The 72,089-nt window shown below is 35.9% G+C and overlaps 10 non-coding genes across 10 annotated transcripts; 5 read left to right on the top strand and 5 right to left on the bottom strand.

Annotated features, from left to right (window-relative positions):
- Positions 1-4,011: 4,011 nt before the first annotated feature.
- Trnat-agu (transfer RNA threonine (anticodon AGU)) lies at positions 4,012-4,085 on the bottom strand. Its single transcript has one exon. It is a non-coding gene; the product is annotated as a tRNA-Thr (tRNA).
- Positions 4,086-13,537: 9,452 nt separating this feature from the next.
- Trnat-ugu (transfer RNA threonine (anticodon UGU)) lies at positions 13,538-13,611 on the bottom strand. Its single transcript has one exon. It is a non-coding gene; the product is annotated as a tRNA-Thr (tRNA).
- Positions 13,612-15,378: 1,767 nt separating this feature from the next.
- Positions 15,379-15,452, bottom strand: Trnat-ugu (transfer RNA threonine (anticodon UGU)). The gene has a single exon. It is a non-coding gene; the product is annotated as a tRNA-Thr (tRNA).
- Positions 15,453-20,499: 5,047 nt separating this feature from the next.
- On the top strand, positions 20,500-20,573 carry Trnat-agu (transfer RNA threonine (anticodon AGU)). Its single transcript has one exon. It is a non-coding gene; the product is annotated as a tRNA-Thr (tRNA).
- Positions 20,574-33,413: 12,840 nt separating this feature from the next.
- On the top strand, positions 33,414-33,487 carry Trnat-agu (transfer RNA threonine (anticodon AGU)). The gene has a single exon. It is a non-coding gene; the product is annotated as a tRNA-Thr (tRNA).
- Positions 33,488-37,217: 3,730 nt separating this feature from the next.
- On the bottom strand, positions 37,218-37,291 carry Trnat-agu (transfer RNA threonine (anticodon AGU)). The gene has a single exon. It is a non-coding gene; the product is annotated as a tRNA-Thr (tRNA).
- Positions 37,292-42,408: 5,117 nt separating this feature from the next.
- On the top strand, positions 42,409-42,481 carry Trnat-agu (transfer RNA threonine (anticodon AGU)). Its single transcript has one exon. It is a non-coding gene; the product is annotated as a tRNA-Thr (tRNA).
- A 5,314-nt stretch (positions 42,482-47,795) lies between these two features.
- Trnat-cgu (transfer RNA threonine (anticodon CGU)) lies at positions 47,796-47,869 on the bottom strand. The gene has a single exon. It is a non-coding gene; the product is annotated as a tRNA-Thr (tRNA).
- A 13,124-nt stretch (positions 47,870-60,993) lies between these two features.
- Trnat-cgu (transfer RNA threonine (anticodon CGU)) lies at positions 60,994-61,067 on the top strand. The gene has a single exon. It is a non-coding gene; the product is annotated as a tRNA-Thr (tRNA).
- A 651-nt stretch (positions 61,068-61,718) lies between these two features.
- Trnat-agu (transfer RNA threonine (anticodon AGU)) lies at positions 61,719-61,792 on the top strand. The gene has a single exon. It is a non-coding gene; the product is annotated as a tRNA-Thr (tRNA).
- The last annotated feature ends 10,297 nt before the right edge of the window (positions 61,793-72,089 follow it).

Genomic DNA, 72,089 nt, shown 5'->3' with positions numbered 1-72,089 from the left:
GATGGTAGTTGAAGACGTTGTTGAATGATCAAACGATGATAAGATATGTCAAGAGAACGGTGCTAATATAGACAATATAAAAGTAGTACAGAGGAGGAGGAGAAGGTTTAACCCTGTACCTAACCTGAAAAAGCATAGCATGCGAGGAACACCTATTAAGAAATGATAAAACATTCAACAATAATTCTTTCAATACACAATGGCTTTAAATATTGTATCTCTAAATGATAATGGCTTGCGTGATTTGAATAAACTAAAGTCTGTTTTAGAAATATGTGAAGAGAAAAGAAGCCCTATTTCATTATTACAAGAATCTTTTTGGAAGATGAGTTTGCTGAAAGTATTAGAGAAAATGAGATTTGGAATTGTGATATTTTATAGCAATATTTACAATAGGATGGCGGGTGTTGCTGTTTTAGTAACGAGAGAATCGAAAACTCAGGTGACACAAGAAATGATTGAAAAGGGTAGAATTTTGCATCTTAAAATCACTATTGACGATAGAGTGATTGATTTAATCAATAGTTGTGCTCCAAATGCTGTGATTGAAAGTTATAACTTTTTCATGAAGCTAGAAACATATTTACATAATAATATTAGTGATAGCACTATCTTGGCTCGTGATTTTAATACAGTTTTTGCAGGAATTGATCGACATAACAAAACCCTACATATTGATGGTGTAGCTGTTCGTGAGCCTTACAAAATTGTTTATGATTGGAATATTACCGATTTATGAAGATCACGAAAACCTGGTACTCTTATTTTCTCAAGACAACAAGTTGTACTAGAAGAAATGAAGCAGAGTAGGATAGATTATATTTTGATTTCCTCGAAATTGCATTCCAGTGTGCAAAACATTTACTATGCAGGTACATCCTGTAGTAATCAATCTTTCGTGTACCTTAAACTAAATATATGCAAAGTGGAAACAAGGCCTGGATTATGGATACTTAATAACAATGTCCTTTGTGAGGAAGAATATGTATAGACAGTGAAATCAATTCTTACCGAGGGAAAACTGAAGAAATATATTCAGTGAACCACTCATTTGGTGAGATAATGTAAAATAAACAATTGAACAATTTTCCCAAATATAATGTGCAAAAAGAAATAAGGAAAGAATAAAAGTATATTTTAGATTGCAAAATGAATTAAAATCATTTTCAGAAACAGTTGCCAATAAAGAATCATATAACATTAACAGAAATAAAGAAATAAAACATCAGTTAAGTGGCTAAGAAACTGAGTTTTGTCGGGGTGCTATATTGTAATCTAAGGCGAAATGGGCGATGGAAAGCGATAAAAATACTAAATACTTTCTAATCTTGAGAATCATCGACAAATCGGAAACGTAATCTATCAATTGATCGATGACGACGATGTAATTATTACAAATACAACTGTAATCTTAGATGAAATACATCAGTTTTATAGTCGTTTGTATTCTTCGGTACCTATTGATGAAAATTGTACAGATTCACTTTTAAATTTTGCAAAGTGTTCTGTACCTGATAAGGATAAAGATATATGTGATGCCATAATAACAATTGATGAAATACATACAGCTATAAAAAGGATGGCTAAAAAACAAATTACCCGGCCCACACGGATTGACACTAGAGTGGTATTGTAAATTGTATGATTGTATATATAATATTCTATTGCACATCTTTCAGAGTGTTAATAATGACAATATTACGTTTACATCAATACGATTTGGGGTTATATCGCTTATTTATAAAAACAAGGGGATAATAGAAGGTTGCCCTATATGTTTTGTTAATGTAAATTATAACATTCTGGCAAGGATTTTGTCTACACGTTTAAAACTGGTATTACCCAGCATTATATTTCAAACTCAGACATGGTGTATAGTTGGAAGAGATATTGCTGATACTACAGTGACTATAAGAGATATTATAAATATGGTTGACAGAGACAATCTTGTGTGATATATCTTAAAAATTAATCAAGAAAAAGCGTTTGACAGAAACTCAGATCTGAAGTCTGTTTTACAAAAGTGCGGGTTTGGTGACAGTTTTATTCAGTGGATAAAGATATTTTATAGTGAAATTAAAAGCAGTGTTAAATGCAATCGGCATCTAACGAAACTCTTTTTAATTACAACTTCAGTCAGACAAGGGTCTCCTATATCAGCAATGTTATATGTATTAGCAGCAGAACCCTTAGGGCTCGCCATCAAAGCAAATCCTTATATCAAAGGTATTCCAATCCCACTCTCTAGCAATACAAGTAAAGTCTTTTAACATGCAGATGATAAAACCTTGACATTAGCGGACACAGAATCCATTAATCAATCTTTTAATGTACTTGACTTGTATTGTAAAGGATCTGGCGCAAACGTGAACAAGGAAAACACAGAACTTCTGTGTGTTGGATGTTGCAAACTCTGATGAATATTGCAAACAATTCCAAATTCAAATTTTTGGTCAAGTCATCTTATTTTTAGGAGCTTCTGTTGGACATTCTCCAAAGTTATGTGAGCACCTGGACTGGAATGATAGATATTCTAAAATTAAACACTTATTTCAACTGTGGACCCAGATATATCTGACAATACAAGGAACATGTACAGTAGTTAATACCTTATTAGTTTATAGAGTTTGGTACATAGTGTCAGTTCAGCCTCTTCCCGATATGACTGTTGATGAATTGAATCAATTATTTCTCAAATTTATCTTTTCAGAATTCCTTTTTGGTCAACTATTATACCCTAATTGGTAAAAAGATACTTTGATGTGAATTACCATGTTATGTCGGAAACTACCTTTCATTACCTTTTATCTACTGTTCTGTACATGAAGTTGACAAACGATTTGTTTTTCGTGTCCTTAAATAAGCAAAACTCGATCACCTCCCTATATTTTACAGAGAAATGTTTCATGCATGAGAAAAACTTTGAAATAACATCGACACGAATATTTATGTGAGAAATGTATTTGAACAACATCTCTTTTTAAATCCTAATATTACTTGTGTTGGTAATACGTTGTTTTTTGCAGAATTTAAAGAAGCAGGACTTGTTCGTGCTCAGGACATTACAAATGAATTTTTATCTGGATTATTACTTTATAGAAATCTTCAAGAAATGATATACGAATCAAATCCTGAGATAAAAACCGAACAAACAAAAAGGACTACCAATGCACAATAGAAAATGGCAGTATATCATTAGGCTGGAGAATCTTCTTTTGCAGATTCATTGTTTTCCCATCCTCCTGCATCTAGCTCTGGCATTATCCCTTCTGGATTATTCGAAAACCAGGCGTGAGCGTTATAGCCTCTTACGTGTGCTTTCACTGTCAGCTGTACACGTGAAATTCACGTTGTTACGATATCGGTTAGAGACCTTATCTAATCAGTCCAAGTCTAGTAAAAAGTCACCTTTGGTCAACATTCAGGACTAACAGTTCTCCTGGTTAGCTGATTTAGCTTGCAGGCTCTAAAAAAGAGCACTTGCTCAAAACACTATTTCACCTAATTTGATTTCCCATACTGGTGGTAACACCATTCTTGACAATTGTGTCTTTTCCATTGGTTGGGTTGAATCTGATTGGTGTATTTCTTGTAGAAAACCCCTTAAAAGAAAGGAATGTCAGTTGTGACCTCCTCAGTGTGCCTTACAAATATCATTAAAAGACTTGTTTAATGATCTATATTAAATTTGCCAAAAGATAATAAAAAAAACATTGACATAGATTACATTCTTACCAACAAATATGATTGCAAAGTAAAAGCCATACCCTCCAAATATGAAATAGACATGTTGTTCCATGAGCGGATAACAATGGGAAACAAAAATGGAGGATTTATCTTGTAGAGTTTTCCACAGAGAACTATGTTTGGCTATACAAACTGATTCAAGGTGTTTTACTATATGATATTAAAAATTTTGCAAAACAACTTTCTTTGTGAAAAATGTGAATGGAGAAAGATAACGTCGTATAAGGTCTTAAACCTTGAAAATCATAAAAAAATAGTCTTAAAAGGCTCCAGTGGGATTCGAACCCTCGACCTCCAGTTTACTAGACTGGCGCTCTAACCAACTGAGCTATGGAGCCTCACACAACTGCATTCTATGATGGTCTGTTTATGTTGTAGTCACTTGCCATCTCTTAAACCTCGGCAATCATTCATTTTCATGCTCATTCTGATTCCAATCAGATCGCCACTGTCCTACGTGAAGATCTGACGAGGACTGCTTAAGGGTCATGTTCTGGTGACCTTTGAAGTAGCCAATGGAAATGCAGCTTTCAAAAAATCTGACAGTGAATCACATCGTTCGATACACAATCATACACACTGCTCAGTCTCTAAACGCGAAGATATAAGACTTCATCTGATTGGCTGATACAATTAGCGAGTATGGTAATAACATCGGTTACCAGAACATGACCCCTAAACGGTCGCTCTCAGATCGACAGGTATAATAATTGAGATCTGATTTTAATCAGATTATTTTCAAGCTCTGAATGCATCAGTTTTTCTTCATCGATGAAGCTAAGATTGTTCATACTCCACCAGATAGTAACACATGTGTAATTTAGCAAATTGAGTCAAGTACTTCTCAAAAGTAATCATTTCTATGAATAAATACTGATATGTAAATAAATCAATACATTCAGAGATTTTGAAAACTATTCTTATCATTTTTATTAAATACTGAAAGATGCATCGATAACTATTGAAAACATCAATATATTTGTGTCACATAACACGATCAAGCATATGGTGAATACATTTTTTTGTCATCCCAGTATCGCGATGTAGCTATGAATTAATTGATAAAGACATTGCCAGGTTAACTCAAACAACAAAACCTTATGTAATCGACATATTAAGTACACATGTACAAGAAAGTAAGAAAAGAATTGACATATTAAATTAAATTTTATTTACCTACCACATTTGCTTTTGAAAAAAACATTGTTTCTTCGATGCCTAAGAAGCCTACATTTTAACTACATCACGCCTGAGGATTTTAGAATGAGGACTAATATTATTTGCCTAATTGACATTGCTAACATGAGGTCCCAAATAAACTTATCTTATTCTGACTATATAAACAAAATAGGTTTCTTTTCAGTTTAAACTTGATATGAATATCTTAGGAAAATGATTTTGCCAGTGGAACGTGCTGCTATGAAGTCTATGGTACGAGCTTCATTCGATCCCTTCCTCGACAAATCGTGTCCAGCTACTAAATTGGTAAAATATATTTACCAAGTAAATCTGATGCTACTTAGACCAGAAAATTGTTGTTGTAGGGTTTAACTCCATTTTTCAGCAATATATATGCCAGAAAGGTTTAGGCGTCATTAACCAATTGCTACTAATTAACTCAAAATGATTTTTTTGTTCTCAAAAGTACAACTCAATACAATTTCCTCCGTCAATCTTAAGACCATCGTCTTGCTGTACCATAGGTACTTTTCACATGGGCAATTGTTAGAAATTCTTTTATGGCTCTAAATTAAAATTATGGGCAACTGGTGTTAAGGGGGTAAGTGAATTAAATTAATATTTAACAGATTATAGCTTGCTATTAATTCCCTTTGCATGTGGTTTGAACTTTCACGACAATAATACTGTACAAACATCACTTGGTATCCTGTTTCTATATGCTTTAGCCTAATGTGAGGGCGCGATAACATAACTATGTCATAGAGGGGACACGTTCGAAAATAACTGGAACCTTTGGATGGCTTGGTATATATATATATATATATATATATATATATATATATATATATATATATATATATATATATCCACATACATATATCAACACACGTATATATATATATATATATATATATATATATATATATATATATATATATATATATATATATATATATATCCACATTTGTCTTTCTTTCTTTTTTTGTGTCCCCCGTTTCCAAACTATGGTTCGCGAGTACGAAACTTCGGGTGCCATCTCTTTTTATATATGTTTTTGTCTTTTTATATTCCAACTTTCTTTTAAATAGATATTTTCATTCAAACTGTATATATTCCTTGGACTGCTTTAACTTATTATTAACACACATCATTTCCCTTCACGTTTTACAACTCAGCTTATTTTTATAAAGCCGACGGTTTTGTGCAGTATTCGACAGCACATGGCCCTTAGTGATAACGCCATCTGTATACATAAGCCGATGTTGACTGGTTGTTTTGAAATAGCATGGGAATATTTTGGATTGATCCGTTTGTAGTTAAGTAATGAAAACAATGGAGTGCAGGCATTTTATGTCTATTATAAATAATACAGTGTATGGTTTCCGTTGTGCTCATTTCAATTTATATGGCCAAATAGATGATTGAATAATACAAATCGTACACATAAGGTAAATGTTCTAGAATTTTAAAGGACTCGTTGTTGATATATCCTTATTTAGCACAAGTGTTCTAAAACTATAAACCAAAGATCACGGGCATATTGACTCAATCGCTGTATGACTTTACTGAAGTGTTTTCAAATATTTTATTCTGACAGAATGATAACATATAGTCACACGGAGCATATACTTTGTGGAGGTTATGCAATGTGCGTAGAAGCGCTGGTAGAGTCATTTCGACCCTATTCATAAGAATGCGTGATGTTGAAAGCGACTCATTCTAAAATAATTGCTAGTTATGGACAATCTCCACCCAATCCGTCACAACCCTAAGCATCTCGTCCCCATTATTCGATCATATCAAGTACAGCTAATCTCACGTAGAGTTTTTGCTGCATTATCTTGATTTAGTTACACGCTTGAGTTCACACAGACAAGAGAAGACAAATATTCCCCTCATCATGGATACGTGAAACGTGCCGTTCATTGTATTGTATCCACACGAGTGCATTGGTACAAAAATAGTATATTTTGCAGCTGACAGTGTGTGCTAAAGAAGTTGGTGTATTGACATATGGAATTTGAAATTATCATTGATTAGCATATTGACAGATGGAATTTGAAATGATCAATAGATTAACCTATCGACAGATGGAATTTGAAATTATCATTGGATTAGCATATTGACAAGGAATTTGAAATTATCACTGGATTAGCATATAAACAGATGGAACTTAAAATTATCATTGGATTAGCATATTGACAGATGTCATTTGAAATTATCGTTGTATTCGCACTGACAGATGGAGTTTGAAACTATCAGCTGATTTGCATATCGACAGATGGAATTTGGAATTATCATTGGATTATCATATTGACAGATGGAATTTAAACTTATCATTGGATTTGCTCTGACAGATGGAATTTGAAATTATCATTGATTAGCATACTAACAGTTGGAATTTAAAATTATCAGTGGATTAGCATGTTGACAGATGGAATTTCGAAATTATCATTTGGTTGGCATATCGACACATGCAATTTGAACTTACCAGTTGATTAATTTGGCTGTTATTTATTTTGAGAAGCCCACACATGAACGGCGAATAGTTGGAGTCATTTGAATTGGCAATTGTTTCAGGACTTCGTAATCCTGATATATTTCGATAACAAATGTAATTTATATTCAATGTTTACTGTGTTCTTGACATTTGTCCTTAATTGAGAGTAGGAGTTTGGGAGAACCTGGCTAATGTAGTTTTCTTTAAAAAACACGTTTACTTGTAATTGAATTTAGAACCTTGGTTTTGTACTTGAAAAGTGCATTGTCTATATGATTGTGAACATATTTATAAGTTTTAAATAAGTTCTTTACTGATCTCTGAATTCTAGGTTTAGACTTAGAATGTTCCAGAAACAAACGTCTGACCCTCATCCTGGTTATTTTCTTGTGTCTTAGCATTTTATATTAGATTCTGATGAACAGAATTATTTGATTTCTCCTACAACTTCAGTCTCTGGATTTATTTACTGTTGTAATTTTGAAGTTATTATTATTTGTGTAATTTTAATTGATACATTAGACATATTAGTAAAGAAACAACGAGTTGAATCAAATTTTGTGTTAAAATCGATTCACCTTTGCAGAACTTGCAAAAATACATATCATTACCATAATTGAAAACATAATTGTGAACAACTCACAATTGCTGAATATTAGAAAAGATTTATAGTTACAACTCAATGACTACAGAACGACTGAGTAACACAAAATCTCCCCCTTTTCAACTGCAAAACAAAATGAAAACAAGAAAACACAAAAGTTAAAAATATATTGCCAGCTAGTGCTGTTGCTACTACTAATACTACTATTGTGTCTGTATGTGTCTATGTGTGTGTGTGAGAGAGAGATAGAGAGAGAGAGAGATTAACAAATAATGATCTTTTGGATGCAAGTCTTCAAATTAACGACATATAGTTAATATGAAATATTAATAATATGCTTTGGCAAGGTGCACGTTTTGCTTCCAAAATATGGTGATGTGAAGGAAAGTATTCAATTATCAATTACCATAGTATATTACTATTAACATTAATGAGATGCGATTGTTTTAAACAAAAGGGTACATTATACAGGCTTCTTGATGGCAACACTCTCATTTGCGAACACATGGACTTCATTCGTAAATTTATCTCGACCAGTTAAATCCAGCTGATTATATCGTTACCTGTGTGTAACGTCGCCCTCTTCTAAAGAGGGGTGGTTAATTGGGTTTTGCTGCGTCATCCATAGGATGACCTCCCTCGATACTATAGCCCGGCGGGAGTGAAAGAAGAATGGAATTTCAACAGAGAACTGAGCGAGAATACTGGGAAGAAATAAAACAATACGAGCCCACTTTAACAAGAAAATAACAAATTTAATCCAAACAAATGAAAACGGTAATTCAAATTCAAGTTAGATTATATAAGTAGAATTTAAAAGGTATGTCCAATTTGGATTTATCACATCATCATAATGAGAGGTGAAAGAGCGCAATATCCACGATTGATTGCATCAGGTTCATTCACTTTGACCGTATATCAACGTCTCCTAGTTCACCCTTCCAAACTCTAGGTTCTGCCCCTTCATGGACTTCCTGGTCCTTTTACTCTGACCTCGTCCTTCTTTCTTTCTTTTCCCGTACTCTAATCTTCGGACTGTCTCGTCCTTCTCTCCGAAAGCTGTTCCTTAAAGGACAAATTCACCCCATAATACTGTATACATATTATTTAAATGTACGTACGATTCCCTTAAAGTTATTCAGCGCCTGTGGCTATCCACACACCGAGTAAATTCTGACTTAGTACGGTAGGACATTGACCTCGCTTTTTAGTGGCAAATCTTCAAGTACCACATGACTAATAATTATTACCGTATTAATTTACATATGCTACCAGATGTTCGATCACTATTGCATGAAATTCGAAAGAAATGTAACTGACGAAATTCCTTAACTACAAGATTATCCATGCATTACAAAATCAGATATAATTAGGTAATTATCGTTAACTCACGATGATCTGTAACGTCCTATAAAACATAAGAAGTTATTTCATATAACCATATGAAATCTTACACATATGAACATTTGGATCGCATGCAATCAATTCTACCAATAAACTAATAACTGTATCATTAAAAAGGTAAATTGCGTAACAATTCTATCATCGACACTTTCAATGAAATTGAATAACATATATTGCATAATAACTCTAGCATTAACACTCTCCATGAAATTGAATAAAGTAAGCTGTATAACAACTCTAACATCACCACATTTCCATGAATTGAATAAACGATACATAGTATAGAGACCTATTCATAGCAAAGACATTTGCATAAACAAGCAAACGAATAATATAATATTTTGTGAAACTAAAATTGCGTACCTCGTCGCTGCTTTCTTTTCAGGACTTCCGCGTCCTAAACATGCCTTTCCTTTTATACAACAACCCACTCGTCCGTTTTCTTGTTTCAGGAGGAAAGTACTAATCTTTAGACTTCCACGGAATCGAGACAAAGTTTCCTCTCGTAGGAAATTTCCAGACTAAAGAATTTACACTAGGGTCGTCACTTTAAAGTCAGATTGCTCTAAAGTGTACGCTCTAGTCTATTCTACCCAATCGTAGGCAAGGGTCCCTAATCTTCCCAAAGAAATAATTTCGTTCATCAGATTCAGAAATCTCCGAATCTGTGAAAGACAGTGCGCGACAATTTTCCCTTTGAAAATATGATAAGTGGACATAGGTTCCTACAAAGCACTTAGGGTAGGTAACTCAAATGTTTGCTTCTAAAGACTGTTTAAGATACCCCGGTCAATTTCACTGGTTCGGAAATAATGTTCCTTTGAAGTTTACACTGACATGAGGGAGCTGATCGACGAAGGTTCAGAGTGATTATTCACAAAGACTTTTCTGGCTTAACTGCGATAACCCTAATTGCTAAATCCATGTTCTTCAACGCAACTGCCTCCGGGTATCGGGTAGCATAATCGACAATCGTTAACACATAACGATTACCACTTTCCGACGCAGGCTTAATTGCAACTATCAAGTCGATCGCCACCCTTGAGAAAGGTTCATCAATCAGAGGGGTGGTTCCTAGTGGCAATGGGCGATGCGATTCCTTAGGTGCCACCCACCTGTAACACGACAGACAAATCCAAATCCTCCTTACATCCCCATACAACTGGCCAGTAGAATTCTCTCACTAACCTTTCTCTCGTCTTTGCCACGCTCATGTGACTACCAAGCAAACTCTCATGTGCTAGCCTAGGCACTTCTTCTCTCTTGGATCGAGGTACAATCATTTGCTTTAACCTCTCGGATCCCTTGCGGCCGTATCGATACAAGATACCCCGATTCAGTACGAACTCTACCACACCGTCTGGCAAGTTCCGTACGGACTCCTCCTTTGCATACTCGCAGTTCCGGTTAAGGGTAGAATCTTCCTCTTGAAATCTCCTTAATTCACCAGGTAGCAAATTATCTATGAGCAAAGTCGGGGGTTTCAGGGGCATCCAACTTCAACTTTCTTAGTAGGGATACCCTTATCTACCCCGTGGGTCTTTCCTGTGCCACGGAATTGATCACGACTGGGATTATCAGCCCTTGGCTTCCCACCATTTTGACCATTCATCTTATGAGATGTCAAACCATTAGCTCTTCTAAGGTCAGTTGCGCTGGGTCGATCCCTGCCACCCCACGTGGTTGGACGAGAGTTGGCACTCTCATATCGCTCCACCATCACACATATCTTCTAAGGTAGTGAAATCACGCTCCGCTAAGAATACGATCAGGTCTTTCCGATACGTACTGAGGACATGTTCTTTCAAGATCTCTTCCCATATACCTTCATAAGTGAGCGCGGTGCCTGTCATTTTAATCCATTTATCGAAAAAGCACGCGTAAGCGAGTATGAAATTACGCGTGTGTCTCTCTTATCCGCTTAGACGACTCTCTGAAAAGTTTACGAAAACAGCGCTTTGATGAGAGCGTCGTAATCATCTACTTCAGTCGGTGCCATATTATGATATACATCCTTGGCAGCTTCTTGCAAAAATGCAGAGATATTAATGGCCCACTGGTCTTTGATGGATTAAAGCTAACTTCTCATACTGAGTTAAAATTTTATCCATGATTTCGTCTCTGTCGTTAAACATCGGCATTTTTATCTGCACAATGCGTCTATCCTCTGATACTTTGCGTATGGGTCTTGAATGTTCATTCAGTGCTTCACCCCTCCTAGATTCGGCTTCGATCCTTAGTCTTTCCATGGCTAAAGTGTGTTCTCTATCAATTGCTCTTTCTTCGGCATGCAATCTGGCTAACTCGATTTCTCTTTCTCTGTCTCTAACCTCGGCTTGTCTGTTCTTTTCTCTCTCCGCGGCTTGTCTGATTCTTTCCGTTTCTGCCACATGTGTTGTTCTCTGTACTCCATGAGACTCAGCTCTACAAATTCCGCTAATTGCGTCCCTTCATAACCTAATTCTTCTCTACTGTTGTTCCTCTTTTGCAGGTCGACGACACGAGTACCCATGCCAATTTAGGCTACCGGCCTTGACACGAAATGTTTATGGATGAAATCAAACAATCAACCTCATCAGAACCCGGAATCATTTATATCGATCTGAAAATTACCAGATATGGATTCTATTGTTAACTTTCAAAATTACCAATGATCACACAAACCTTGACAATTAGTCAGGAAAGATCTACAGCATAAAATTTGAAGTCTAGAAAATTTTCGCGGCAGATAAGTTTGCTGTACTCATGGTAAAACTTATCTAACTATCAGAATGAGCTTCTCATTCACCGCCTAACATAACTGTAAGGACGTCAGTTGACCTTACGACCGCTCCGGTGGCCTAGTGGCTAGAGCGTCCGCCCCGGATGCGGGAGGTCGTGGATCCGAACCCCGGCCGAGTCATACCAAAGTCTTCTAAAAGTGATACTAACAGCTGCATCGCTAGGCGTTCAGCTTTACGAGATTAGTGTTAGGACTGGTCGATCTCGTGTCATGATAATGTGACTGGTTGGGACATCATGCTACATTGTATGCGGCATAATGCCCCAGTGCTAGACATCACTTTAAACTGCTACGTTAAAAATCTAAATCACACACACACACACACAAACACACACACACACACACACACACACACACACACACACACACACTCAACTGACCTTACTTGTATTTTGTAATTCCGTCATCTCAAGTCCGATTTCAACATTTTTGCCTCACGAATTTGTCGAAATATTAGCCAATACTCTTGATAAAACCTCTGTCTGCGTGGGTTCGATTCTCAGGCTCGGCCGCCGATTATATTGGCCGCGATGTATAGCCTATCTTGTGCTGAAAAATGACGTTCAACCCTGCAACAAACAAAATCTCGATAAAACCAACGAACCCTCGATAATCGAAAGAAAGATTGAAGGAAAAAATACAGAATTCTCGTGCTGCTGTTTACTAGATTGGTGAATAAGTCAGTTCAACACCAAAGTCGCAACTGTACCTTAAAAACCACATTGTGAACTCAAACTTTACATTATACTGACCACAAACAGCACAATATATCGATCAATAAGCACAGCCAATAGCATTATTGTAACCTGTGTTGGTCTATATTTTCGTTATTTCCGCATCAAAATTCTTTGCCAGTCGTGCCTCGGGTACAAAATATGTCATCAAATAAGTACCTGCAAGTTTGGCCCAATAGGAAACATTCTGTTGATTGATATAGATAAAATGAAAATAAAAAAGGATTTGAGATGTATTTTGCAACAAGGGAGACACTATTCCGACAAAACGGTGCGCATATAGATCATCATGGCGAACAGCCAGCTGTTCAGGGGGACCATGCGACCTGTGGTCAACTATTGTCTTGATATAAGCTCCTTCATATAGGTTGTTTAGAAAATAAATCTTGCTATACTCCGAGTTACTTTACTCTTAACCTGCAGACAATTTATGTGTATGTATGTGTTTTTGTGTTCAAAATGGAATGAAATTGACTATCGTGAATTGGAAACTTGACATCCCTATTATGAGGGATTCGACTATTCTACTTTCTGAATAAAGATGTTAGCACAAATAAAAACGCTAGAATCTTCAAAAAATGGAGAGGCTCCAGTGGGAGTCGAACCCACGACCTCCAGTTTACAAGACTAGCGCTCTAACCAACTGAGCTATGGAGCCGGGCTGTCATATACCTGAAACATATGTTGAATGAAAAATAATTTTGAAAGTGATTTTCAGATCTGGCGAATAGCAAAAATGAAAACTGTGTCTGCTTTGGCTCTGATTTGTATATTCATCTCATATTATATTCAGTCTCGCATCGACCAAACGTGTGTTGTTTAATCAACACTTGCATCAGTCTTAATAGAAATACCGTCATTTAACATATCTACACAAGAAATAACATTAAAGTATAATACAAAACAAACACAACAAGAATCATCAAACAGCTACAAACGATATAAAGATGCAACTGCACATCCGTTGTGAATTCAAGAGCAACATGAGTTCGAGGTGCCAGGAGATTAAAACTGACAGAAAGAAAGTAGCATCCATGGTAGTTTGCGATTTGATGACATGCATTTGTATGTACAGTGCTAATAAATAAAATTACAGATCTAATCTGCAAGCTCCCTATAAGTCAGAAAATCAGATTATACATGATTTCAAACACAAACAGAACAATATTATTGTTTTATATCTGATTCGAGATAACAGACATATTTTGCACAGTGAATTGTTGGTACTAGGTGCATATTATGTAGTGTCTCGATATTACCAAGTCTACAAACACCTTTCTTGTTTGCTCTGTGTGTGTGTGTGTGTGTGTGTGTGTGTGTGTGTGATATTGTTACTTGCTACTCAGTGCGAAGAGTAAAATCAGTCTTAGAAATAAACGGATGTACATTCGAAATCTTAACGGTTACTTGAGAAAAAAAAAACTATGTAACATTAAACAGAGAAATGTAATTGTTAACAAGATTATGTGGACATCCAGCGCAGAATTAAGCCAGAACAGTTCTAGTGTATGTGCAATGATGGACAGGTGATATTCTTATTCTACACACCGAGGGTGTAAAATGAGCTAGAAGACCGGAGTACAGGTGCTTACGACGTATTATTAAGTATGCATTTTAAATGAGTGATAGGGGTACAGAACACATTGGATTTCATGATGGTGGAGTGTTAAACGTTTCTTTTTTTTCCACACGTAAGAAATAGTTGTAATACACAGGATATGAACATTCATAATATGGTCATTGCTAATAATAGCTAGTAAGTCTCGGAACGTCATTTATAAATCAAATGCAATATCGCTAATCAAAAGAATGATTCAACGGGAACAGAATTCTCGTCCTACTGTATAAACCGTTGATAAACAAAGTCGCAAATGTAGCTTAAAAACCAGACTGTGACCCCAAACTGTACATGACATTGATTATTAAACACATCCAATAGCATTATTGCAATCTGTGTTGGTTTTTCCGTTAGTTCCTCATCGTAAATCTTTGACAGTCATGCATCGGGTGTAAACTGCATTATCTGATAAATAGGTGCAAATGTGGCTTATTAGAAAAATTATGTCGATTGATCAAACTAAGATGAAAATATAAAATGTAGTTGAGGTGTATTTTGCAACAAGGGGGGTACTTTTCCGACAAAACAGTGAGCTTATAGATTATTATGGCGAATAGCTGTTTGGTGGATCATGCGACATGTCGACAACTATTGTCTTGATATCATCTCCTTCATATAGGTTGTTTAGAATATATCTTGTTACTTTACTCCTACCATGCATACTATTTTTGTGACTGTGTGTGACTTTGTATTCAAAATGGAATTAAAATGATAATGGGGACTTCGGACCTGGACCTCCCTATCATGAGGGATTCGACCACTCTACCTTCTGAACAAATAAAACGCTCGAATCTTCAATAAAATGAAAGGCTCCAGTGGGAGTCTAACCCACGACCTCCAGTTTACAAGACTGGCGCTCTAACCAACTGAGCTATGGAGCCGCAGTTGTCACATTCCTGGAACATATGTTGAATGAAAAATAATTTAGAAAGTTTATTTCCAGATCCCGCGAATAGCAAAACTGCAAACAGTTTCTGCTTGGGCTGTGGTTTGTCTATTGAGCTCTTATTATATTCAGACTCGCATCGACCAAACGCGTGTCGTTTAATCAACACTTGCATCGACCTTTATAGAAAATACCGTCAAAATACTGGAGCAAATGTCAGTCCATTTTTTCTGCCTATACCGCCCTCCTCCTAGTAGAAAAAACAAGCTGGCTGACTCTCTCTTTTTAGAGCAGTTTCCGTATCTCCTGGACTATGGAAATTCGATAGGTGGCAACCTGATTATTCTTGGAGATTTCAACTTTCACTTTGACTGTCCCGGAAACTCAAATACATCAAAACTCGTAGATTACATTAATGTTTTCAACCTCAAACAGTCAGTTAACCAACTCATCCATAAACATGGTCACTTTTTAGACTGGATTCTTCGTAGACCTAATGATAACATTCTACGGTCCTCCCTGGTATCTCATGACCTTGCATCAGATCACCTCTGCATTATATGCCATCTTGACGTATCAGTCCCTAACCGTCCACCTTTATCTGCTACTAAGAGAAACCCCCATATAATAAATATAACCAAATTAATGTACGACATGCAAGCAAACCTAACAACTTGCTTACGTCCTACCGCAGAACAACTTGATAACAAGCTAATGTCAAGGAACAAATCAACACCACTTACAACTACCTTCTCTCCAGTCGACCTTCCGGACATGTTTGCAAATTTCTTCCGTGACAAAGTACAAACCATTAGAGATAAGCTTGACACCACAATTTCAACTGACTCGTCGTCACCATACAGTTGGGATACAGAATTTGAGCGGCAACCATTAGCAGCATTTGAACCTGTCTCTATGGATTTCGTACGTACAATCCTGATGAAGAGTGCACCAAAGTCATGTGAACTTGATCCAGTTCAAACATCACTGCTGCTTGAGTGCTTAGATCCAGTATTGCCTTAACTAACTGATTTTATTAATACCTCTCTCTCATCTGGGGAATTCCCATCATTTTTCAAAACTGCTGTTGTAAAGCCTCTGCTGAAGAAACCAACACTAGACCATAATGATTTAAAGAACTACCGCCCAGTTTCTAATCTCCCATTCATTTCAAAAATCTTAGAAAAGGTTGTTCTATCCCAGCTTGTTTCTCATCTACATTCAAACAGTCTTTTTAGCAATGTACAATCTGCATATCGCCCTTGCCACAGTACTGAAACTACGATTCTGAAAATAGTTAATGACATTCTCTCTGCGTTGGATAGCGGAAAGATTACAGTCCTCACCCTCCTTGATTTGTCTGCATCATTTGACACAATAGACCATGATATATTACTTCACCGTCTCCAGCATGTATTTGGCATTCATGATACAGTCTTACTGTGGTTCAAGTCCTACTTAGTGAACAGGACACAAATTGTATCTGCAAATGGAATACACTTCAGCCCAGTTGATCTATGTTGTGGTGTTCCACAGGGGTCTGTTCTTGAACCTGTTCTCTTCATTCTGTACACTCAGTCGGTCTCAAGTGTCATAGATCATCATCCAGTGTCTCACCAATTGTATGCTGATGACACCCAAATATACAAATCTAGCCACCCAACTGAAGTTGATGCTACCATCCAAGGTGTAGAGAGGTGCATTTCTGATGTGAAATCATGGATGACTTGTAACGAGCTGCAGATGAATGATGATAAAACTGAGGCCATTCTGATCACAACATTAAATTCACACAATCAGTACGAAACCTATGTGTTACTCTGGACAGTACTCTTACATTGCACCAACATGTCATGAACATATGCAAGGCTGCATATCTTGAGCTGAGACGCATCAGCTCAATTCGCAAATATCTTTCAGTTGATGCCACTTAAACACTTGTGGGTTCATTAGTACTTTCAAGACTGGACAATTGTAACTCAATTCTGTCTGGTTCATCTCAATATCTACTCCAGAACCTTCAAAAAGTTCAAAACACAGCAGCTCGGATTATACTTAGAGTACCACGATCAGAGCACACATCCCCGCTGCTCTGTACCCTACACTGGTTATCCATTCGATCCAGAATCAAACACAAAATTTGTTCTCTGTGCTACATTTCACTGTCGGACTCTAGTCCAACATACTTATCTGACCTCACCCATGTGTACACACCAGCAAGATACTTACGCTCCTCTTCTGACAATCGTATACTCATTATGAAAACAAAATCATATGGACAACGTTCTTTTGCATACCAGGGCTCAGCAACGTGGAATGAATTGCCCACTGAACTTAGACACAAAGACACAGTGATCACATTCAAGAGGGCTCTCAAAACTCACTTGTTTCGACAGCAAGAGCAAACTTAAAGACCTAATAATGTTTACTACCTGAAATATTTTCAGCATGTTTTTTATTTTTTTTAATGTTTTTCTAATTTCATGTTGTTTGTTTTTGTAATAATATTATTATGTTTCTTATCTTATAGGTGTTTTCTAATGTTGTAAAGCGCTTAGAGCTTCTAAAGATTAGGCGCTCTACAAAGTCCTCATTATTATTACTATTATTATTATTATTATTATTATTATTATTTAACATAATCTACACAAGAAACAACAATAAAGTATAATGGAAAAGAAACACAACAAGAACCAGGAAACAAACAGATACAAACGGTATAAAGATGCATCTGTGCATGCGTAGTGAATTTAACAGTGACGAGACTTCGAGGTGCCAGGAGATAAACCCTGATCCTTTGTTCCTAACACACGACTTTGAGCATCCATTCTATCAATTGAAAACCTATTCAAACTGCAGGGGCAGGGATTTTTTCCATTCATGCAGCTGGTTCATTCTTGATACAATATTTTCTGCATAGTGTCAATTATCCTCAAAGCGATTTAACAATGATTTTGTTGGAAACGTGTAATGGCTGGGAGAAAAGAATACACACGGAGAGTAAGAAGAGTCTTCCTTCAACACTATCATTATTAATGACAATGAAAACGAGCCTGCAGTTTGAACAAAAATTCATTGTTACCATGAGGTACCTAGGAACATTTTACGTGTTCAATAAAAATTAAAAATGTTATCAAAAGATATCGTAGATAAAACTTAAATGTGATGAATAAGAATGTTCATCTATTTTAAAGTTAATAATTAGAGCATTACCGCCCGAAGGGACCCACATACTTTCTAAAGATGTCTCCTCTATGATTTAGGTACGCAATGATCGTAACTCAGAAATTCAGGAGGCCTCTCAAAAGTCTGTCTCTCCTTCCCTCGATCCATCCCTCTCTCTGTCTCTATATGTATGTCTGTCTCTGTGCGCAATACTTGGAGTCGACTATTTACTCCGTCGATTTTTTTAGAGTTGTGTTCACATTATTATTGTTAAAACCCTTTATTCAATTATATCTAATAGATGTGTTTCCACTGAATGAAGACCACATAAGTTCTTTCCCATGACTCGGACTGATAGACCACAGATGTCCTTTCCCAAGACTCAGACTGATCTGATAAGTCCATAACTGGAATCATCTCATACTTCATTTCGAATGAACAGTTGACAGTGAAATATGATTTCATATTTTGGAAAGAATTTAACATTTCTTCACTTAGTATCTTTAATTTTCTTTTACAGTGTGAAAATTTGATGACTGTCAACGCAGTTCTGATACTTCATAAAATAAAACCAACCTGAGCATGCACTTTTGAAATTGTAGAGTATTACAGGAACAATGTTATGCACTTGACTTTAAGCAGATCCTTCTTAAAACTTACTCTGGGCTTTCCTTTCTTCGTTTGTCTTATAGAATGCAGTATTAGACATTGATAGCAATCATGGAACCCAACCAACCTGCTCTACCTACATAGTCATGATTGCCGATGTACGCAGTGCAGATGGCACCTAACTATCATGTTATTGTTGCCAGAGAAAATTGTTCAGACTTGTACGTTTTCAGAACTGCTAAACCGTTTTCAACTAATTAGAAGCGATGTTTTCCAGAGCGACTTCATCATTTTGGATTACTTAGTAGCAAATTGACATGGCACATGTATACAAGAACTGCATACCAACAGTGTCTACTGCTAAATCATACAAATAATTTCACGCTAAATCGAGATTGGACCCGCCTTAAACAGGAAGTAAAGCCTTCATAGAAGCAGTGTCCACTGGCATAATCATGCAAATATCTTCCGGTCAGATGTCCATGAAGGATTTACAAGCAAGTGAAAATATTGCTTATGTAATCAGAGTTAAGTAACTATTATCGACCTGATATTAACTAGGCCAGGTAGCTACGACATGTTAGTATTCATTCTAAACTCCACTGGCGTGATGCAGCTAGAATGCAGAAACGAAGGATTTTTGATTTATGAAGAGTACACAATTTTCCTCAAAGAAAACAGTTGTAGAAAAATAAAATTTATAAATTTATTGTAATATTTCAAATAAGTATTTTTCATTTGTTTTCTTTTTTTTTTACAGTGTCCCTTGAACAGTGAGAACATCGTGTGTAATATACGTTCTAATTAATACACGTTCATTTATAAATTAAATTAGATTTGACGTTTGTAATGTCTTTATCCATTAATTCGTTGTTGTATCACACGCAATACGTGGATTACCTTACGTTGTGCTCACCACATGTTGTATCGTGTCACCTTAATGCAAGTACATTGATGTGCCCCATCCTTACAGATGTCTTCTTACAGTCTGATGTAAAAGACATTCGTTTTCAAAGTATATGAACATATTCATTTATTTTTTATATGTCAGTATAGCTATTCATATAAATATGTACCATAGCGAAGTATTTGAAATTATTGCTTATATTACAGATTTTGCTATCTGCTTGGGCGTGAATAATTAGTTTTACGTCGATATACGACATTTGAAAAGAACACACCCTGAATATCAGTGATTGGCCCATTTTTCTAGATAAAATAATAGCTCATTGTTGCAAAATAATTAGATACTCAATGATCGTCGTAGTGGCTCCATAGCTCAGTTGGTTAGAGCGCCAGTCTAGTAAACTGGAGGTCGAGGGTTCGAATCCCACTGGAGCCTTTTAATATTTGTTTTTCACAAGCTCGGAGTTCTTTTGTAATGGGTCATTTTGGATCGCTGAATTCGTTGAATTCGGATTTCGAGTGTTCCGATCTGTCTGGTTCTTATGTTCTTTTAAGTAACTCCTACTAAGTAAACAAGTTAGTTTTCATTATAAAGGGTGCAATGTTTGTTTAGTTTCCAAAAGCTAATGTAGTCTAAAACAGCAAAAGATTTTTTTGAATTGTTGAATTGACCAGTTAGATATGTAACTGTAAAGTTGCGGAAATCATAACATCAATGCCCACAATAGTTTCAATTAGCTTAATTGCCCGTCTAAGGACGGCGATAAAAAAAAAGTAAAACGTAAAAAGAGAAATAAAACGCAGGATTCAGGTTGTGACATCAGAAGGAAAACAAGTTTGATGATGGTTCCGTGAATTTTCAAGTTTGTTTGTTTTAATAGACTGTTTTCTGTTTTAATTTGTTTGAGGTACGTTTATGCGATTGGTGTGATCACATTCATATATAAGTGAGAGATATTTTATGTGTGTGGATGACTTTACCCACCACAGAAAAAAAACTATTTTTTTGTGACTGTGATAACCAAGTGCAGGTATGTTCTAGATGTCTAGATTCGGGCCATGTTTTTAAAGATTGCCTTGATTGTTTATGTTACAAGTGTGGGGACAGGGCCCTGTAGCTAAGAATTGCACAAGACAAAGATTTGACAGTTGTGGAAGTTGTCCTCTAATGTGCACATGCAGGATATGCGACAAATGCATCAAAGAGGCGCAAACATGTACCTGTTACAGAAAGGACATTGCAGACATGCATTCGCAGGTTGATGATGCTACAGGTAAAAATATTAGAGTTACCGAGTGACGAAGATGCTAAAGAAAAAATTGAGAATGGAAAACAAGATAATGGGAGTGGAGAAAGTGGGGAAGAAAATGAAAGAAGCACAGCTAATATGACCAATGAATAAATATAATCTGAGGAGGAAGTAAACAACAATCTTTCAATTGGTGATGGATCGGTGACAGATTCAGGTGATGACAGGTTGGTAGTTGAAGATGTTGTTGAAAGATCAAACGATGCTAAAAGATGTCAATAAAACGGTACTAATATAGACAATATCAAAATAGTACAACGGAGGAGGAGAAGGTTTAATCCAGGACCTAACCTGAAAATGAAGAACATGCGACGAACATCTATTAAGAACTAATACAACATTCAACAATATTTAATATTTTCAATGCCCTCATCATTATCATGGCTTTAGATATTGTATCTCTAAATGTAAATGGTGGCTTGCGTGATTTGAATAAACTAAAGTCTGTTTTAGAAATATTTGAAGAGAAAGAAGACATATTTTATTATTGCAAGAAACCTTTTGGGATGATGAGTTTGCTGAAAGTATTAGACAAAATGAAATTTGGAATTGTGACATTTTATAGTAATGCTGACAATAGGAGGGCGGGTGTTGCTGTTTTAGTAGTGAGAGAAAGGAAAAATCAGGTGACACAAGAAATGATTGAAAAAGGTAGAAATATATATCATAAAATCGTTATTGTTGATAGAGCGATTGATTTAATCAATATTTATGCTCCAAATGTTGTGATTGAAAGGTATTCCTTTTTCATGAAGCTAAAACATATTTACATAATAATACTAGTGATTGCACTATCTTGGCTGATGATTTTAATACAGCTTTAGCAGGAATTGATTGTAACAAAACCCTACATATTGATGATGTAGCTGTTTGTGAGCTTTACAAAAAAATTATGATAGGAATATTACCGATTTATGGAGATAACGAAAACCTGGTACTCATATTTTCTCCAGAAAACAAGTTGTACTACACGAAATGAAGCAGAATAGAATAGGTTAATTTCCTCAAAATTGCATTCCATTGTGCAAAACATTTACTATGCAAATATATCCTTTAGTGATCATTCTTTCGTGTACCTTAAACTAAATACCTGCAAAGTGCAAACAGGGCCTGGATTATGGATACTAAATAGCAATGTCCTTGTGAGGAAAAATATATACAGAGAGTGAAATCAGTTCTTACCGAGGGAAAACTGAATAAATGTATTTCAGCGAACCACTAATTTGGTGAGATAATGTAATAGAAAATTAAACAATTTTGGCAAGTATAATGTGCAAGAAGAAGTAAGGAAAGATTACAAGAATATTTTAGATTGGAAAATGAATTGAAAGCATTTTCAGAAACAGTTGCCAATAAAGAATCATAAAACACTGACACATATAAAGAAATAAAACATCAGTTAAGTGACTATGAAATTTAATTTTGTCGGGGTGATATATTATGATCTATGGCGAAGTGGGTGATGGAAAGCGATATAAATAGTAAATACTTTCTAATCTTGAGACAATATCAACACAAGAAAATTGTAATCAATGAATTCATTGATTATGACGATATAATTATTACAAATACAACTGAAATCTTAGGTGAAATATATCAGTTTTATAGTGATTTGTATTCTTCGGTACCTACTGATGATCATCCTAGAGATTCACTTTCAAATTTTGTAAACTGTTCTGTGCCTGATGAGGGTAAAGATATGTGTGATGCCATAATAACAGTTGATGAAATACATGCAGCTATAAAAAGGATGCCTAAAAATGAAAGCCCCGGCACAGACGGATTGACAGTAGAGTGGTATTGTGAATTTTATGATTGTATATACGATATGCTATTGCACATCTTTCAGAGTGTTAATAATGACAATATTACGTTGACATCAATACGATTTGGGGTTATATCGCTTATTTATAAAAACAAGGGGGATAATAGAAGGTTGCAAAATTGGCGCCCTATATATTTTTTATGTATGTTATTACATTTTATCAACGATTTGCTATACGCGTTTAAAACTGGTATTACCTAACATTATATTTCACACTCAGACATGTTGTACAGTTGGGAGAGAGTTTTCTGATACCACACTCACTGTAAGAGATATTATAAATATGTTTGAGACAGCCAGTCTTGAAGGATACGTCTTAAACATTAATCAAGAAAAAGCGTTTAACCGAGTTAGCCACTCATAGCTGTTTTACAAGAGTCCGGGTTTGGTGACAATTTTATTCAGTGGATAAAGATATTTTATAGTGAAATTAAAAGCAGTGTTAAATGCAATGGGCACCTAATGAAGCTCTTTTTAATTGACAAGTCAGTTAGACAAGTTTCTTCTATATCAGCAATGTTATATGCATTAGCAGCAGAACCCTTAGGGCCTCGCTATCGAAGCAAATCCTTATATCAAAGGTGTTCCACTCCCACTCTCTAACAATGCAAGTAGTCTTTCAACATGCAGTCGATAAAACATCTTGAAAATTGCGGACACACAATCCATTAATCAATTTTTTAATGTACTTGACTTGTATTGTAAAGGATTCGGTGCAAACTTGAACAAGGAAAAAACAGAACTTCTGTGTGTTGGATCTTATAAACTCTGATGAATATTGCAAACAACTAAAAATTCAAATTTGTGATCAAGTCATCTTATTTTTAGTAGCTTATGTTGGAAATTGTGCAAAGTTATGTGAGCAGATGAACTGAAATGATATATATTCTAACATTAAACACTTATTGCAACTGTGGACACAGATACATCTGACAATACAAGGAACATGTACAGTAGTTAATACCTTATTAGTTTATAGAGTTTGGTACATAGTGTCAGTTCAGCCTCTTCCCGATATGACTGTTGATGAATCAATTATTGCTCAAGTTTATCTGGTCAGAATTCCTATTTGGTCAACTATTATACCCTAATTGGTGATAAGCAAAACGGCCGACTACAGTTAACTGATATCAAGATGAAAATATATTCATTCAGATTAATTTTTTTTAAAAGATACCTTGATGTGAATTGCCATGTTATGTGGAAAACTACCTTTGATTACCTTTTATCTACTGTTCTGTACATGAAGTTGACAAACGATTTGTTTCTCGTGTCCTTAAATAAGCAACAATCGAATACTTTCCTATATTTTACAGAGAAATATTTCATGCATGAGAAATGATATACGAATCAAATCCTGAGATCAAAACCGAAAAAATAAAAAAGACTACAAATGCACAATAGAAAGTACTTGTATACAATTGGGCTGAATAATCCTTGTTACAACAGAATCAAGGCCTATTATAACCATTGGGAGAAATATGTATCTCAAAGTTGATACCAGAATGTATTACCTCTGTTCATGTACAACTCAAATATTTTACACGTTTTAATGTACTTTTATTTTCAGGAAGTAGCCTCTGTTTCCTTTTGGAGTAAGATATTTAGTTTGGAAACGCGTAACCTCTGGAAATTGTTACATTTGCCTTTCAAGACCACAGATTATATAGATTTTAATTACAGAATAATGCACATATGAATATTTACAAAAGAGAGACTGAAATACTATGGCAAAATTGATAATGACTTATGTCCAGTATGCCAGTTGGAAACAGGATTTTTTTCTCACATGTCTTTGAAATGTCCTGAATTAAGCTCTGTTAGGAACTATGCTGTATATATAGTTGCGATTCTTTCTAAACATTGTAGAGTTAGTGTTCTTAATAGCACTTACTATGAACAAATACTCATGATAGGATATAGCAAAGACGCAACATCAGTCAATATTTAATTTTTGAATTACATTCTGAGCATTGCTCGATTTTCTTTTAACAAAAGACGAAACAGCATGTCGGTATTGCGAAAAGAAAACATCGAAAGATTGTTTCAATATTTGACTAGGAAATACATATTATATGCGCATCAATACATAAGACAAAAATCAGGCCTTGAATTCAAAATATTTTGTCGACGATAATCCGTTAATGAGAGTAGAAGGAGAATTTTTTTATTACTTTGTACAATTAATGTTTTGTAATAAAGCACCACAAACTACTATGTACATATGACTGTATACTTTTAACTTACATATTGTATAGAACGTTTTCCTAAATAAAGAAACAAGAGCACCTGTCTAGTAAACGGGAGGTCGAGAATTCGAATACCACTGGAGCCTCGAATGATTATTTTATGTTTTGTTAGGGTTCCGATCCCGTTTGGCATCATCACTGTTAGTCAACAATCGTCGATCCACTTCGTGGAATACCAGTCCTTGGTATATCAAGCCAGCTGAATTAGTGTTTTGAACAATTGCCCGTTTGGAGGCCCTGAGGCGATGTTAATGTTAGCCTTGAATGTAGAGCAAAGATGACTTATTCCAAGATACCGACTAATCTGATAAGGCCTCTAACAGTAATCATAACAAGTTGAATTTTGAATGAACAACTGACAGTACAAGTGGTAATGTTAGTTTTTGAAAGTAGTACACTTTACACAATTAGTAACAACAAATGCTGGTTTCTCATCATTTTACAAGTTGTTAATGTTGTCAACTCAGGCTTCCTGTTGCAATAAAGAAAATCAGTCTTCGCAAATACATGTCAAATTTATTTCATGCTTAAACTAGCTAATTCTAAAGAAATGATTATTCTTACAGAAAAGGTTTTGAAGGTTAGAGAAAAAATTAAAGAAAAAAGAAGCAACATAATGAAGGACAACATTAGTTCAAGACTGCAATTCTAAGAGTATGATGGGTTTTTTCAACGTTTATCGTGTATAAAATGTTAGTTTCGGACATGCACAGTTGAAGAAGTAAAAGGGTATACCGCCATAGACGATAAAAATGAACATTACACTGTTAATCAAACTCGAAACTAAAAATCGACATACAAATTCCAATACTAAATTTATTTGAAAACCTTGGACATCTTGAGAGAAATGCAGGCTTCAGTGGAATTAGAAACTCTTGAATTTCAGTGTACGACTTTAACATTCTAACTTATATTTATATGTTATGCATTTGGTAAAATAACAACTGAAAATACTGCAAAGTGTCCTTAAATATACCTTTCAGTATAAATATATAAGTGTTTTCAGTGACTACCTCTTCTTCACGAATACCTAACAAGGCATTTAACTGTTTCCATTTCTACTTTTTGTTTCGAAACTATTCATTTTTTAAATTCTACAAGTGGTATTTATTTAAAAACAACGATAACATCCTTTTGCGGATTTATTTATTTCTGAACCAATAAAACTACTAGATGTGTTGTGCAGGTATTTGTGTATTTTTCATACGAAATAACGTTTCGGTAAATACTAATTTCATTCTACGTGTTGCTTTTTTGTCAATATATTATAAGGAAAAAGGTATATATGTGTTTTTTTGTTGTTGTTGTAATAAGTACCACGAAGAATGCTATTATACTTGCTGCACAGCCATCGATCTAAAGAGCGTCCACCATTGTAAACGGTGCGTTGCATACCGATATTTGCAGTAATTCCAACCTCTTCAAATTAGGGACATTTGTTTGTCTTTACTTTGATTTATTTTCTCAGAGTATAATTTCGTGTTTATTGCTGTTTATCTAACAATCGTTGAGCTGAAGGTTAGTAAACATGCCAACAAAGGAATGCACCTTTGAAAGATGCTACAATATGCTATACCAAACTAATAAAAATTGCACAAATTGACATCTAAGGCAAGATATTACAGATTAAATGGTACAATATGACTTCAGTTAGGCATATCGATCTTCCTACTGAATACACATGGAAACCCATATATTAACAAACATTGAATGAAGCCTTTTCCTTTTAAATGTACATATTATAATAACGCGTTCGCAAAATTTAAATTTACAATTATTAGTTCAACGCTTACAACTCCTTTGGCTGGCCATTTAGAGATCAATAAGAATTATTACAAGATCTTGATTCATTGTTATCGGCCAAAAAGTCAAAATGTTGTTTGAAAGTAGTGTAGATTCTGTCACGTTTGTCAAATTGTAGGAAAACGCAATCAGAAGATACCTAGGGTTCATGTGCAACGTATTCCTGCATTTGAAGAAACATTTAGCATAATCATGGTAGGCTGTGTCGGTGCCTTACCTAAGACCAAGCCATGCAACCAATACCTGTTGACCAGAATATTTGTGTCAACAACATTCCCAGAGGCAATTCCTTTAAGGAATATTAAAACCGAAAGAAAGTAAAAACTTTGATAAAGTTTGTTTTACTCAGTTTGGTCTGATCAAGGGTCACATTATACGTCTGGATTTTTTCAGCAACGTATGTATGAATTGGGCATCCAGCAATTCCAGTTTAAAATCTAATTAAGGTACGACCAAACAACAATGGAGAGAACCTTTCCATCTGGGAATATAATATTGTTTCTCTTGCTCGTTTTCAAGGTCTTCTTCTGATAACTATTATGGTCTTTATAAAGTTAAAAGGGAATGAGAAAGTTAACCTAAATATTAGTACCCCAGGAATGTAAAAGTATTAAAAGAGTACCAATAATCATGAAGTCTATTTAGTAGTACTGTCCCACTCAGTGAAGATTTAAGCGATGGAATGCAATTGGACTGTAGTGGTTTGGAGCAACCAATCTTCGGAATTCAGAATGAATAATATGGACAGACACTTTGATATATGTAACAAATTTCAAATCTGCAACTACAACAAAAGAATGAACTAAAAATGCTATTACTTCAACGCGAGTACTTGGTTCTACTCGAACAAATAAGATCTACAGTGACAATGGAATTGTACATTAAACACCTATGAAACAGCGTCAGTTCCAGATGAACGCTCTCAAACAGGAATGTATGGAAAAAGAAGTTAAGTATTTGCTGGAGAATGATTTCATAGACGGATTAAAAAACGACCTGTGTTCAACATGCATACATGTACCGAAACCAAGCATTACCTTCCGCATGTACGCACACTATAGAAAGGTGGACAGTGTGACTAAAACAGATTCATATCCATTGCCAAGAATCGATAACTGCATTGGAAATACAAAACATGTCATGCAATATGACCTTCTGAAAGGATTCTGACAAATTCCACCTCCATAAATGTCAAAGGTAATTTTGGTATTCGTGACTACAGATGGAGAATAACAATATAAAGTGATGCCGTTTAATGAATATGATTATACCTAGTCTTGATAGTTGTGATGCTTACATAGATGATGTCGTCATCTACAAGGACACCTGGAAAGATCACTTAGAGACGAAATTCGGAAATTCTCTGATAGATTCACTGATTCAAATTTGACAATTAATGTAATCAACGTGACTTTTGTCATGCTTATGATACATTGCTACGACATTTCGTGGGACACGGACAAGTTAAACCTTTCAATTCTAAGGTCAAGGCTATCTCTGAATGCCCTGTCCCTATCCGAAAAAAATCAACTGATGTAGTATTTGGGTATTGCTGGATACTATTGGAAATTGTCATGCGTTCTTTCAATAATTGTCGAACCCCTGACACAAATTTACGTTATAATTATTATTTGCAACTGAAGCAAGTAACTGGCATATATTATTGTAATTTGAAATAGTTAATAAGCATACAATCGACTTCCACTTTAACACTCAATTCAATACGTTTAGTCCCAATCTTTTCTTGCAAACAATTGAAAACATCCAAAATGATCAGCTTTTAATAAACCATTTAGCATGTATTTGCGAAGCAGGGAGTCAGTGCCAGATTGACTCCTGTTGAGGCTCTGGGGCCCTTAGGCAGTAGAAATTGTGCCCCCCCCCCCCCGCACATTATTGCCAAAAAGGCGTAATTTGAAGTTATCAGAAAAGCATACACGAGAAAGAAGCACGTATTCAAGACTGTTGTCATACCAGCGCATTCGAGGATCATAAAGCTATTCGGCACATTCGATTCATTTGGACGTCATGGTTACTATTATGGCCGTAATCCCTAGAATTCACAAGAATTCAGCATCGTCCAGCTGTTTGGGCTAGGTTATATAAAATTGCTTGGTACCTACAAATAATATGCAAGCTATAAAGGCATAAATTGTCTCCTTTAGCTTGTAATAAGAATGGCAAAAAAATATACTTACAGTTTTACATCCAGAATTTCCTCAAAATATACTTTCTTAGTTCTGCAAGTCCGAATTACATGAACCATGTCATGAGTTCTCAAACTTGACTACACATTTTGAAATTGTACTCTAATTTCGACTATATTCCAAGTGCAATTACGTCGTTCTTACTGCACTCAAAATGAAATAAACATTAAATTCAATAGCGTCTTTTTGATAATTGCATTTGAAACACTTCATATATTTCCCACATTATGATTTCAAATAGTCAATGACATAAGAAATGCACTTGCAGATGTAAACCGTAAACACGCTTCTTCAATCCGATGTATTTCATGTACAATTTGCACAGATGAATCCAGTCCAAAATCACGAACTTTAGTAGAATTTAGAACAAGTACCAAATTATTTTCATTCCAGAACAAATGGAAAATTTGTTGCAATGCGCATTCTTTCAAAATATGACTGCGAATTTCAATTTTAACTAGTCACGAAAAAAAATTCGATAGTTATCCTGAGTGCGCAACTAAGTTCAAATTTATCTGGGCGGAGTTATGTGCGCATTAATAATGTTGTTGTTGTGTACTGATCAATCTGCGTTTGTTTATTTAGTTTGGATTACGGTATAAATGTATTTACGTTCTTTCTTGTAATGTATTATGTTTATATAATTAAACTTTAGGTCGAATAAGAAAATGAGCATATCATAACAAGGTTGCTGCATTTTTATGGGAAAATATGAACTGGTTTTGTCGGATGGATATACTGTACACCCAAGGTCGTGCAGTATTTCCACTCCAACAACTCGTTCGTATTATCCCATACAAATGCAGCAGTTTATAAACACTATTCCAACACTGCATAATGTCATCGAAATCCAGCTTTTCGATAGTCCTGTGAATCTTACTTTACACCCCAACATAAATGTCCAAATATAAAAAATGCGGTAGGTAGGATCAGAGGAAATTCGGATTACGAGTACCCACGACATTTTTGGTTCTCGCCACCAAACCAAATTATTAAAAACGAACTTGAACATTCAAATTAGAGTTATCGATCTGATGATTATATGATGAGTATATGCCCTTAAAATAATTAACAGATAAGAGTTAAAAGCAAAAGGTTTTGTAAAATTCAACAAATACTTTATTATCTTAAAATACAAAGTGAAAATGCAAAAAGGAACTTAGGGTAATGTGAATGAAATCCCAAATATTGATAGAATTACAGACCCAAGTCCTAAGAATAAAAGTTCTGAATAGACGTTAGTGAATTCCAAATAAGTCCAACACTGAAGGTGATGGTGTGGCAGTGGCAGTCCCTATCGTGTTGTACAAACACTTTTGTTGAGCACATTATTATAATTCCAGGGTTGAATTCACTATAAATCGAAGTGAATGTCTGTGTCAAATTATTATTTTATATCAGTACTCTGTATTTTCCAGAGCAAATCACTGAATTAAATAATTTAAACAAATAAATTCCTGTCCAAATGAACTTTTGGACATGGCAATAATACAAATTTGATTTTGCTAGATCATAAAGCACAAATGAATAATCTTTCAAGTGACAAGATTATATAGTCCTCCACTTGACGTGAGGTCACAATTCACATTTGCTAAGAAAACAAGCAATTACCTATTAGAAACGAACGTTCTAGAAGGTTCTTAAGGTTTATAAAATACAATGTCCGCTATAATAAGAAGTTATGTTTTAAAAATTATAATATATGACTTGGAATATGTCAGGTACGCCAGGTAAGTATTGAGGAATTCCAATAACATAGGCCCAGACCCAAATAAACATCTTTACTTATATCAATAATGATCCTGATATTAAATCCATACACACGGATCATAGTTTACTATGTAGTAGTTGTTTATAGAATAAAATAAGCAAAATCAATAATTCAAGTTAAGTAGAAAATAAACTTGATTTTGGGCAAGGTTATTTCCAATATACAAAGTTACATTTGAATGACATATAATGAAAGAAAACTACATAAAACAAAGAAGCAATGCAAATTAAATGTACATAAACAATTAAAAATATACTATTAGTCACAAAAGATCGTAAGCAAACACATTTGAAATGTGGAGAAAAATGTAAAGATAACTTTAATATAATTTTGTATCAATTACATAGCTTTTAGAATGATCTTGTAAATGCTTGCCCAGTAAAATTACAACATTTCATAGGTGTTAATTGAATGCATGCATATCTTTATTTGCGTCATCTTGAGTGCGAGTACTTAGAGAGCTCCCCTTATAAGTAGTCCAACGTCTTCATAAGACTGAATACCCAGAACGATTCTGATACTTGACCATGGAAAAAAAAGATTTTTAAAAAAGAAAACCTTGATCTCCTATTTACTCAATTCTCGCACAGACCAATTGATCCATAATGCGAGAGCCGAACCTTCTTATATAACAGGGCCCAAAGTTGTATATGACATTCATCATTAAACAAAAGCAATAACATTGTTGCATTCTGTGTTGGTCTAGCATTCTATTACCTATTCATCACAAATCTTTTCCAGTTCCGCAGTCGGTAAAAATATCCAGTCCAATCAATGTTTGTAACTGAGTCGATAAGAAAATTTCTGCCGATTAACTTAGATAAAATACAAATAAAAATGAGCAGTATCAGAAACGCATTTTGCATCGATGGAGGCACTTTTACGACAAATTGTTGCGCTCACGGACCATAATGTTAGTTTTTATAGCGGCGATTTCAAATGCAATGTTTTAAAATACATCCCACGAGTCCATGAGTCACTTTGTTACCTTGCAGAAACGATGTGTGTTTGCATAGAAAATTTAAAAATGGGACTAAAATTATCACGGAGACTCGGGACCTTGATCGCCCTTGTTTATGACCTTGAATAACTTTGCTACCCAGATGACAATGGACGCAGACGCAAACAATTTTGATTTGTAAACAAATTATGTACAGTCACGTAGTAGGCGCTTTACGTTGTGGTTGTTTAAATTCTTTTCCGAATGAAGTAAAGCAGATGTTTCCTGAACTGCCACACTATCTGCATTTGCACATTACGAGTTAAGGTTTTTGATACAATGTTTCAGATTTAGGCTAGTTATACAAGAAAGGATCCTTACAAATAACATGGAAGTGACAAGGCATATATTGTCTTCCTTATCTGGTGATAAGAATGGCAAAAATATGCTTGCAGTTTTACATCTTGAATTTCATCACAATGTACTTAGTTCTGCGAATGCGAATTACGTGAGAAATGTCATAGGTTCTTAATCTTGATAACGCATTACTAAATTGTTATGTAATTTCCAAAATAATTTCATTCTCCTTACTGCACTCAAACAAAAAAAAAATAAGCAGTACATTCCATTGCGTCTCTCTGATAAATGCAATTGAAACACTTCATATTTTCCCACATTATGATTTCAAACATTCAATGACAGAAACAGAAACACATTTGCAGATGTCAACATCTTCTCCTTCGCTTATTCAGTCCGATGTATTTCATGTGGAATCGTCAAATATAAATCCAGTCCACAATCAAGAAATTTCGTAGAATTGAAACAAATACCAAATCCTATACATTCCAGATCAAATTGAAAACTTTTTGCAATGTGCATTCATTAACAATATGACTCCAAATTTCAATTTTAACTAGACACGCCGTTTTCTTTCGAAAGGTATGTCGAGTTCGACTAAGTTAAAATTTATCTGGGTGGAGATGTATGCTCATTATTAATGTTAGTGTTGTGTAATGATGAATATGTGCTTGTGTCCTCGTCAGATCTTCGCGTAGGACAGCGGCGATCTGATAGGAATCAGAATAAGCATGCAAAATCAATGACTGCCGAGGTTTAAGAGATGGCAAGTGATTACAACATAAACAGACCATCATTGAATGCAATTGTGTGAGGCTCCATAGTTCAGTTGGTTAGAGCGCCAGTCTAGTAAACTGGAGCGGGAGGGTTCGAATCCCACTGGAGCCTGTTAAGACTATCTTTATGATTTTCAAGGTTAAGACCTTATGCGACATCATCTTTCTCCATTCACAGTTATCACAAAGACAGTTGTTTTGCAAAATATTTAATATCATATAGACACATTGAATCAGTTTGTATGGTCAAACATATAATCCTCTAATGAAAATTCTACAAGATAAATCGTCCATTTTTGTTTCCCAGTATTATCCGCTCATGGAACAACGTGTCTACTTCATATTTGGATGGTATGCCTTTTACTTTACAGTCATATTTGTTGGTAAGAATGCAATCTATTTCAATGTTTTTTTCATATCTTTCAGCACATCATCGAACAAATCTTTTAATGATATTTGTAAGGCATACTGAGGAGGTTACAACTGACATTCGTTTTCAACCCAACCAATGGCAAAGACACAATTGTCATCGATGGTGTTACCACCAGTATGGGAAATCAGAATGTTATAATCTACATTGTGAAAACATATAGGGCGCCAATTTGGAACTTTATATTATCCCCCTTGTTTTTATAAATAAGCGATATAACCCCAAATCTTATTGATGTCAACGTAATATTGTCATAATTCACACTCTGAAAGATGTACAATATAATATCGTATACACAATCATACAATTTACAATACCACTCAACTGTCAATCCGTCTGGACTGGGCTTTTTGTTTTATTATCCATCATTTTTATAGCTGTATGTATTTCATCAACTGTTATCATGGCATCACACATATCTTTATCCTTATCAGGTACAGAACAGTTTACAAACTTCAAAAGTGAATCTGTACAATTTTCATCAATAGGTACCGAAGAATACAAATGACTATAAAACTGGTGTATTTCATCTAAGATTTCAGTTGTATTTGTAATACTTACATCGTTTGTATCGCATTCCATCGCCCATTTCACCTTAGATCACAATTTTGCACCCCGACAAAATTCAGTTTCTTAGCCACTAAGCTGATGCTTTATTTCTTTATTCTTGTTAATGTTATATGATTTTTTATTGGCAACTGCTTCTGAAAATGATTTTAATTCATTTTGCAATCTAAACTATTCTTTTATTCCTTCCTTATTACTTTTTGTACATTATATTTGGGAAAATTGTTTAATTTTTTATTTTACTTTATCTCACCAAACGTGTGGTTCACTGAATACATTTCTTCAGTTTTCCCTCGGTAAGAATTGATTTCACTGTCTATACATATTCTTCCTCACAAAGGACATTGTTATTAAGTATCTTTAATCCAGGCTTTGTTTCCGCTTTGCATATATTTAGCTTAAGGTACACGAAAGATTGATCACTGCAAGATGTATCTGCATGGTAAATGTTTTGCACGCTAGAATGCAATATCAAAATATAATATATCCTACTCTTCTTCGTATCGAATAGTACAGACTGTTTTCTGAAGAAAATATGAGTACCAGGTTTTCATGATCTCCATAAATCGGTAATATTCCGATCATAATATAATTTTTGTAAAGCTCACAAACAGCTACACCATCAATATGTAGGGTTTTGTTATGTCGATCAATTCCAGCGAAAGCTGTATTAAAATCACCAGCCAAGATAGTGCAATCACTAGCATTATTATGTAAATATGATTTTAGCTTCATGAAAATGTTATCACTTTCAATCACAACATTTGGAGCACAACTATTGATTAAATCAGTCGCTATCATCAATACTGATTATAAGATGAAAACTTCTACCCTTTTCAATCATTTCTTGTTTCACCTGATTTTTCAATTCTCTCACTACTAAAACAGCAACACCTGCCTTCCTATTGTCAACGTTACTATAAAATGTCACAATTCCAAATTTCATTTTGTCTAATACTTTCAGCAAATTCATCATCCTAAAAGGTTTCTTGCAAAAATGAAATATGGCTTCTCTTCTCTTTACATATTTTAAAACCAGACTTTAGTTTATTCAAATCACGAAATCCATTATCATTTAGAGATACAGTATCTAAAGCCGTGATTATGATGAGTGTATTGAAAGTATCAAATATTGTTGAATGTTTTATCATTTTTGTTAGGTGTTCGTCGCATGCTATGCATTTTCAGGTTAGGTACTGGATGAAACCTTCTCCTCATCATCTGTACTATATTGATATTGTCTATATTAGTACCGTTTTCTTGAGATCTCTTAGCATCGTTTAATCTTTCAACAACTTATTCAACCACCGTCGTGTCATCACCTGAATATGTCACCTATCCATCACCAATTGTATGATTGTTGTTTACTTACTCCTCAGAATCTATTTCTTTATTGGTCATATCATCTCTGCTTATTTAATCTTTTCCACACTTTCTCCACTCATATTATCTTTTTTGCATTCTCAATTTCTTCTTTATCCTCTTCGTCACACGGTAACTCCAGTATTTCTTCCCTCGTAGCATCATCAACCGCCGAATGCATGTATGTAATGTCCTCCCTATAACACGTACATGTTTACCCTCTTTGTTGTATTTGTCGCCTATCTTGCATGAGCACATTAGAGGAAAACTTCCACAACTGTCATTTCTTTGCTTTGTGCAATTCTTAGCTACACGGCCCTACTCCCCACATTTGTAGAATAAAAAAAATCAAGGAATCTTTAAAAACATGGCCCGGATCTAGACACCTAGAACACACCTTTACTTGGTTATTGTGTAATACTCTTAAGTATTGCTGACCATTGACAGTCTGAAATTTCAGACTGTAAGGCAAGGATTTTACCTGCTGTGGAAATTTACTTTTCTATTCCGTATTCTCCTAGCTTCATACTTATATCATCATCAGTGGTGTATGCTGGTAAATGAAGTATTGATACAATACTTGTGTCTGAATATAAGAGAGTACAAAGTGCTCACTTCCAATATCAATTCCACACAAGATATTATATGCTACGTCCTTGTTTAGTAGAGTGACCTCATACAAATTCGCACCTTTCGGTACAACTGCATAGACCGACATATCTCCGGTTGATTATTCTCTACTTCTAATAATATCACTTGCTTTTACCTTCTTCATATCTTTGACAACAATCACCACGGTACATGTTTTCTAAAACTACAAGAAGCTCCTGTCCGTCTATCTATGTGATTCGACATGCTCTGCTTATTATTAGCTAATCCACTGATGTCATTGGAATTTGAATTAGCTCCCAGTGATGCACGTGCAGCACGACGAGGCCCCGAATTCATTGTCACAAGTAATCGTTCTTTGTGTGGCAGATAAACTCTTCCACACACAAACACAATATACCTCTCTTATATGTGAATACCATAACACGAATCTCATAAATGTACCTGTGACAAATTAAAACAGAAACACAGTGTATCAAAAGAAGAAGAAAATTGAAAATTCACGGAGCGATCATCAAACGTGTTTTCATTCTGCTGTCACAACCGGAAACCTGCTTTTTATTTATCTTTTTACATTTTTGTATCCCAGTCCTTAGACGGGCAATTAACCCAATTCAAAATATGGTGGTCATTTGACGTTATGAGTCCAGAACTTTACAGTTACATATCTAACTGGTCAATTCAACAATTCTAAAACCATATTGATGTTTTAGACTTCAATAGCTTTTGTAAACTAAACAAACATTGCACCGTTTATAATGAAAACTAACTTGTTTGCTTAGTAGGAGTTACTTAAAAGAACATAAGAACCAGACAAATCGGAACACTCGAAATCCGAAATCAAACTCTGAGATTGTGAAAAACAAATGTTAAAAGGCTCCAGTGGGATTCGAATCCTCGACCTCCAGTTTACTAGACTGGCGCTCTAACCAACTGAGCTATGGAGCCACTACAACGACTAAATAGGATCTAAGTATTTTGTCATAATTAGCTATTATTGCATCTATAAAACCCGGCCAATCACTGATATTCAGGGTGTACTTTTTCCAATATTCGATATCGACGTAAAACTCATTATTCACGCCCAAGCAGATAGCAAAATCTGTAATATAAGCAATAATTTCAAATACTTCGCAATGGTACATATTTATTTGAATAACTATATTGATTTATAAAACATGAATGAATATGTTCACATATTTTGAAAACGAATGCCATTTGAGACGATACAACATGTGATGAACACAACGTAAGGTAATCCACGTATTGCGATACAACAACGAATTAATGGATAAAGATATTACAAGGTTAACTCAAACCAAAAGGCCTAATTTAATATATAAATGAAGTCCACATGTCTTAATTAGAACGTTTATTACACAAGATGTTCCCACTGTTCAAGGGACACTGTAAAACTAAAAGAAAACAGAAGGAAAAATATATTTGAAACAAATACAATAAATTTAATTTTCTACAACTGTTTTATTTGAGAAAAGTATAATCTCTTCATTCATCAAGAATCCATCGTTTCAACATTCTAGCTGCATCACGCCCTTTGAGTTTAGAATGAAAACTAACATGTCGTAGCTACGTGGCGTAACTGATATCAACTCGATAATAGTTACCTTACTCTGATTACATAAGCAATATTTTCAGTAGTTAGTAAATCTTTCATGGACATCTAACCACAAGATATTTTTATGATTTTGTCAATTGACACTGCTGCTATGAAGCCTTTATTTCCAGTTTAAGTCGAGTCCAATCTCGATTTAGCGTGAAAATCTTTGTATGATTTTGCCGGTAGACATAATTGATAACTGGTATTAAGCCTTAGTTCCAGTTTAACTTTAGTCTTGTCTCGATTTAGCGCGAGCAGGTCTTGTATACATGTACCATGTAAAATTGCAAATAAGGAATCCAAAATGATGAAGTCTCTCTGGGAAACATCGCTACTAATTTGCTGAAAACGATTTTGCAGTTCTGAAAAAGTACAAGTCTAAACAATTTTTTCTGTCAACATTAACATGATAGTTAGGTGCCATTGGCACTGCGTACATCGGCAATCATGACTATGTAGGTAGGTCATGTTGGCTGGGTTCCGTGATTGCTATCTATGTCTAATACTGCATGCATTAAGACAAGCGATAAAAGGAAAGCCCTGAGTATGTCGTAAATAATTTTTATTCTTTGCAATTTCAGTCTTAAGAGGGATCTGCTTGAAGTCGAGGGCATAACATTGTTCCTGTTATAGTTTAAAATTTCAAAAGTGCATGCACATGTTGGTTTTATTTAATGAAGTATCAGAACTGCGTTGACAGTCATGAATTTCTCAAATTGTAAAAGAAAATTAAAGATACTAAGTTAAGAAATGTTTAATTATTTCCAAAAATATGAAGCAAGATTTTACTCTCAACTGTTCGTGCGAAATGAAGCGTGAGATGATTCAGTCCGAGTCATGGGAAAGAACATACGTGGTCTATCAGTCCGAGGCATGGGAAAAGGCTTATGTGGTCTTCATTCAATGGAAACACATCTTTTCGATATAATTCAATAAGGGTTTTATCAATCATAATGTGAACGAAACTCTAAAATAAATGATTGAGTAACTAGTCTGCTCCGAGTATTGTGCACAGACAGACAGACAGAGACAGAGAAAGTGATAGATCTAGAGAGGGAAAGAGAGACTTTTCAGATGCATCCTGAATTTCTGAGTCACGATCACTGCGTACCTAAATCATATAAGGGACATTTTTAAAAGTATCTGGGACCCTCCGGGCGATACGTCTCTGATTGTTAACTTTAAAATAGATGAAACTTCTTATTCATCACATTTAAATTGTATCTACGACAACTTTTGATAATATTTTTAATCTTTATTGAAGGCATAAAATATTCCTTGGTACCTCATGATAACAATGACTTTTTGTACCAAAGAAATCATAAAGCAAAGAACCTCAGTATTTTGTTTGTTTATTCTTTTCGAAACTGCAGACTCGTTTTCATTGTCATTAATAATGATAGTGTTGAAGGAAGACCCTTCTTACTCTCCGTGTGCATTCTTTTTCCCCAGCAATGAAACGATTCCAACAAAATCATTGGCTTATGTCTGTAATGAATGTAAAGTGTCCACATAATCTTGTTAACAATTACATTCTCTGTTTAACATTTCATAGTTTCTTTTCTCAAGTATCCGTTAAGATTTCGAATGTACATGTTTTTATTTATATGACTGATTTTACTCTTCGCATTGCGTAGGAAGTAACAATATCAGACACACACACACACACACACACACAATCACAATATGATTTCAAACATTCAATGACAGAAACAGAAACACATTTGCAGATGTCAACACGCTTCTCCCTAGCTGATTCAATCCGATGTATTTCATGTGGAATTGTCCCATATAAATCCAGTCCATAATCACGAACTTTCGTAGAATCGAAACAAATACCAAAACCTATTCATTCCAGATCAAATTGAAAACTTGCTGCAATGCGCATTCATTCACAATATGACTCCAAATTTCAATTTCAACTAGACACGCCGTTTTCTTTCGAAAGGTATGTCGAGCACTCGACTAAATTCAAATTTATCTGGGCGGAGATGTGTGCGCAATATTAATGTTTGTGTTGTGTAATGATGAATGTGTGCTTGTGTATTCAGTTTGGAATACGGCATACATTCCGTTACTTTGTTTCTTGTAGTGCATTTTGTTAATATAATTAAGCATTAGGTAGAATAAAAAAATGAGTATCTAACAAAATGGTTACAGCATTCGTATGGGAAAATATGAACACGTTTTGTCGGATGGATACACTGCACTCCCAAGGTCGTGCAGTATTTCCATTCGAAAAACTTGTTCATATTATCCCATACAAACGCAGTAACCTATAATTATTTTGTTAAATTTGACTCTGGAGACTTTATGTGTTTTGCACAGTGAAGTGCACTAGGTGTATAATATAAAGTCTTTGAACGTGAACACGTCTACAGATATAATGTTCGTGTTTGCTATGCAGATGTATGTATGCGTATACGCGCGGGCGCGTGTGTGTATTGTGTGTTTGTGTGTGTGTGAGAGAGAGAGAGAGAGAGAGAGAGAAGGAGAGAGGGAGACCTGAGTTTGGTGGGGAAATCTCAACGGTAGAAATCCAATATTTCGACTTTCCTGCCTTTTGTTTCTGATTGAACATTAACTATCACTTTTGACCATTTTGCAATTAATAATAAAAATAATACTACCCGGAGGTTCCCATATACCATTAAAGACGTACGACTTGACCATAACTTAGAACTCTCTCTCTCTCTCTCTCTCTCTCTCTCTCTGCGCAATACACGGAGCCGAAAAGTTACTTGGACAGTTTTATTTGTACTTCTATTCATCTGTTCATTGTTTGAAACCTTTTGACACATGTATCTAGGAGAAATTGTTATCCTTGAATGTAGACGAACTTTAATCATCCAACGCTGATTTTCGAATGAACACCTAAAAATATCATTTGGCATTGGCGTTTTTTCAGAGAATTAAACATTTATTCGTTTTGTATAAAAACATCTTTCTTTCTTTTTCAGACAAGTTGATAATTTGAAGATTGTGATTTGGAAGCTTCATTGACGAAAATCAGCCCGTGCAAGGATATTGTAAATTTTTAATCATAACAGTAAAAAATTGTTCAAGTTCGACTTTCCTTAAAATTAAAGGTGCACATACCAAAAATCGTGGACGAACTATACATTTAAAGACTAATGATGTTTTATTGTTGTTGTGTGTTTTTTTTTTTGTCGTTTGTCTAACTGCATTTAGTATAGGACGTAAAGAGCAAACGTTCATCTCAGCCACCAACCCCAAATTTGTATTCTTCGTCAATGTTCACAAATGTCTATGTGAAATGTACCTATGGTACAGGAAGACGATGGTGTTAGGGTTGACGGAGAATTTTTTTTGTTGTACTTATGAGAACAAACAAATCATTTTGAGTTAATTAGTAGCAATTGGTTTTCGAGGAAGGGATCGAGTGAAGCTAGTACCAAGGCTGAAAAGAAACCTAATTTGTCTATATAGTCAGAATAAGATAAGTTTATTTAGGACCTCATGTTGGCAAAGTCAATTAGGAAAATCATGTTAGTCCTCATTCTAAAATCCTCAGGCGTGATTTAGTTAAAATGTAGGCTTCTTGGGCATCGAAGAAACAATTTTTTTTTCAAAAGCAAATGTGGTAGGTAAATAAAATTTAATTTAATTTCTCAATTCTGTTCTTACTCTGTTGTACCTGTGTACTTAATATGTCGATTACATAAGGTTTTGTTGTTTGAGTTAACCTGGCAATGTCTTTATCAATTAATTCATAACTACATCGCCATACTGGGATGACAAATAAATGTATTCACCATTTGCTTGATCGTGTTATGGTGACATAAATATATTAATGTTTTCCATAGTTATCGATGAATTTTTCAGTACTTTTAAAAAATGAAAAGAATAGTTTTCAAAATCTATGAATGTATTGATTTATTTTCATATCAGTAGTTATTCATAGAAACTATTACTTCTGAGAAGTACTTGACTCCACTTGCTAAATTAAACATGTGTTACTATCTGGTGGAGTATGAACAATCTTAGCTTCATCGATGTAGAAAATCTGATAAATTTAGAGCATAAAAACGATCTGATTAAAATCAGATCTCCACTATTATACCTGTCCATCAGAGAACGACCGTTTAGGGGTCATGTTCTGTTAACCGATGCTGTTACCATACTCGCTAACTGTATCAGCCAATCAGATAAAGTTTTATATCTTCTCGTTTGGAGACTGAGCAGTGTGGATGATTGTTTATCGAACGATGTGATTCACTCTCAGATTTTTTGAAAGCTGCATTGCCATTGGCTACTTCAAAGGTCGCCAGAATATGGCCCGTAAACGTTCCTTGTCAGATCTTTACATAGGACAGAGGCGATCTGATTGTAATCAGAATGAGCATGAAAATCAACGATTGCCGAGGTTTAAGAGATGACATGTGACTAAAACATAAACAGACCATCATTGAATGCGATTGTGTGAGGCTCCATAGCTCAGTTGGTTAGAGCGCCAGTCTAGTAAACTGGAGGTCGAGGGTTGAATCCCACTGGAGCCTTTTAAGACTATTTTTATGATTTTCAAGGTTTAAGACCTTATGCGACATTATCTTTCTCCATTCACACTTTTCACAAAGAAAGTTGTTTTGCAAAATATTTAACATCATATAGTAAAACACCTTGAATCAGTTTGTATGGTCAAACATATAATCTTCTAAGGAAAGTCTACAAGATAAATCCTCCATTTTTGTTCCCAGTATTATCCGCTCATGGAACAAAATGTCTACTTCATAATTGGAGGGTATGCCTTTTATTTTGCAATGACATTTGTTGGTAAGAATGTAATCTATTTCAATGGGTTTTTTATTATCTTTTAGCAAATTTAATACAGATCATCAACCAAGTCTTTTAATGATATTTGTAAGGCACGCTGAGGAGGTCACAACTGACATTCCTTTCTTTTAAGGGTTTTCTACAAGTGGTACACCAATCTGATTCAAACCAACCAATGGAAAAGTCACAATTGTCAAAAATCGTGTTACCACCAGTATGGGAAAGCAAATTAGGTGAAATGGTGTTTTGAGCAAGTGCTCTTTTTTTAGAGCCTGCAAGCTAAATCAGTTAACCACGAGAACTGCTAGTCTTGAATATTGACCAAAGGTGACTTTTTACTAGACTTGGACTGAGTAGATAAGGTCTCTAACCGATATCGTAACAACGTGAATTTCAAATGTATAGCTGAGAGTGAAATCACACGTAATGGGCTATAACGCTTACGCCTGGTTATCAAATAATCCAGAAGGGATAATGTCATAGTTAGATACAGGAGGATGGGAAAACAATGAATCTGCAAAAGAAGATTCTCCAGCCTAATGATATACTGTCACTTTCTATTGTGCATTGCTAGTCCTTTTTATTTTTCGGTTTTTATCTCAGGATTTGATTCCTGTATCATTTCTTGAAGATTTCTATAAAGTAATAATCCAGATAAATATTCATATGTAATGTCCTGAGCGCGAACGAGTCCTGCTTCTATAAATTCTGCACACAAAAAACAACGTATTACCAACACAAGTAATATTAGGATTTAAAAAGAGAGGTTGTTCAAATACATTTCTCACATAAATATTCGTGTCGATGTTATTTCAAAGTTTATCTCATGCATGAAACATTTCTCTGTAAAATATAGGGAATTATTCGATTGTTGCTGACAATATGCTAATCCAATCATAATTTCAAATTTCATAGGTCAATACACCAACTTCTTTAGCATAGAGTGTCAGCTTGATGCATCTCAACCATATGTAGTTAGAATCCATCGAGATGCCCACAACGTTAAAATGAGTTTATGATTCAAACGCATACAACAGTGGCTCCAGAGGATCTCAAACTCTTGACCTCCATTTTACAAGACTTATGCTCTAACCAACTTAGCTATGAAACCACTTTAACCTGCGAATACTAAAGTGTATTACTGATGTATTAACATTACAGTGAACTAAGCGGCAAGCTGTGCCTTACATGGGTAACACTTACCTATTGAAATAATAATACGCTATTTTCTGCAGCTGATAAAGTATAAATTGAGAATAAGGCAATACTCTCTTAAAATATTGACTTAAGCTTACACCTTATACTAATTCACAATTCTAACCAGTTACGTCCTGGCTACTTTCATCTCCCAAGAAAGCTACAATATCAATATCCTAGACTGAGATAGTATCCATCTGGAAGATCTTGCTGTTTGACAATTTAGAGATTTTTTCAGGTCACATTCATTCTGAAATTGTAACCTACTTGTATGATAACACACTTTAATCTATATGTATCGAACAAGGCATTAATAGCCTTCCCATTATCTAATCAGGGGTGTATTACTTATGAAGTAAATGATTTCTGAAGTTGCCATTATCTGCATGTAATTGGAACCTGATAATTGGAACATTACATATCCAAGTCAGTGAAAAGGTGCCAGATAAACACTAAATACTTAAGTATTCTTCACAAAAACCACAAAAAGGAGCATAAGATAAATAGACCTTTGATTTTCTCCAATCTTAAGAAGAACCATCATGCACAAGAACGGATGACTCCCCAATTTGTACCGAATTTTTTTCATGTAGTGTTAAATCTCTGAAGCAACCTTAAAACGTAAGGCCGATCTGCATTTGGGTCCAAGCAGACACCGAAATCGGGTAAAGTCTTTATTGCAACGTTTCAACAAAGATTAACAATCCGAATATTTTCCAGTGGAATACACTTACTAAGAAATTAATGAATAAACTTGATGCACTTTAGACGAAGAATTGCGTTTATTCTCATGTAGAGTGAGGAACATCGTGCAGCTCTGGTGATTTCACTTAGTGACATCAGCTTTTCGTCATCAAATTTGACTGTTTCCTTTGGAACTACTGCAAACTGTACGTAAGACAATAAACCGTACATCGTTCGTAAAAAAATAGAGACAGCAAGCTTGCTCGCGCACAGGCAGACATGACATTTGATTAAAATAGGACTGTATAATCACTAGCTTTGTGAATTCTTGGAGTGGTTATTCAGATGTGTAATTGACAGAGAGAATAAAACTATTAAGGCAGACATGCGTGTTTAAGCGCCAATTTTAATCTGCTTAAATTTCAGGTTAGCTCTCCACTCGTCAAAGTGTCCTAACTCGTTAACTCGGTAACTACAACCCCATAATATCCACCTACTGTTTAATAAGTTCACACAAGTTATTCATCGTTTGAATTTTCACCCATCCCATCCGCATGGCTCTAGTGTTTAAACTGTAATCAACCGTTTAGGGAATTCATTCAGTTCAACTGTCTTTATTTGTTTACCATCGTTAAGTCATTTTATTATTCGACATACAAATGAATGCTTTCGTAGTAAAATAATTAACTGGTAAATGAAATGCTAGTAGCTGGTAAAAGAATGTAACATTTCCATTGGTCAGAATGTTACCACGTGATGAAAATAAATTGCGTTTATTTCTTTATGGACGGTAAGGAGAACAACTTTTCAAAGAATACTCACTTCTATAAATAGAGTCACGTATACAGCATAAGATAAACACTGGTAGTGAAGGCAGACAGGAAGTAAGCATTTAAGGAAAAGAACATTTTAACAATTTATATAATAAATAATTGAATAAATTTAGCTTCCATTGGTTGAAGAACTGGTATTATGATGATCTTATTACGATCGAGTAGGACAATCCCAACTTCTATAGATAGCTACATAACAGAAACCCCAAACATGTATTACTACGCTCAATAAAGATTTCTGTTTTTTAATGATGCAAACAAAATATCATAGTGAATGATTGTAATTTTAATTATAAGAGTTTAACATTGTTTTTTTCTGGTTTTTTGTCGTGGTTTCAGTTTCCGACTCACACAGCTTACATAACCGTCGGCGTTATATGCTGTGTGAGTAGGCAACTGACAGTTTATACCACGATAAACTCAGAAAAAACAACGTTAAACTCTTAATACCACTCACCTATTGTACAATAATTGCTATGGAAAGTAAAGTTTGTTCTGCTTGTAATGTTCTTCTATGTACCCAAGGTGAAACTCGTCCACTTCAACTAAAACGGCGTTAATTTCATTAGCTAATGTACCATTCAGAGCTTAATGTTTTTGTACATTTGAGTGAATAACCTGGACGGCTGACATGACGAGTTTTGTTCAGTTATTTGATATGTGATTCAGCAGCGGATAGTTGATGCCATATTATACAAAGAAAGAAAAATAACACTTTATAAAACTTTTGTCATTTGTCGATATTTTATTGGAGTGATGCATGTTGATGCAATACATCAAATGCGTTTCAAAATCATCGATAAACACCAGCAATTGGGAGGATTTTGTCAGTCACACGATTAAAATAATGGCACCAGAGAGATCCGAACTCTCGACCTCCAGTTTACGAGACTGGCGCTCTAACAAACTGGGATAAGAAGCCCCTAAAAAAACTACGTCTCATAAAGTGCTATTGACTTATTAACTGTACCTAAAACTAAGCGGCAATCTGTGTCTGACATAGGTAACAAGTATCTATTACACTAAAAATACGCTATTTTCTGCATCTGCTAACGTATCAGTTGAGAATAATGCAATGTTCCCTTAAAACAAAATCACTTATCTCATTAACAATACAGCCATTAACCTTTTCTATCAGTCACATCTTACCTACTTTCAGCTCCCAAGAAAACTACAATACAAATATCCTAAAATGAGATACCATCCATGTCGAACATCTTTCTGCTCGAAATGTTAGTGAGTGTTTATGTCTCATACGTTGAGATATTGAAAACTCCCTGTACGATGACACTCTTGTATCTTTATGTATTGAACATAGCTTCGCGTCTACTTTACTGAAATGTTTGAAAACATCCGTCATATTACATTAGTTTACTTATGAAGTACATAATCACTGTAGCTGAATATACAGTCTAGTTTAGCTAAAACAGAGTGTCTATTCTCATATAAAGTGAGAAACAATGCCTTGAAACAACAACAAATGGTTGGTATGACAATAAACAGAACATATTTTGTTCGGTTTTCAACACCAATGTCGGTATTTAGGCATGTACTCATACACATTCTACCACAAATTTGTCAAGGTTTTGAATCGCGTGATTCAGTTTGATGTATCTATACCCAATGCGTTTCAAAGCCATCGCGATCTCTAAAACTGAAAATGATTTGATTATTCAAAGTTGACAAACATTGTAAACGAGACTGGCGCTTCAACCATCTGAGCTATGGCGCCGTCAATTCGGAAATATTATAAACTGTGCTATTAACGTTTAAACAACACCAACAGATACGTTGCAAGAAGCAGAGTCATAGATAACCATTATCGTTAATCAGACTTTAATCTATGTTCTGCCCCTAGTAATATAACGCATGAGAATAATGCAATGTTATCTCAGTATATACTTAGGTATATCAATTAAACACTGATTTGTTCGACGAATACATTCACTGCGGGGCTGATACACTATTTTCCTTATTAGTAGAGGTGATTCGTTGACCGCTAGCTGCTCTACCGTTTGCATTGGAATTTGGGCTAACTGCACGCGCAGCACGGGTGTGAATCGAATTCAATGGAAGATACTATTTGTCCTCGTGCGGTGGATAAAATCGTCAGCGCATATATTAAAAACAACACACTTATAAATATGCAGGCAGTTTATATATATATATATATATATATATATATATATATATATATATATATATATATATATATATATATATATATATATATATATATATATATATATATATAAAGTCATAAAAAGTTCACCACTATAAACCTTAAGAAACTGATACGATTTGATTATTTAAAGTTAAAAAATGTTGGCTCCAGAGGGAATCGAACTCTCGACCTCCAGTTTACGAGACTGGCTCTCTAACCAACTGAGCTATGGAGCCGACAATTCCAAAACGTTATAAGCTGTGCTATCGACGTTGAAACCACACCAACATATATGTAGCAAGCAGTGAGTCATAGGTAACCATTATCTTTATTCAGCCATTAATAAGATAAGATAAGAATTCTTTATTTCAGACTACAAAGTCCATACCTCTAAATTAAAATGGAATTATAAAGTAAAAACATTGTAAACATAAAAGAACATATATATCATACATACAAGTATACATATCCATCTACAAAAATATATTGTGCCATGCATTGTTAAGAATGACATTAAATGGTACATTTAAAGAGTAATTTGTTCCATCTACTAAAAATATGAGAATTTAAATGAATGTCGTAGTTCCAAAGAGTTTTTACAGGTTTTACTATTAGATATTCTAGTCATCATTGAGAAAACATACTTTCTCATTACTTCATCAAAACTGAATACATTTTAATTTACAAACATGGTGGAGGCACTGTTCCACCTAGGAAGACCTAATCGAAAACGAAGACTATTATCATAACCAATAAATAATTTTCTTTTCATACATTCACTAAAGTTTGTCCACAGAGGAGCACAGTACACAGTGCAGCAATAAGATTTGAATAATCTAATTTTGATATTCAATGAACAATTCTTAAATTTAAGTAGAAGCATGTTTGTTCCAGTACACAAAAATCGGTAATGTATCATCATATCATCATTATCTGACCGATTGTATTTCAAAATATGACCCAAACAGGTATAACTGGTGACACAAGTAAGAGCATTGCCGTTAAGATGTACAGGGGGAGGAGATGGTAGTTTGAAAGAAGTTGACTGAAAAACCATGCATACTGATTTTTTTTGTATTATATATGATATCATTCTCAAATGCGTATTGTTCGCATATCTTTAATACTTTCCTTAAACCTGTGATAGAAGGATTTATCAATGACATATCATCAGCAAAACTAAAATTGTTAAGAAACAACGCATTTGTTTGGCAAACGTAACCCCACGTGACACTAACCGAGCTTACTATTTAATTCGTCTATATATATATATATATATATATATATATATATATATATATATATATATATATATATATATATATATATATATATATATATATATATTAAATAATAAACGGGAAATAATACCCCCCTGCCTCACCCCATTGTTTACATGGAAAGCACTGGATATTACAATTCCCCATCGCACACAATAAAACTGTTTGCCATACCAGTTAACTCAAGTATGAACTATGTAGACAGGTATTTTAATATCAATCAACTTTTTAACAGTGTCCAGTGTCTGACCCTATCAAATGCCTTGCTAGCGTCTAAAAAGCATTCAAACACTGGGTTGTCGTGTTCTACATAATGACTACCAGTTTCCTTAAAGGCATATATGCAAAAATATGTTGAATGCTGCTTTTTAAAACCAAACTGATTATCAGAGATTGTGACTTCACATCTTTGCAGTATGATCGATTCAAATATTTTTGAGATAATAGCCGTAAGAGGTATAGGTCTGCAGTTACTTTTGTCCACGAGGTTACCAATTTCGCTCTGTAGTAGCGGTTTAACTGCAACTTTTGTGAAATCATATGGTACAAAGTGATGCACAAACATGCAAGTAAATAAAATCATCAATAGCACATGAAGTATAGTATCTGAAAATTTCAAATATTCCAAATATACAAATCTGATCCAGGACATTTACCGCCTTTTTGTTTTGTAGTTGCAGTTTGGATCTCGGATAATGTGACTACCTCAATACGAGCAGAAGGGGTATTCAAAGCTGAAAGCACATGCTTCTTATTCGATTCAGTTTTAACACTTTTGAGTAAGTCTTCAAAATGATTTTTCCACATGTTGCATATATTATTCTGACCATGGATCCCATCAATGTAAATTGGTAGTTTATTGGAAGTTGTCGTAGTATTTTGTTTAACCTCCTTCCAGAATTCACGCTGGTCGACACTTTAAATTTTTTGTGCTAGCGAGTCTGCTCTATGCTTTACTTCCTCCTTCATACATAATCTAAGAGCATACTTAAATTGTGCTATTGTTTGGCGCATTTGGTTACTGAGACGGCCGTGACGAGGTTTACCGTTATTACGCCACATAAGGTAAGCATTTCGTGCAAATTCATGTAGTTCATTGACACAGTCATTCTCGCCTGGTATAACCCGGTGACCACGTTTGGATTTACTAGTCAAGCTATTACCAGAGTTCGACAAAGCTTATACTATATCAGTGTATAATCCATTTATTTGTTTCATATGCACATGGTTAGTGTAGCCGTGGTCGTTACAGATTGCAACACAATGTGGGATCTCAGTCTTGCTTAATAAGAATGCAGATGTCTGAGAATAATTCACTTTTTCGTCAGAAGTAAGGTCTGACAAATCGATGTTGTATTTCAAGTTTAGGAGTTCACTGGGGCAAGATTATCAAATCTTGGAAGTAGATCAGTCGTAATAGTCATTAAAGTAGGACGATGGTCGAACCCTACTAGGGTGTGAAGTATTCCTTTATATGTAGAATCTGGTTTATTCTGTATACTCTATCGTAAGAGTTTATACCATACTTAGTGCTAAAGACAGGAAAAAACGGTTGTGTAACTCGTTACAGATTCAGTTACAGTGACATGAATTACTACAAGATTAATGTGGAGATTACATGCATATAGCTTCATCATACATATGCGTAGACAAAAGACAAATATGATTCAGAAAACTAAACAATTGATTACAGCAATATATGTCTTTCATTATCGCAGTCACGAGTTTTGTGCAAATATCTGCACGTATATCCTAAATTTATGTATGCATTCAATGTGTTTCTAATTACAAGTATCTGCGAGGTTACATTGATGACCTGATGACCTTTATTTGCAGACAACGTATTATTGCTTTCATCCTTAGTAATATTGTGAAGGGAGTCGCACGAAAACAAGAGAAAATGTGAGCACCCCAAACACCAATTTTACGCAGAATGAATCCAAAGTTTCGTGTAATGAATTACATGTTTCCGATGTTATGTATATTTGATTTACTTATATCTGATCTAATATATATTTATTTCAATTTAATTGTTTGTTTGACAGTCTCAAATTTTAAAACTTTTACTTACTTGCTTTTGTAATGTACTTTTATTCACTAGAGATGATATTTTTTCAGAAAATATTTTGACATTGACTGTTCGTTTCAGTAAGCACCAGATGTTAATCTAGATCCTAACTTTTATTCAAAATTAGTAGCAACAACACAAATAAGCTCTATTGTTATTTTAAAATGACTGGTTGTCGTCGAGGTCATGATGGGTCTACTGATTTAAAATGTAAACAATTTTTTAATTTTTATTTCCTAGAGTAAAATGATTGGTTTTCTTCAGGGCCACATTTGGTGTACATGTTCTTTAACAAGTAAACATTTCGACGAGGTTCTACAAGATGACCACGTGATCCAATTTTGCCTTTTAGAATACAATATAACCTTTGTTTTCGAGAGATATTCTCAGTAGTTGGGTTTTTTCTTTACACTGGAAGGTGTCTGTTGTGCTATTTGGACTTATTTCAAATTACTTGTATTCTAAAGGATTAACTCTTGTTTTCTTCCTGGAAAATACATGTGCTTATATGAAACTGTTGAACAATGACAGAATTAATAAAATGTATTTAGATTTCCAAAACTGGAGTGATATTGCTTGTTTCTACAATGAACTGATGACTATCTATAGACCGGTTGAAACCGGAAGGTGGCTAAATTTGTATATTCTAAAAGAACATCTGCATTGTGCTTAACAGGATGCAGTTGCAAGTATAAATATCTTTTTCAAAGTAAACATATTTCTAAAATAGTATAAAAGTAAGAAGTGAATAAAAAGTGCAAATACGTACAGATTGAGTATATAATTTATTTCCATGGAAAACTTTGTAAAATATTTTTTAATATACGGTTTTAAGAATCAAACCCAAAAATAACCCAAGAATAATCCACGAATAAAATTTTGAAGTACTAATGATAAAATGTTCGACTGATTTCAAGTGAGAGTCCCGACGAAGAATCCAAGATAAAAGACGAAGACGTATGCTGTAATATGTAGTGCTGAAGTCATCAGTTCATTGTAGCAGCAAGATATATGTGTTGTCAATATATCTAACTTTTCTCTTATATCGACAAAATTAAATCTTCTTTCCTACTTTAAACGCCCCCTAAATATGTTGTACTTAGATACCTTTGGAAATTTCCCATACATCGATGAACATCAATTAATTAGTAATGTCGGTAAGATTATCTCTGAATAAGATGTTCATAGGTTTTTACCTTATTCTATAGATAATAAGTGGTTTTATTTCAGCATGGACCCTTGTGTGTCAACTTTGTGAAACAATTAACTACAGTACTGTAGAATCTACTATATAGCGTCAACTTCGCCCATATTGACGTGTTAAGTCTAAAAACAAAAGTTATTATAACATGTTATATATTTTATATCTGCAAACAACAAAAAATATATCATTTTTCCCACTTCCTGAACTAAGCTGACAATTTCCAGGCACGATACAAAACAAAATGGTAGATACTCTTGATGCCTCGTTCTTTCTTTGGTTTGTTTTGAATCCCTGCTAGAATCCCTCTCGCAATTAACAGAAGTAAAGTGTTATAATACTTAAGATATTACAATTGCAATTGTATGGGACCAAAATCCGATTACAAACACAGATTATTATAATACTTTCTCCGTTGGGAATGTATCACGTGTGTGTGTGTGTGTGTGTGTGTGTGTGTGTGAGGGGGGGGGGGAGAGGGAGGAACGTAAATTATAAATTACATCCTTTCCAGATTCTCTGTTAGATTATATCTGGGAAGAGTGTCATTTAGTTTATGAAGGGCAAACAATTCAAAATTCAGAATTTTAATTACGTTTCTCTGTCTCTCTTTTCTCAAACACACGCACACACACACACACACACACACACACACACACAGGAAGAAATAGATTATATGTAAATGGATACGTTGCCTGATATTATGGAGTTAAAGCATCCTTAACAAAGAAATACAACAAATATATTGCTTCAGTATTTCAGTATTTGGTGGAGAGGAAACTTTGGATATATTGCATTGGGTTTGATTAGTAAGTCAGTATCCAGTTTTGATGGGAAATGAATGGAATTACAGTTTCAAAACTGGGTGGAAATGGGATTGTAAAAAGTTCAGCTTCAGAGCGAAATGATCGAATTGCAAACTCTGAGAGAGAGACAGAGAGAGAGACAGAGAGAGAGAGAATGAAAACCCATTGTCAACATAACCTTCCGTTCAGGAGTAGCCACATCATTATATTTAAAATGGCTGTTATGGATCGGCACCATTTTAAGTTTGGGTCAGCTATGTCGTCATTAGAAGTAGATTATTATTATCACCATGGAATCTTTATTTAGCCTTTAAAATACTTCTGTAAATCTACACCCATCCAATCTTGTAAGGACATCTAAGATTTTAGCATGGCATTTGTAAGTCAATAATATTTTACTTGTGTGTCACGTCAATTTGCTGATACACACAGCTAATGAAGAATACAATATATTTCCTTGAAATGTTTAAACAGGACCTTCTAAGTATAATGCTATGATGAAAATAAGTATCAGTCATTTCATGGATGTTCTAGCTATATCTTTGTTCATCAAAACTGCTTCAACAGCATGACAGAGAAATATTAGGATGAAAAAGATGGTGTCTACCAAATTAATTGTATCATTATGTTATGTGAATAGCTTACTTTTAATTTTGTAGGTACAGGGCACAAGCTCTGTTTCAGAAAAAGACTTTAGATGGAGATAACAATATGTTTTCGCCACGAATATTTTGTTCATAAGACATCATATTCGAATGTAGGAGTTTTGTCAACAGAGTTCATCAGAGTGCATAGCGTTGAGGCAAGGGTGAGATATTTCAACAAGATGATAACCGGTTTGCACTGCAGTAAATACAAATATTGAGTTTTGCCTCGAGATTGCCATTCGAAGTCATACTTTGATCAACACGTTTATCTTCTTGCTTATTTTTACCTAATTTATTTATTTAGTTTTGATTGTGAAATTCTGAGTATGATAATCGGATCCAAATTAAATAAAAACACCGTATACGATTACAAGAGGATAAGGATCTCTCGTCTGTCACCATGACGACCAGATTTCAAATGTAGAACTAATACGTAGGACAAACAGTAGAAGTAAACCGATTGTTTTCATTTACTTTCCACCTTGTACTGACATCATACGAGCTCTGTGATATGTGTCACCCGGCGAACGCCGCTGTTGTTAACATCGCTAATACATACTGGGGTTTTACAGTTATAATCGCTAGCGTAATCCTTTAAAATAGTTTATGCTCATTGTGGTAATTTCAGCGGGTGATATTTAATTGTGTAACTAGGAGTCCAAGGTTTACACACCTGCCATGAAATTATGCCTAGATGGAGCATTTTTTTAAATAATATATACTCGTTAAACTATCTGCCATATCATATATAAAATGTTGAAAAATTTGCAACAGGCAATAAATGAAAAGTTGTGATACATATGCATGATTTGTTAATGCAATGAGATGAAATGTGTAGGTCTAAATGTGTATACACGTGTGTGTAATCGACACAACAAATTATGTTTAAAGTTGATTTGATGATGAGAGAGGGGATATATTGTTATCCCTATTTACATTCGATATGTGTTTGTACTTGATTTAAAATATAGATTGTTTAACTCTAACATGTCATGTTTGAACTGCACTTAGATTGATGATCAGATGGACGAAGAGACTAAAGTGGATAATATCAGCGAAATCATATGGGGAATTAACATTAGCCGTAAACCTATACGAGGATGGTACCTGGGTGTAATTTCATAATTATTTCGACCCCATAGGTTTAACATGAGGAATGTACATGGGAGAGATACTATTATACCTACACATACAAACACATACTATCACAAGAAAAAGGGTTGAACGAAACTTAACGTTGTTGTTGTCAATATATATAAATATTTGATTATGTGTTTGTATTTGATTATTGAGACTTCTTCTGCTTCTAACTAAAACGTTATGGAATTGAAATTAAAAAACAGGAATGAAATAGAATTAATAAAGCTTTAACTTCAAGAGAGACAAAAGCAATTGGAAAAAGAGAAAGAAGACAGACAATTGCAGTTACAGAAAGACGAAAAACAAAAGTAATTGGAGATTTATCAATGCACAGTAACAATATTAATGCGCACATAGCATAACCCAGCGACCTTGGAAATACCTTCCCTCACAGCACCATGTTTTGGAAGCAAAACGAGCACCTTGCCAAAAACAGATTATACATATTTCATATTAACTATATTTCGTTAATTTGAGAACTTGAATCCGAAAGATCAGTAGTTGTTAATATCTATCTCTCACAGACACACACACAGAATGATAAGTTCAAGATTACATCTGTCAATATGCTAATCTAATGATAATTTCAAATTCCAAATGTCAATACACCAACTTCTTTAACACAGACTGTCAGCTGCAAAATATAATATTATTGTACTAATACAATGGATGGATAGAATACAATGAACGGCATTGTTCACATATCCATGATGAGGGGAATATTCTTGTCTTGTCTTGTCTGTGTGAACTAAAGCGTGTAACTAAATCAAGATAATGCAACAAAACCATACGTGAGATTAGCTGTACTTGATATGATCGAATAATGGACACGAGATGCTTGGGGTTGTGACGGAATGGGTGGAGATTGCCCATAACTAGCACCTATTTTAGAATGAGTCGCTTACAACATTACGCATTCTTACGAATAGGGTTTTAATGACTCTTCCTGCGCGTTTTCGCACATTCCATAAACCCCACAAAGTATACACTCCGTGAATATATATTATCATTCTGGAAAAACAAAATATTTGAAAACAATTCAGTAAAGTCATACAGCGATTGAGTCAATATCCCCGTGATCTTTGGTTTATAATTTTAGAACACTTGTGCTAAATAAGGATATATTAACAAACAGTCGTTTAAAATTCTAAAACCTTTACATTATGTATACTATTTGTATTGTTCAGTCATCTATTTGGCCATATAAGTTGAAATGAGCACAACAGAAACCATACACTGTATTATTTATAATAGACGTAAAATGCCTGCACTCCATTCTTTTCATTACTTCACTACAAACGGATCAATCCAAAATATTCCCGTGCTATTTCAAAACAAACAGTCAACAACCGAATATGTATACAGATGGCGTTATCACTAAGGGCCATGTGCTGTTGAATACTGCACAAAACCGTCGGCTTTATAAAAAATAAGCTGAGTTGTAAAACGTGAAAGGAAATCAAGTATATTAATAATAAGTAAAAACAGTCCAATGAATATACGTTTTGAATGAAAATATCTATTAAATAAGTTAATTACCTATCCTAAAACGGGAATAGGAAAAGGAAACGAATTCAAACATTTGGGATGAGCAAGTTGAAAAGAAAGCTGGAACATCAAAAAAAAAACAACAAAGTATAGAAAAAAGAGATTCCACCCCGTGTTTCGTACTCGCGACCCATTGTTTGGCAACCGGACACAAAGAAAGAAAGAAAGAAAGAAAGAAAGAAAGAAAGAAAGAAAGAAAAAGAGAAAGACAGAAAGAAAGAAAGAAAGAAAGAAAAGAAAGAAAGAAAGAAAGAAAATGAAGAAAGAGAAAGAAAGACAAATGTGGATATATATATATATATACAAGTGAACAAAATCTCAGATATCAGATATGATCACTGGAGGTTGCTGATGAAAGCAAACATGAAATATAAACAAAATATTGATTTTCCTTTTAGAGCTAATATTCAGTTTATTACCAAGCCATCCAAAGGTTCCATATATTTTCGAACTTCTCCCCTCCATGACATAGTCAGGTTCTGGCGCCCTCACATTCAGCTAACGCATATAGAAACAGGATACCAAGTGATGTTTGTACAATATTATTGTCGTGAAAGTTCAAACCACATGCAAAGGGATTTAATAGCAAGCTATACTCTGTTAAATATCAATTTAATTTACCTACTCCATTAACATCAGTTGCCCATCATTAGAATTTAGACCCATCTGCATGGCTGTACTATTTATAGATTATGCGTCCATATAGGGCAGTCATTCGTTTTCAATATCCGTTTCGGTTTACCATGATAACTCATTTTATTCTACAACACACAAACGAATTCTTTCTTCGATAATTAATTAACTGTACAACTGACTGGTTCTGCTTTTAATATTCTTGAATGTACCCATTGTGAAATTCTTTGAGTAAAGCTAATCATAGAGTTAGTGTCATAATGTTTGCTATTATTATATACCTAATCTAATAAATATTTTTTTTATTTCATCCACGTTCTATTTAAGTTGCAAATCGTTTCATTATGGTTCGATCATATCGTTGATATTCTTGTTTTCGCTAGTATTGTAATATCATGATTCTACCATTCCCTTTTAAAAAAAAATAATAACCCGCTATCTTTGCTAGAAAATCTAGGTAACATCTTGACACACATTGCCTTAAATATGGTTGCATGTATGTCTTATTTTAATGTGTCCCAAAGTTATGGAATGAGGGCACAATAGCACGAAGAAACTATGCCAAGGATTTTGTGATACATCAACGATAGTTTCAAACCCAAAGTCCGTATTTAGACATGTACTCCGTCAGACGTGGACTAAGGTTGACATTACCCGGGGTGGGAGTGGGAGACAAGCGCTTCAATCCTCCAGAAATGCCCCATACGGCCTGCGTCTCTGATTGCCTTTGTCAACTAAAATCCAGTTCCTGGCCTTCGCGAGTGGCTTAGATTTGAAGTCCGGCAGAATACGTGAAGGCGGGCCACTGGCGCCTTAAAACCAGTTGCTTCGGGTAGATGGGACTTGTAAATCTTGGATGGTAGCTCATCTAGGAGAAGGAAAACTCCGATTCCAAACCTCTGCTGCCTTGTGGCTATACCCACTCATGTGAAAGGCTACGGAAGTAAACCCCGACAGAAAATCCGGAGATGGAGTCAGTTAGGCGGTATGACGTTGACTTCAACGTCATTCCGGCAACTCCTGCGACGCTGTTGGTACCAAGCTGTATCGGCATTCGTCGTTCCCTTGGGCCCACCATCCGCGTGGAGAGGGGGATCTGCTGCATGGAAAACAGCTGATTCTCCATACCACCCTGCCCAGGCTTAATAGCTCTACTGGAGAGGACACTCCAGCGTCGTCGTAGGCGTCGGCACAACACGAGAAGTAGCAGTTTACCGGTTCAAAGTCAAAGCTCGATTGGCGTAGAACTTGGTGCCAGGGGTTACTTCTGACGGTGGGAGAGATCACCAGGTCTCACAAGACAGCTACCGTCCGCCTGAAGCTGGGCAGCCCCCAAAACCCTACAAGCCCTCATGATTGCAAGGAACAACGCCCAGAAGACCGACCGCCGCTGTGCCAACACCTACTGGATGAACCTTTGCAACAGTACAGACAGCTGCCGACACCGGCGACGCAAGAGGAATGTATGAGGATATCAAGAAGGCGATACCACACCCCCCCATCTACAAGACTGCCCCCCTCAAGTCCATGACGGGCGAAGTCATCACAAACCAGGAGAAACAACTGCAGCGATGGGGTGAGCACTAACTCGAGATATATGCAACCCATAACAATGTCACTGACACTGCCCTGGACGCAATTCCAGACCTGACTGTCATTGAGGAGCTAGACACACAGCCCACCCTGGAAGAGCTAGGTAAAGCCATCGATTGCCTTGCCTGTGGGAAGGCTCCTGCAAGCATCGGCATTCCGCCTGAATACCTCAAGAGCGGAAAACCAGCACTACTCCAGCCCCTACACGTACTCCTCTGCCTCTGCTTGGAACAGGGATACATCCCACAGAACATGTGTAACGCCACAACGTCACTTTGTACAAAAACAAAGGAGACCATAGCGACTGCAACAAATACCGGGGCATCTCTCTCCTCAGCATCGTCGGAAAGGCTTTCGCCCGTGTTGCCTTGGCGCGCTTGCAGATCATAGCCTCTCGCGTCTGCCCAGAGTCCCAGTGTGGACATGAGGACAGCAGCGGATGCCCCTCTACATTCCCTTCATAGACCTGACGAAGGCGTTTCACCTGGTTAGTCGGAGTGGACTCTTCAGACTCCTGCAGAAGATCGGCTGCCCCCCACGTCTGCTTGCTGTCATAATGTCGTTCCACGAGAACACAGCACAGGGTGCTTCAATGGCGCAACATCTGAAGCCTTCCCAGTCATCAGCGGAGTCAAACAAGGCTGTGTCCTTGCTCCAGCGCTCTTTACCATGTTCTTCTCCATGCTTCTCCAGTACGCATTCAAGGACTGCAGCGAGGGAGTGTACATCTATACCAGGGCTGACGGAAAGCTGTTCAACATCGCCCGTCTCGGTGCTAAGACTAAAGTCAAAGAGGTAATCATCCATGAATTGCTCTTCGCCGACGATGCAGCCTTGACATCACACACGGAAGATGTACTACAGCAGCTGGTATTCCACCTCTCCCACGCTTGTAAGGAATTTGGACTGACCATCAGTTTGAAGAAAACGAATGTCATGGCGCAGGACGCAGACTCCCCTCCCTCTGTCACCATCGATGGGTACAACTTTGAAGTTGTCGAGAACTTCACATACCTCGGGGCCAACATCTCCAGCTCACTCTCCATTGATTCTGAGGTAAACAGCAGGACTGCCAAGGCAGCAGCAGTGATGGCCAGACTTAACCAGAGGGTCTGGAACAACCCGAACCTCATCGAGAAGACCAAACTGCGTGTCTACCAAGCCTGCCTGCTCAGCTCACTTCTCTAAAGCAGCGAAACATGGACCACCTATGCAAGACACGATAGGAAACTCAACAGCTTCCACCTGAGGTGTCTGCCGATCATTCTGGACTTCCAGCGGCAGGACAAAGTACCCAACACAGAGGTTCTAGAAGGCGCCAACATGAACAGCATGTTCTCCATTCTGATCGACCGGCGCCTTCGCTGGCTTGGCCATGTCAAGATAATGGACCCAGGCCGCATTCTCAAGGACCTGTTATATGGGGAGTTAGCAGAAGGTGCACGACCAACTGGACGACCACATCTGCGCTACAGAGATGTTTGCAAGAAGGATATGAAGACAGCAAACATCAATGTCAACGACTGGGAGAGCTGTACAAACAACCGTTCCAGCTGGCGTTTAGCTGTCAGGCAGGGAGTTCAAAACGCAGAGGAAGAAATAACAAGCTGAAAAGAGAGCTAGAAAGAAGGATAAACAAAAGCTTACTTTGGAGCTACGCCATCGTCTCCCGTAGACGGACGGATGCCAAGAGATACTCCGTCAGACACAATATATTGCTTACTTCATTGTTAGCAAATTATATATGAACAAAATCGAAATAATATTAGACGATCAAAGGTCTTATATATAGGAGACCTAAATTTTATTGGAGAAAATGCGCTCTCTAAAGTTGTATACAGGAGACGGTCTTGGCTTGAATGTGAACCATAACTGAACCTTTCCCAGGATTCATGTGGATCATAAAAGGCTCTTAGATTTCCGAGGGAACAGCTGACATTGAAAGTTGTCCCCGTATGTTTTTTTTATGAAACAGTATTTCTTCACTTAGGTAAACAACACGTTTTTGTACAAGTGTTCTTAAATAAAAAATGAATCATCAGGATGATATTGGTTTATTACTTAATGACTCTACGCAACCGTTTTCACTTGGTTTGTGACCATGAATAACTAAAATTTTAAACAGCAAGATCTTCCAAATTGGTGGTATCTCGGCATAGGATGTTTTCAATGAAGCATTATTAGGAGCTGAGTGTTTACATTAGGAAGTTGTTGTTATGAAAAGTTTATTCAATTTATTCGTCGAAAGAATCAGTGATAATTGTTAGACTTAAGTATATATTGAGATAACGTAGTATTATTCTCAAGTGTTATATTACTAGGGACAGAACGTAGATTAATGGCTGAATAAAGATAATGGTTACCTATGACATACGCTGCTTGCAACGTATCTGTTGGTGTGGTTTCAACGTCAATACCACAGCTTATAACGTTTAGGAATTGACGGCTCCATAGCTCAGTTGGTTAGAGCGCCAGTCTCGTAAACTGGAGGTCGAGAGTTCGATTCCCTCTGGAGCCAATGTTTTTAAACTTTAAATAATCAAATCGTATCAATTCCTTATGGATTTATAGTGTGAAAAGACACTCAAGTTTTATGAACATTTTGATAACGTTAATATATATAGATAGATAGATATTGTTTTCTCTTCTGCCTGCATATTTATAAGTGTCATGTTTTTATATATATGCGCGGACGATTTTATCCATGGCACGAGGAAAATAAATTGGCAATGAATTCGAGTCGCACCCGTGCTGGACGTGCAGTTAGCCCAAATTCCAACGTCAATGGTAGACCAACTAGCAATCAACGAAACGTCTCGAGTAAGGAAAATAGTGTACAAGCCCCTCGCAGCATTGGAAAAGCATTTCAAGTATGGGACTGTCTGTTCATGTACTCTAGCCGAGAGGTGCGAATTTGCACTAGTTGTCTCGACCAAATAAAGAATCAGCATGTGGCAGTTATCAATATGACTATGCCCTCAAACACTGTAATTTGTATTGTGGCCATACTTCATTTGTCTGCGACAACAGAGTGGAACTTCTATTTCCAGTTTAATATAAATACTGCCCTGGTTAACTCATCATATATATTTAAGTGAGACAGCTTGCAAATTAGTTTTTCAAGTAGTTTATAAGCCAAATACACACTTTATTAAATGTAGATACAGGCGGCTCCATAGCTCAGTTGGTTAGAGCGCCAGTCTAGTAAACTGGAGGTCGAGGGTTCGAATCACATTGGAGCCTCTCTGATGTTTTATTTTAGGAAGAACCTGAATATCTGACAGCTACCGCTTAGGGTTCATCTTCTCCATGGGTCGCAGATTAGTTACGTCCCACATGAACAATGTTGCATATCTGACTAAATGAAACAGTGTTTGTACAAGTACAGATAAGGAGAATATGTAAGCTAGATCAATGAACCATTACCCATTTTATTACGTGATCTGCTAGGTATTCAATGCAGCGATTTGCAAAATGTCCACACTCATTGACACGTTTAATGTTTGATGTGTTTAAATCAGGGACATTTATGTGCGACATATGCTATTATGCACGCACCTCATACAAAGCAGCAAAAAGAAGCAAAGCCAACAAGTTTTGTTAAACTTAACAAACGATTTAATTATCAAAGTTATGAATGAAAATGTGAGAGGAACTTACATTGTTATGATGTAAATGCAAAGTAATCGTGAAAGAGTTATATTAAAATCCAAAAATATGAAAGGTTCCGTATAAATTTCAGAACCGGAAATGGACTGGTCTGCCAAACTTCGTGCAGTTGTCAAAATGGCATCGTATAAAAAATATCTACTTGTATCATGAATTTGAAACTCAATTCTTCCCTGCGCGATGGGTTTTTTAAGCATCATAAGAATAATAATGATAATCGCGCAAGGATTCATCCTTTCTGACTGGTTTATCCATATCAAATGCTACGTTGGATACGCGTTGAAACATCTTATTGTAATGTGTTATTATCTAAAACGAAGACCACTCCCCGCTATTAAACTTGAAGCTATATTTTTTTCCATTTCTTTGGAAGGTATCAGTGACGCTAGCTTTTGATTTGCAGTTTCATTTATTATTTTGCTAACATTTGCAGGCATATCCGCAGTGCTTGGTAATTTTACCGGCGGAGGCTTTCTGCGTATTAATCGTGCTAGTCTGTCCTTGATCGCCGTGAACACTTTGCCGGCAGCATCACCGATTACACCAGAAGCTTTATCTCTAATAACATCAATAGCTTTTGACGATAATTGTTTTGCAATTGGTCCCGCCTTTGGAGCTATTCTTGTAAACAATCCTTGAATAACATTTCCAAGTCCATCTCCATAATATGCACTGTAAACAGGATATCGCGAATTTACCACTCTGACTCGTCGGGCCATATGATGAGAGTCATGTATGATCATTTTATTTAATTAGTTATTTCTCTAATCGACTTTCAATCGCTGTCCACGAGTTCATCAATAAGTTCTCGATAGATATGAGAATTCATGATGCCGCCGCGAAATAATCGCTGACAGATATCAGCCGCTTCATTAATTATTTCCGGAGAGTTATTTCCGGCTCGTTTTCCTCCGATGAGAACTTCTAGCCGTGATACATCATTGAGAACATTATCAGGGCAGGGAATAAAACCAGACCCTAAACCTTCCCCGGATGTTTCTTTAGGTTCATCGAAAATTTCCTCTGGAATGATTTCCTCCTTGGGGGGTGATCGTTCTCGTTGTTGTATCTCTGCTAACTCTGCCAGTTTCTCATTAAATCTTATATAACCAGGATTGCTTGGATCAACGGGTAAATCATGTCTACCAAAATATACCGCTTCTGCCCATTCCTCGAAGGTGTCAATTTTTTGTTTACGTTTTTTTCTTAAAAATTTTTCTCTGTCATCAAAATTATTTAAAGCAAAAGCGGGAAGAGACATAGTCATAGTATTTTCTATTTTATCAAGACCGAATTTCGTAAACAAACCCCGAGGAGTTTCTTGCTGGGTCTGCTGCAACGGAGGAGGAAGTCGATATAATTCTTTTGATTCTTTTTCTGTTGGATCTATGACGACTTGCGGTTGAGCTATTTTTTTCGGAGTTGGTTTTTTATGTCGTTTTGTCTGTCGCATTTGGACATCAAATCGATCTGATCCTGCCATATACTCTCGATAAAATGCATCACTGGTATCTAACCGTTCAACACCCCGTTTTATTTTATAAATTCCATCGAGAAATTGTTGTTTAGATACCTTTTGATTAGGATCTTTTTTAAACTTTTCTCGAGAGTGATAAGCCCTAGCAGCGTCAACGCCAAAAGTAATTATTTCATCTCTGTTTCCGACTGGATATTTTTTTATTTGATCCACAAAATCTTCAATAAAATCCGTTTTATAATTAAATCCTTTGATCGGCTTCGGTTGAGCCTTCTTAAGTTCTTCTATTGCCTGAAGAAGACTTTGTTGTGGTTTGTCAGGATCAGGTTTTCCTACAATAGCGGTTTTTATTGTTTCAGTAGCTGATGTAATGGGTTTAAATAATTCTGTTGTACCTTCCATGAATTCAACTTTTGCTTGCTGTTGCGCTTGTAATTTTTCTCTGACACTATCACGAACAGGAAGAAATTTTTTTATTGCTTCTAATCGCTCTCGAGCTAGTCTAGCGGAATGTGATTCTCCAATGTTGGCCATTATTGTTAACTTTAATTTTTAATTCACAACAGAAATCCTAAAATATTTACATGAAGCAGCAGAGAGACTGGGCCACCAAGTGTTCGTCGACGTAACCCCGGAAGAAATATTTTTTATAGTGAGTTATCTTTGTCGAAATAACCCTTCTAGCCAGAAAAGAGGATTTAGTCATCATAGTTTCTGAATAGAAGGGTTTATTTTTGTGAAATAAGACCTTCTATCAGAAATGTTTTCGATAGATGGTCCTGTTGGACGAAATAGTTGGTGGGCCCAGTCTCTCTGCTGCTATTAGTAATGTCGGTAAGATTATCTCTGAATAAGATGTTCATAGGTTTTTACCTTATTCTATAGATAATAAGTGGTTTTATTTCAGCATGGACCCTTGTGTGTCAACTTTGTGAAACAATCAACTACAGTACTGTAGAATCTACTATATAGCGTCAACTTCGCCCATATTGACGCGTTAAGTCTAAAAACAAAAGTTATTATAACATGTTATATATTTTATATCTGCAAACAACAAAAAATAAATCATTTTTCCCACTTCCTGAACTAAGCTAACAATTTCCAGGCACGATACAAAACAAACAGACAGGAAGAAATAGATTATATGTAAATGGATACGTTGCCTGATATTATGGAGTTAAAGCATCCTTAACAAAGAAATACAACAAATATATTGCTTCAATATTTCAGTATTTGGTGGAGAGGAAACTTTGGATATATTGCATTGGGTTTGATTAGTAAGTCAGTATCCAGTTTTGATGGGAAATGAATGGAATTACAGTTTCAAAACTGGGTGGAAATGGGATTGTAAAAAGTTCAGCTTCAGAGCGAAATGATCGATTTGCAAACTCTAAGAGAGAGACAGAGAGAGAGAATGAAAACCCATTGTCAACATAACCTTCCGTTCAGGAGTAGCCACATCATTATATTTAAAATGGCTGTTATGGATCGGCACCATTTTAAGTTTGGGTCAGCTATGTCGTCATTAGCAGTAGATTATTATTATCACCATGCCGATATGATCAGCTCTTGTGGTGGAAATCTCATGTAGATATCACTTTTCTCTAATGTTTCCAATTTCTCTAACATGGAATCTTTATTTAGCCTTTAAAATACTTCTGTAAATCTATACCCATCCAATCTTGTAAGGACATCTACGATTTTAGCATGGCATTTGTAAGTCAATAATATTTTACTTGTGTGCCACGTCAATTTGCTGATACACACAGCTAATGAAGAATACAATATATTTCCTTGAAATGTTTAAACAGGACCTTCTAAGTATAATGCTATGATGAAAATAAGTATCAGTCATTTCATGGATGTTCTAGCTATATCTTTGTTCATCAAAACTGCTTCAACAGCATGACAGAGAAATATTAGGATGAAAAAGATGGTGTCTACCAAATTAATTGTATCATTATGTTATGTGAATAGCTTACTTTTAATTTTGTAGGTACAGGGCACAAGCGCTGTTTCAAAAAAAGACTTTAGATGGAGATAACAATATGTTTTCGCCACGAATATTTTGTTCATAAGACATCATATTCGAATGTAGGAGTTTTGTCAACAGAGTTCATCAGAGTGCATAGCGTTGAGGCAAGGGTGAGATATTTCAACAAGATGATAACCGGTTTGCACTGCAGTAAATACAAATACTGAGTTTTGCCTCGAGATTGCCATTCGAAGTCATACTTTGATCAACACGTTTATCTTCTTGCTTATTTTTACCTAATTTATTTATTTAGTTTTGATTGTGAAATTCTGAGTATGATAATCGGATCCAAATTAAATAAAAACACCGTATACGATTACAAGAGGGTAAGGATCTCTCGTCTGTCACCATGACGACCAGATTTCAAATGTAGAACTAATACGTAGGACAAACAGTAGAAGTAAACCGATTGTTTTCATTTACTTTCCACCTTGTACTGACATCATACGAGCTCTGTGATATGTGTCACCCGGCGAACGCCGCTGTTGTTAACATCGCTAATACATACTGGGGTTTTACAGTTATAATCGCTAGCGTAATCCTTTAAAATAGTTTATGCTCATTGTGGTAATTTCAGCGGGTGATATTTAATTGTGTAACTAGGAGTCCAAGGTTTACACACTTGCCATGAAATTGTGCCTAGATGGAGCATTTTTTTAAATAATATATACTCGTTAAACTATCTGCCATATCATATATAAAATGCTGAAAAATTTGCAACAGGCAATAAATGAAAAGTTGTGATACATATGCATGATTTGTTAATGCAATGAGATGAAATGTGTAGGTCTAAATGTGTATACACGTGTGTGTAATCGACACAACAAATTATGTTTAAAGTTGATTTGATGCTGATAGAGGGGATATATTGTTATCCCTATTTACATTCGATATCTGTATTTACTTGATTTAAAATATAGATTGTTTAACTCTAACATGTCATGTTTGAACTGCACTTAGATTGATGATCAGATGGACGAAGAGACTAAAGTGGATAATATTAGCGAAATCATATGGGGAATTAACATTAGCCGTAAACCTATACGAGGATGGTACCTGGGTGTAATTTCATAATTATTTCGACCCCATAGGTTTAACATGAGGAATGTACATGGGAGAGATACTATTATACCTACACATACAAACACATACTATCACAAGAAAAAGGGTTGAACGAAACTTAACGTTGTTGTTGTCAATATATATAAATATTTGATTATGTGTTTGTATTTGATTATTGAGACTTCTTCTGCTTCAAACTAAAACGTTATGGAATTGAAATTTAAAAAACAGGAATGAAATAGAATTAATAAAGCTTTAACTTCAAGAGAGACAAAAGCAATTGGAAAAAGAGAAAGAAGACAGACAATTGCAGTTACAGAAAGACGAAAAACAAAAGCAATTGGAGATTTATCAATGCACAGTAACAATATTAATGCGCACATAGCATAACCCAGCGACCTTGGAAATTCGTCGCGCGCTCGTCATTAGTTTAAAAAACAATACTCGTTGTTGTCTATTTAAAACCGACATTCGGAGTCATATTGTGAATGAATGAGCGTTGAAACAACTTTTCCCGTTGGTTTGGGATAGATTTTATTTTTCTGTCGATACAACTCAATTCTGCGTTTGATGGAATGCATTTATTAGCCGGGACAATTACGTATGATGTAAATGGGATTTTAGCATCGATTTACTGGGGAAGTAAAGACAGTGTTTTTTCTCTGCTTTTGATTGTTTGTAATCATAATATAGACAAATTAAGAATCCTTTTAATTGAAATTATCAAAAGGTATAATGGAATATCAAATTCATCTCGTTTTGAATGCGGTAAGGAGAACAAGACTTCCGTTGGCAATCTATTTGAAATTAAAGTACAAGTTCGCGATGATTATCATATTTTGGATCACATGACACTGGCCACGTCATGCAGGTTTACAAAACTAAGAACATGTACATTTTGAGGAGATTCGAGATTAAAAAGTGTTAGTATATTTATTGCAATACTTATTACGAGGAAAAGTAAACATGTTTAAGCCCTGTCATTTGCATGCCCTTTGTTGCATGGACCCAAGCTATATGCATGCCCTGTATGGCTTCTATCGCTGGCTTAACATTGTATCAAAAGGTAAAACGGTTTAATTGCCAACCAGATGATGTGTAATAGTCCATTTAGCCAGTGGAAATAAGACTGTTTCGACCAAAACATTCAGTTTCGTTTGTCTCGAATTTAGTGTTTTTACTGACATTTTATAAAGGTACGTCCCTGATAGTTATGCATTATCCCATGGCTTCAGTATTATTTCTTATGCTATTTGTATAGACCCTGGTCATAATCGGAGCCATTCTATTTGTGAAAATTTACGCACATTTGTCCTAAATAAGTATTTAAATGATCAGAATGATATTATCAATACTGCACTTCTCATATTTGTCGTGGGTATTGCGAATATTTCGTTTAGACATTTCCTTTTCTGACAGTTTCCTTGGTGACTGAATAAACTCGTATCACATCTTTAAATTTTATCATATCTAATTTCAATGGACAAAAGAGCTTTCTTAGTTTAGCCACGAACCAATCTAATAAACCAAAAACTAAATCGTCTGTAACATAAGCGTACATTGCATTCAAAGTAGTTGCTAATACATGATACTATTTTTAGTCACACGTGTAGTGCATTATAGTGTGTGTGCATGTGTGTGTGTCTGCGTGTGTGTGTCTGTGGTGTGTATGTGTGTGTGTGTCGCTGTGTCTGTGTGTGTGTGTGTGTGTGGTGTATGAGCAGCAGAGGGGGCGAATCCGACATTTTGTCCAATCGTCATTTGGCTTAATTAATACTTTCTGCACTCAACGATCTAGTTTCGTCAGCGCCTGGTAAAAAAAAAACGATGTCGTCGTTGGGGGATCGTCCAAACGTCATTTGGTTTAATTAATACCTTTTGCGCGTCGATCCCCAGCGTCGTCAGCGTCCGGTAAACACATCGACGACCGCGTCGATGTCATCGCCCCCTCTGCTGCTAAGTGGCTATTTACAATTTAACCGAATATTTGGTCAAGTCCGATACGATATCGTGTCCGAGGATCATGTAAATTTATCGTTACGAATCCATGTGGGGTCGACTGAGCATGACTAAAAAGTTTCGAAAAACATTAAAGTCCATGTCACCGCCGCACCATGTCTGCCAAATATTTCGTAGCGTGTGTGTATCAACGCCGTTGAATACAGCAAGAATATTGCAGTTGTCTCTGATTACTTTTGGAATCTGAGTGTATCGTTGAGTGACATATATCACGTCAGTGTTTTTATGCCTGCCTCTGGAAAATATCCTAGCTGGGTTTTTTTGATTGTCTAACATAACATCATCGTACACGACTAGATTGTTAACGTCGCCATCAATATCATCGATACCCGGTGCATCATTGATATCTGTAATAAACTCGATGACATTTTTTTTAGTGATCGCTGATGCATTCTCGTTGAAATCTTTCAACACCTCGTAGCATCGTTGATCATCTACGCTAGGAGCAACCAAATACAACTTATCCCACTTCATCCATCTCATTATTAAATTGAGTAACAATTGCGTCTTGCCGGATCCAGATGGTCCGATGATAATCATCCGGATCGAGTTTGGTAACGCTGCAACATGCTTAACTGGTTCTCTTGTTTTAGTCGCCGAAAAATCAATTATATTCATATCTCTATACATAAATTATGGATCTATATTGTGTGAAGTGTAGAGTACGTACTGGCACAAATGATATGACAACCGCTACAACAAGAAATAACAGATCGGCGCTTACTGGCAAGTGTGTACAATGCGGTACAAAGAAATTTAGATTTATTTCTATTAGACCCGGAGATGTTTTAAAAAAAAGCGAGGAGGTGATATTGCAGCCAGGTTATCAAAACTCCCCGGAACCCCGTGGGCAAAGTATCCAGGAGAAAAGCACCTCCCAGGATATAGCTACTGTGGCCCCGGAACACGATTAGATATCAGACTCGATGATCAAAATCAGCCCAAACCCGGTGAGTATCCAATAAACGCTATCGATAAGGCGTGTCATGCTCATGATGTTGCTTACAAAAGTAGCGATCTGCAACAGCGTCATATCGCGGACGTAAAATTAATTCACGCGTTAAATGCTATTCCTGATAAATCCTTCAAAGAAAAATTGGCCTCATGGTTGGTAAAATCGGCTATGAAAGGTAAATTAATGATGGGCGCTGGTAATTAATAACAACATGGAATCCATCTATTATTCTCCGAGAGGATACTGGAAGGGGAAGGCCGCAATTGGTAAGCTTGCAAGCGCCGCAAAAGTAACAAAGGCCACTGCGGCTAATTGGTTATCCAAACAGGCTATATGGCAAATTTATCTACCACCGCCTAAACAAATCAACTTCTCGCGCTTTGATGTCAGCGTACCTAATGAAGTTCATCAGGCTGATATACTATTTCTGCCGCATGACAACGGTTACAAATACGCGCTAACCGTAGTTGATGTTGCGAGTCGATACAAACAAGCGGAGCCGTTAAAAACAAAGTCAGCAACTGAAGTAGCCGCTGCGTTTGAAAGAATTTATCAAAGAGGCCCTCTGCGCTGGCCAAATCTATTACAAGTTGATCCCGGTAGTGAATTTCGCGGCGCTGTTCTATCAACGCTGAAACATCATAGCGTCACGGTACGACGAGGTCATACTGCGCTACATCGTGATCAGGCAATTGTTGAACGATTCAATCGGACTCTCGCTGAACGGTTATTTGGATATCAATACGCGAAGGAATTCATCCAAGAAAAACGATCTCGTGAATGGGTCAAAAGGTTGCCAGGCGTAATTGCAGCGTTAAATAACGAGATTACCCGAGCAATCAACATGAAGCCCAGCGACGCGATTAAATACGAGTATATACCCGGAAGATCAAAAATAGATAGTGTTTCCAAGCCGATTCTCGGCGATGTCACTGTTAGATATCTGTATGAACCAGGAGAGCTTGAAGGCGGTAAAAAAAAGGGCTACTGATCCTATTTGGAGTGTTACCACACATAACATATCAACGATAACACGATCAACTGGTAGACCACCGATCTATAGACTGGATTCAACTGCTCCTCAGCGCGGGTTTACACGCGAGCAACTACAAGTGATACCTGACGATACTCAATTACCCCCGCGTGGTCTTAACTAGCGCCGTTGCGTCTATTGCACTCAAGACAGGTCAATCTCACATTGTTTTGACATGACCGAGACTGTTATCGATCCTGTCTACGGTAAATTGGTGAGCGTCTTTATCCGAATAACGCCAGCGCATTATACAATTGCAACTCGCGCAGTGATTATTCTGTTGTTGTCGTAACGCAATTATTAATTCGGCATCAATATCAAAACGCCGCTGTTTTTTTTATCCTGTTAGCGGTAACCCGAGAGTTTTCTATCAATGACGCTTGCATCGATGGTGACTTCGTCGGTGACTCCGTCACTGACTTCGTCAACAACAATTCTTCGAAGCTGATTTATCCTTCGTACTCGGGACACTGCAAGATAGACTAGATTTGACCATTCGATGCGATTATCAACTATCCAAACAATTGTATCCGTGATGGTTAGTCCCTGCGAGGAATGTATTGTCGTTGCGTATCCTAGCGTCCACGGGGATTTATCAGCACGTAGCGCGTCCTCAACGACGCTGATATCAACGAGCACGATATCATTCAGCACGAGAATTTGTTTTTTTGTCCCTGACGCTGTCGGGGTCGGGATTTCAACTTCAATGTTCTGCCGCCGTGTGTCCGCGGGTCTATAACATAACGGCACTGGGCGCGTTGGAAACTTTTCCTTATGCAACGTAAACAACCTCCGCTGAAGTGTGTCTCTGACTATCTTTCTGCTCGCTACAATTGAATCGTTTGGTTTCCATGTTTCCCAGAATTCATTTAACGGCGTTTCCGGAATCACCTCGCGAATTATTTCACATTGAATTCTATCCGGCTGTAATCTGATTAATTTCTTAACCTCGCGCAGTTGTTCATCAAGTGCCCGGTAATCAGTATCGGTTTCTTCATAATAGTCCACAAACCCGCTCAACCAATCATGTGGACCCTCGCCAACAAATGGTGGTGGTTGGCCATGATCCCCACACATGATTACCGCTGTATTCGCGAGCAGCAACCAATCAAGAAACATTTGTAAAACGTCTAACGAAACAGTACATATCTCATCCCAAATGATAACCTCGGGAATAAATTTTTCCCCCATTCGATCAGGAGTCCACTCACCGCCGCTGTATCGAAAAAAGCTGTGATAAGTAACGGCGTCAACATTTCGTTGTTTTATCTCTCGCGCTAGTCTATGGGT

Source organism: Sinohyriopsis cumingii, chromosome 6 (genome assembly GCF_028554795.1).
Source record: "Sinohyriopsis cumingii isolate HCF-2022 chromosome 6, ASM2855479v2, whole genome shotgun sequence".
NCBI lineage: Eukaryota > Metazoa > Mollusca > Bivalvia > Unionida > Unionidae > Sinohyriopsis > Sinohyriopsis cumingii.
This window is presented reverse-complemented; position numbering and strand designations above follow the sequence as displayed.